The following is a 60,948-nucleotide window of genomic DNA, read 5'->3' on the forward strand; positions in this document are numbered from 1 at the left end:
ATGTATCCCACATAGGAGACATCCTTTGAGTGCATGGCCTAGGTGGCCAGGGAAGTCTATGTTTTTGGCGCCTATAAAAAATTTCCTACATAGGGCTACTCATTCAAGCTTGGAAAGGTAGCTGACTTAACTAATATTTAGAAATAAACACAGAGCACTAGGCAAAAAAGAGAAAATGGAGGAATATGTTCCTAACAAAAAAGCAACACAAAATATCAGAAAAAGAATTAAACAAAATGGAAATAAGTGACCTGCCTGATAAAGAGTTCAAAGTAATGGTCATAAGAATGCTCACTGAAGTCAGGGAAAGAATGGATGAGCACAATGAGCACTTCAACAAAGAAAGATAGAAAATATAAGAAAGAACCAATCAGACCTGAAAAATACAATAGCTTAAATGAAAAGTACATCAGATGGAATCAACAGCAGACTAGATGATATACAGCAGATCAGTGACCTCCAAGACAAGGTCGTGAAAATCAACCAATCAGAACAGCAAACAGAAAAAAGAGTTAAAAAAAGTGAGACTAGTTTAAGGTACCAATGGGACGACATCAAGTGTACTAAAATTCACATTAAAAGGGTCCCTGAAGGAGAAAAGAGAGAAAGGGGTAGAAATCTTATATGAAGACATAATGGTTATAAATTTTCCTAACCTGGGGAAGGAAACCTAAACCGAGGTCCAGGAAGCACAGAAAGTCCCAAACAAGATAAATCCAAAGAGATCCATACCAAGAGGAATCATAATTAAATTGCCAAAACTTAAATGGAAAAAGAGAATTTTAAAAGCAGCAAGAGAAAAATAACTAGTTACATACAAAGAAACCCCCATAAGACATCAGCAGATTTTTCAGCAGAAACTTTACAGGCTAAAAGAGAGTGGTATGATTTACCCAAAGTGCTGAAAGGAAAAAACTTACACCAAGAATACTTTACCCAGCAAGTTGAGCATTTGGAATTGAAAGAGAGATAAAGAGTTTCCCAGATACACAAAAGCTAAAGTAATCCATCACACTACACCACCATTACAAGAAATGTTAAAGGGACTTTTTAAGTGAAAAAGAAAAGCCCATAACTTGAAATAAGAAAATATATTAAAGAGAAAAATCTCACTGGTAAAGCCAAATATATAGGAAAGGTAGGGGTTCAACCAATTATAAAACTAGTATGAAAATTAAAAGACAAAAGTAGTAAAATCATCTATAACTACAATAATTATTTAATGGATACAAAAATTAAAAAGATGTAAAATGTGATGTCTAAAACATAAAAGTCGGGGTGGGGGTATTAAAAATATAGAACTTTTAGAATTCATTTAAATGTAAGCAAACATCACCTTAAAATACACTGCTATGTATATAGGTTGTTATACGTGAAACTCACGGTAACCACAAAACAAAAACCTATAATAGATACACAAAAAATAAAGAGAAAGAAATCCAAACATAAATAAAGAAACCAAAGAAAGTCATCAACCCACAAGAGAGGAAAGCAAGAGAAGAAAAGAACAGAGAACTACAAAAACTGCCAGAAAATAATTAACAAAATGGCACTAAGTACATACGTATAAATGATCACTTTAAATGTAAATGGACTAAATGCTCTGGTCAAAAGAGACAGGGTGGCTACATGGATAAAGAAAACCCCCTTATCTATATGTTGCTTATGAGAGACACACTTCAGATCTAAAAACACATACAAACCAAAAGTGAAGGAATGGAAAAAGATATTTATTGCAAACGGAAATGAAAAGAAAGAAAGGGCACCAATACTCATAGCAGACAAAATACACTTTAAAACAAAGACTGTAACGAAAGACAAAGAAAAGCATGACATAATAATAAAGAAGTCAATCCAACAGGAGATTATAATGTTTATAAATATTTATGTGCCCCAAATAGGAGTTCCTAAATATATAAACCAAATATTAGACAGAAAGAGGGAAACTGATAGCAACACAATAATACTAGGGGACTTTAATACCCCACTAACATCAATGGATAGATCCTTCAGATAGAAAATCAGAAAGAAAACAGTGACCTTAATTGATACATTAGATCAGATGCACTTAACAGATATGTACGGAACATTCTATCAAAATACAGCAGAATGCACATTCTTTTCAAGTGCACATGGAACATTCTCCAAGATAGATGACATTTTAGGTCACAAGACAAGTCTCAATGCACTTAAAAATATTGAAATTATATCAAACATCTTTTCTGATTACAATGGTATGAAAATAGAAATCGGTTACAAGAAGAAACCTGGAAAAAACAAACACGTTGGGACCAAACAAGAGGTTACTGAAAAACCAATTGGTCAACAAAGAAATCAGAGGAAATCAAATAATACCTTGAGACAAATCAAAATGGAAACACAACTTTCCAACATCTAGGGGAAGTGGCAAAAGCTGTTCCAAGAGGGAAGTTCATGGCTATACAGGTCTACCTCAAAAAACAAGGAAAATTGTAATTAAATAATCTTTCCTTACACCTAAAGGAACTAGAACAAGAAGAACAAAAAACCCCCAAAGTTAGCAGAAGGAAAGAAATAATAAATATCAGAGTGGAAATAATGAAATAGAGACTAAAAAAAACAATAGAAAACATCAATGAAATTAAGAGGTGATTCTTTGAAAAAATAACTAAAATTGATAGACTTTAGCTAGATGAATCAAGAAAAAAAGAGATAAAGTATAAATAATTTAAAAAAAGAAATGAGGGGCCCACTCAGTGGTACAGAGGTTAAGTTCACACGTTCTGCTTTGGCGGCCCAGGGTTCACCAGTTTGGATCCTGGGTGTGGACCTATGCACCACTTGTCAAGGATGCTGTGGCAGGTGTGCCACATGTAAAATAGAGGAAGATGGACATTGATGTCAGTTCAGGGCCAATCTTCCTCAGCAAAAAAAGAGGAGCATTGGCAGCAGATCTTACCTCAGGGCTAATCTTCCTCAAAAAAAAAAAAAGAAAAGAAAAAAGAAATGAAAGGGGAGAAGTTACAACTGATAGCACACAAATACAAAGGATCATAAGAGACTACTATGAACAATTATATGCAAACAAATTGGACGACCTAGAAGAAATAGATAAATTCATAGTAACATACAATCTTCCAAGACTGAATCAGGAAGAAAGAGAAAATCCGAATAGACTGATTACTAGCAATTAAATTGAATCAGTTATCAAAAAGTTCTCAACACACAAAAGTCCAGGTCCAGATGGCTTCACATGTGAATACTACCAAAGATTTCAAGAAGAGTTAATACCTATCCTTCTCAAATAATTCTAAAATATTGAAGAGGAAAGAATGCTTCCAGGTGCATTTTGCAAGACCCACACTACCCTGATACCAAAACCAGACAAAGACACTACAAAAATAAAATTACAGGTGAAATATGGATGCAAAAACCCTGAGAAAAATATTAACAAACAAAATTCAACAATACATTAAAAGGATAATATACCATGATCAAGTGGGATTTATTCCAAGAGTGCAAGGATGGCTCAATACCTGCAAATCAATCAATGTTATACACCACAAAGAGAAGGATAAAAGTCATATGATCATCTCAATGGATGAAGAAAAAGCACTTGACAAAATTCAACTTAAACTTATGAGAAAAACTTGCAACAATGTGGGTATAGAGGAAACATACTTAAATATAATAAAGGTTATATATGACAAACCCACAGCTAATATTATATTCAGTGGTGAAAAGTTTGAAAGCCTTTCCTCTAAGATCGGGAACAAGAAAAGGATGCTCACAGTTGTTGCTTTTATTAACATAGTATTGGAAGATCTAGTCAGAGACATTTGGTAGTAAAAAGAAATAAAAGGCACCCAATTTGGGAAAGAAGCAGTAAAACTCACCATTTGCTGATGATGTGATACTATATGTAGAAACCCTAAAGGCCCCACCAAAAGCTATTAGAACTAATAAATGATTTCAGTAAAATTGCAAGATACAAAATTAATATACAGAAGTCTGTTGCATTTCTATACATTAATAACAAACTATCAGAAAGAAAAATTAAGAAAAAAAGTCCCATTTGCAATTGTAACAAAAAGAATAAAATACCTAGGAAGAGATTTAAACAAGAAAGTGAAAGAACCGTACTCTGAAAACTAGAGACATTAATGAAAGAAATTGAAGAGGACACAAATAAATGGAAAGATACAATGTGCTCATGGATTGGAAGAACTAACACTGTTAAAATTTCCTTACTACCCAAAGTGATCTACAGATTCAATGCAATCCCTATCAAAATACCAATGGCATTTCTCACAGAACAAGAACAAATAATCCTGAAATTTATATGAAAACAGAAGAGACTCTGAATAGCAAAAGCAATCTTGAGAAACAATATCAAAGCTGGAGGTATGACACTCCCGGGTTTCAAACTATATTACAAAGCTATAATAATAAAACAGTATGATACTGGCTAAAAAACAGACACATAGACCAAGGGCACAGAATAGAGAGCCCAGAAATAATACTATCCATATATCATCAATTAGTCTTTGACAAAGAAGGCAACAATATACAACAGGGAAAAGACAGTTTCTCCAATAAATGGTATTGGGAAAGCTGGATAGCTACATGCAAAAGAAACTATCTTACACCATAAACAAAAATAAAATCAAAATGAATTAAAGACTTAAATATCCTATAATTAGGTCTCATTCTTTTTTTTTTTTTTTTTTTGATCCTGTGCCCTTGGACTGTGAACTTCACCAGCACTTCTCAGTTTTTCCTCTCTCCTCTTAGGTGGAACAGAATGGCTAGGGGAGACTGGGGTTGTGAATGTCCTTTCTCTCTCGTGGAAGCCTAGAGCCCGCTGCAGTTGGGTATCCTCTTCACTCAGCTGTCTTAGGCTCCGGTAAAACCCAGGCAGGTCAGGCTCTGGTAAAATAGTTTCTTCTGAGGGTGGACCTTGTGAAGAACAACGAAATGCTCTGGTATATTTCAAAATGGTTCCTTGGCTCCTCTCCTTGCCAGAAGCAAAAGAGTACTTTGATACTAACTGGGAGGACCTGTTAGAGCTCCTGAAAGTAAAATACTCAGAAGTGTGGGTTCTCCTATATGATTGGATCCCTCTAGAGTTTTTAACTCTCAGACTTGTCCACACTAAGCGTCCAGGAAATAGTTATTGCAGTTTAGGTTTCCCACCCTGGTAGTGGTTCCCACAGAGGTTTCTGTTCTGCTAAATCATGATTGTCTGTATCTACTTTTCTGTCTCTCCAATTGTGAAAGCAGTGGTTTTCCCTGTGACTTCACTTCTCTTTGGATCCAAGAAGAATTATTGATGTTTCAGTTTGCTCAGCTTTTTATTTGTTGTTAGGGTGGAGTCGCAATCTGTCAGCTCCTCACATGCCTTGACAGAAACTGTAATCTTATTAATTATTTGATGATCCTTTGACATGATAAATCATTTTTCTGTTGTCACTTTAAATATTCTCCCATTGTTTTCCGAGCTCCAATGTTTCTGATGAGAAATCAGCTCTTACTTTTTTATGATCCTTTGTACAAGATGAGGAAATTTCTCCTCCTGCTTTCAAGATACTCTCTTTCTCTTGTTGTTTTTTTTAAATTAAAACTGTCTTGGTATGAGTCTGAGTTTATTCTGCTTGGATTTCATTGATCTTCTTGGTTATGTAGAATCATGTCAATCATCAAGTTTGGGATGTTTCAGCCATTCTTTCTTCAAATATATTTCTGAGCCTTTCTCTCTCTTCTCCTGTAGAAGAGTCTCCATATCACTCCCATAATGTGTTTTTCAGTATGTCTCTCAGTGTACCATAGTCTCTGTTTATTTTTATTCCTTCTTTTTTCTTTCTGCTATTCCAACTGGGTAATTCCAGCTTCACTGTCCTCAAGCTTGTTGTTTCTTTCTTTTACCTGCTCAAATCTGCTGTTGAACCAATGTAGTGAATTTAAAAAAAATTTTCACCTATTATACTTTTTAGCTCCAGAATTTATATTTGGTTATTTTTTATGTTTTCTATTTCTTTAATGACGTAGTCTACTTGTTCATTATTATTCTCCTAATTTCCTTTATTTCTTTCTCCATGATTTCTTTCTGCTCTTTCAGCATATTTAAGACATTGAATTTAAAATTTTTGTCCAGTAAGTCCTATATACAGGCACCCTCAGGGATGATTTCTGTTAATTTCTTCTTTTCTTCTGTTAATTTATTCTTATTATGTTCCTGTTTAAGGGCCATCCTTTCACATTTCTGTGAAAGTGTTGTAATTTTGGTTGAGAGCTGAGCATTTTGAATAATGTAATGTGGTAACTTTGGAAATGGCATTCTTTCTGCTCCCAGGGATTGCTGTTGTTACTTGATAAAGTCTTCAGTAATCTATTTCTTTAGTGATTTTTCCAAACAATTGTTCTTGTCTTATGTAGGCACTGAAGTCTCTGTTCTGTGATCTGCACAGCCAGTCATTTACCTGACCAGATTTCCTCAAATGCCTGAATCTAATAAGAATTTCTTAAAAAAACAATCTGTCCATTTAAATCCCCCTATCCTACACTCTTCAGGAAGTTTGTTCAGCCTGTGGGCCCTTGTATAATGGCCAGGCTCTGTGCCAGCCCCTCAGTAATCAAAAGCAGGTGATCAACACAAAACCTTGATTTTTGTCGGACAAGGTCCCTGTTGGTCACCCGAAGACTAGCAATCTGCCACTGGTATATGAGGCACTGTCCTCATAGCTGCCTGCAGGGGACCTGGCGTACGGGGAATGGTTGTCGCTAGACACTGAAATTTATCAACTTCTTTCTTATCAACCACTCCTCTAGATGCTGTAAGTGTTCATTTGACTCCAGAATCCCCAAATCCTTACTTCACACAGTTAACACCAGGTCAATAGTTTCTGTGGAGCGAGTGATTCCAGGATCTTCCTACTCTGCTGTCTTTGTAGCATTACTCTAGTAATGCTGTCTTGACAACATTAAGTCAATTCATGGCATGGAATATGTTTCTATTTACTTAGGCTTTCCTTGATTTCTTCTAACACTGCTTTCTATATAGTATAGCTTAATTTTTATGGGATATGTGTATGTAGCCACTAAATATCCAAATTCATGTCAACAGCTGGAAATATTAATATTGGTTTATGAGTACACTGCTCTTCTCACTGACTTCAAAGTAATTTTGATTTGACAAGCTAGAAAACTGTGGAAAGCCAATGTTAATAAGGGAGATAACTGTCTAAGATGTACACCTGTTCAGAGGGTAATGCCTGCCTTAGTGTTGTTGGTTACATAATATTAGACATACCACAAGTCACCTTGAGATTATAAGAGCATTATAAATTAATGCTGGCCTATGGACTGGCTAGAATATATAATAATATGTATATATATATGTATATATATACATATATATATACACACACACAATTCTTTTGACCCTCTAGTCAATATTTAAAATTAGCCCCTTGTTGTCAATTCTGTTTCACATAATCTCCTCAGTCCTAAATCAATCTTAGTTGTCCTTATCAAGTTCATTCCCTCACATAATCATCAACTTGTGAGAGCACTGTTTACTCAGTCCCTTATCCTCAGCATCCACACTACCCCTACCCTTAGTTTCATCTCTTCTGGATAATTAATTCCCCAACCCCTCTGTCTTCCTGTTTATACTGTCCCTTTTATTTGTAATTCCTATTCATTCCTGCATTTGTTTCCTAGACCGAGTTGCCTATTGCCTCACATCTGGAATAAAACAGTGGTCAGCCCCATCTCGTCTTTGGGATTCCATTCTCTTTCTCTATAATCTGTTCTAGGAAGTGCTGTCATATTAGCTTTTGAACAATTTCAACTTCATAACAAGTCTGTAGGTAATACTGAGTCCAACTAAGTTCTTTAACAGAGAAGAAAATTTCATGCTCTTGATTTAGTCTTTTGATGTTGTCCATGATATGGCCCTAATTTACCCATTTTTTACCAATTAAGATGATGTTTGTTTACAAATAAGAGACAGCCCAATTAACAGTGTCTTAAAAAATAGTTGTTTATTTATCTTACATACAAGGAGTCTTGTGGTGAGTCAGTCTAGGGTTAGTACAGAGGCCTGACACATCACAGACTCAGGCTCCTTCCGTTTTCTTTCTCCATACTTAGTATGCTGTCCTTCATCTTCATGCTTAAATACTGCAGTCCCAAGATGATGTCTGCGTCACCTCCACCTTCGCATCCATGTTTTGAGTAAGAAGAAGGAAAGAGAAGTGACACCAACAGGCTTTTGCTCATATCTCATTCAGAAAACATATACTGCATGCCCGTCTTAACTGCAAAAAGGAAGGTGAATGGAATTTTTAGGCAAGGAAAGGGTAAGGTGGTTGGAAATGAAGATTGGGCCAACTAATCTGCAGCCTACCATACCATACAGCAGCTTTTCCTAATACTGTGCTATTCAGTTTCTATGATGGTTTAACTTTATAACAATGTAAGTTATTTTGTATTTATTGTGATTAAATATTCTGGCAAACTAATTTGCCAAATAATTTCACTAAATCATTCCTAGGTAAAGCACCATCAACAGTCTGAATTTACCATTGAAAATTTGATAAGCACTGCATTTGATTTATTTTCTTCTGGGACAGAGACAACAAGCACCACCTTGAGATGTGCACTCCTGCTTCTGATAAAGCACCCAAGGTCACAGCTGTGACTAGAGATGGCAAATGGGGTGAATTTCAGAATAGAAATCTGGCAAGACACTGTTAGTTTCCTGCATCTTATTTCTCTTTGAAAAGCTTCATTATTGAAAATTCTGTACCACTAGCTATCATTTGTCCAAATTTAATTAAGGGATAAAAATGAGACAATTTTGTAGAATAGGGGTTGGTGACTGAGAAGTGAAGGGCGGTGTGGGAAGTAGGAAAGCAATAAAGTTTTGGTGCAGTGTCTGGATTCCACTGGGAGGTGCTTTGTGTCAAGCAACAGCCATCATGAATTGGCCTAAGATTGTATATTGGTTTTCCTAAAAAGAGGCCACTTTCAATGATAGGTATGTTCTCGCAGAAATCGTTCCTCATTCTGAAAATACAGTGTTGTAATGCTGGGGTAGGGAAGATGGGAACTCTTCTTATAGAAGCATAAGTGGAAATTCCAGGAATTTATTGAGACAGCCTGGAAAAATTTCTACAGTCTGAGAAGTATTCTAAAAGGTTAGACTCATAAGAATGCTGTTGCCATTTAGGCAGAAGATGTACCTAAAGGATTTTGTTAGTCCAGAAGTCTGTTTCTGGGAAACCAGGTTTCCAAAATAAGAACTTTGAGGGAGGTAAATAATTTTTATTTTAATTTTTTCTTTTATGAACAACTTTATTTTAGAAATTTACCTCAGAAAAGTTCCAGTGTACATAGCAGATTAGAAACCTTCATTATCTTTTCTTGTGTCAGGATCTCATTGAAATGATTATAAACTAATGACAAATGAAAATTAATTAGTCTTGGAAGACGAAGTGGAAGAGTACAGGGAGCAGCTAACAAGATTTCAAAAAATTTCTGAAACACAGAGAGCAGAGGGGAGGGTGGTAATTACTCCAGAGAAAGGATGAAGTTTTAACCTGAATGTCACAACCAGATTTATCACTGTGGAAAGGCTAACTTGTGTCCCCAAATCTTCACAAGTCTCACTACTTGGAAGTATCAGGTGTCTAGTAAGTTAGGGGAGAATGAGTCAGAAGACAGTTTCCCTCTACAGTGTGTACAAGTTTGTACAATTGTACAGGTTCTCTCTGGAAGTTTTTTGGAGCAGATAGTTGTTTTCCTCTCACAGGAAAGTGAGGTGTACTCTCCAGAGAAACTGAGCCTAAGAGGCCTGCACACAGGGACACCACACAGAGTTGGGGAAAGAGTGAAGCCCAGAGCTGAAGAGGGGAGAAGTCAGAGTCCACCTCTTGAATTCTGAGAATCAGCTCTTTTCTTCAACATGATCCTGAAACCAGCAACCAGATAGTCACTTCAGAGAATGTATAGCTCCAAAGGAAAGACCTGCATATTCCACCATTGAGACGGAATATCTTCTCCAAGTATCCAGCAGAGTAAATGAAATACAAACATCCACCCCCAAGACACAGGGTCATGAAATTTCAGAACATTAAAGTTAAAATCATAAAACCCTTCAGAGATAAATCAGGTCACATATATAAAAGATTAGGAATCAGAAGGGTATTAGAACTCTCAAGAGCAACTATCATCTCGTGTATTAATACAACAAAGAAATTTTCAGTTGTGCACGTTTACCAAAGTTTTACTTCCTCTTTCCACTTTCTGAGAAAGACACTGGAGGCTATACCCCATCCAAATATTTGAAACCAAGTTAGACATGGTCATGGGCTCCAGGAATCAGAAGACCTTCTGTAGAAAGATGAAAGTGTCAGGGAGGGTACTTGGCACCAGGTCAGGGACAAAACCAGTTTGGATTGTACTAAGCAGATAAAGCAGGTGTGAGGGAAGTTAAGAAAAATAAAAGAGAAGGATTGATAATCTGAGGTTTGAGTATTTGGAAAATTATTACTAGGAGTTTAAAACTGCCTGGGGGGCCGACCCTGTGGCTGAGTGGTTAAGTTCACGCGCTCTGCTTCGGTGGCCCAGGGTTTCGCCAGTTCGAATCCTGGGCATGGATGTGTCACCGCTCATCAGGCCATGCTGAGGCAGCATCCCACATGCCACCAGTGGAAAGACCCACAACTAAAAATACACAACTTTGTACTGGGGGGCTTTGGGAGAAAAAGGAAAAAAAAATCTTTAAAACATCTGCCTGAACATCTGGAAGTAATTCTAAATAGGCAACCAGAAATTTGGCAATGGATATAAATTGCTTATTTATTGTAAATTGCAAGTTTACAATAAAAATTGTAAGTTAAAAATATGTAAAATGAAAAATAATCATAGTGATCATACCAGTGAACAATATTTATGTGGTTATAATGGTATAAAATATATATTGATATAATCAAAATGATGATAGAAATATATAGGCAAAAGTGGAGTGAGGGGAAGAGTGGGCATGGATGAGTGTGTGTGTACGTATTCATGTGTATTTTGTATAGAGTGGTGATGGAGATGCAAATCCTCATCTCTCATACCAGAACTTCATTAAATATTACCTAAAATTGAATAAATAAATAGAGACAGAAATAGAGTGATTATTTTGACATATGAATATACATTTGAGAAGAAACAGCTAGAATGAGTGGAAGAGGTGACATGTGGGGAGTGGGAAGTTGAGGAGGGTACCATGGCAAATTGCAGGCACACATAGGCAGACACACACACAAAGACATACGTACATATAGAAACATTAGTAGAATTCAGCTTTTAAAACTCATATATTATTTTGATATGTTAGTATTTATTTCTTCTTTTTCTTTCTGCATTGACAACAATTTCTTGAGTTATATGATAACTGTTCATTTAATCATTTCTATTTGTAGTAATTATCCAGTAAGGTAATATATTGGTATAGGCAGATATATCTAATGCCTAGCTTGTATTAATTATATGTATTATTTCTATAGTTATGTTTTATTTGTATATACATTATATGTATAACATGAGTTATATGTATCTATTTTATAGCAATTCTTAAGTCTAGTTGTACTTCTGATCATATACCTTATGTTTATAGTGATATTGGGACACCTTCATAATTCTTAACGTAACCATGAATTCCTGTGGCAAATGAGCCATTTTACTTCTCTTCCATCAGTCTTATCTGTGTCTTATCAGCTAAAGTCCAGGAAGAGATTGACCATGTGATTGGGAGACACCAGAGCCCCTGCATGCAGGACAGGAGCCACATGCCGTACATGGATGCCATGGTGCATGAGATCCAGAGATGCATTGACTTCATCCTCACCTCTCTGCCTCGTGCAGTAACCTGTGGTCTTATATTTAGAAACTGCCTCATCCCTAAGGTTAGATTTGTTTCTCATACAATGACCTCAGTGCTCTTGAAGTTCCCGTTTGCACAGCATGGTTCACTCTTCTGCCAATACAAGAAGAGACTAACACAGAAATTATACATTTGGCAGCTGGAAGAATTTGTACTGTATGTAATTTGGGCTACAAAGCTTTATAACAGGTCTTGATAGCTGGCATTGTAGGTCTTCCAAGTTTGTTCAGCTTCTTCTAGATTATTTTGGCTACTCTTAGCTGTTTACATTTCCAAATAAACTTTAGTATTAGTTTGTTAATTTCCCAAATCGCTCTCCTGGGATTTTATCAGGGTGACATTAAATCTATAGATCATTTTGAAAAGAACTGGCATCTTGAAAAGAATGGACATATTGAGTCCTTGAATTCATGAATATGGCATACACTTCCAATTTATTTGAGCTTTCTTTCTTTATTTCAGTACTGTTTTCTTTTCAGTTCAATGTCTTGAACACCTTTTGTTAGTTTTTCCTAGAAATTAATATGTTTGATGCTATTATAAATTGTATAATTTAAAAATGCGTTTTCCATTGCTTTGCATCTGGTATATGGAAATGTAATTAACTGTATTATTTTTCTTTTTGGAAGATTAGCCCTGAGCTAACATCTGCCGCCAATCCTCCTCTTTTTGCCGAGGAAGACTGGCCCTGAGCCTACCCATCCATGCCCATCTTCCTCTACTTTATATGCGGAACAGCTACTACAGCATGGGTTGACAAGTGGTGCATAGGTCTGCACCCAGGATCTGCGGTGTCGAACCCTGGGCCATGGAAGTGGATTGTGTGAACTTAACTGCTGCGCCACAAGCTGGACCCTTAATGGTATTATTTTGATGACCCTTTAGGTAGCAACCTTCCTAAATTTACTAATCATTGCTAATAATATGTGTATGGATTCATCTGGAGTTTCTATGTACAGAATCCTGCTGCATGGGTTAATATTTTTTCTTTCTTTTTAAATTGAGTTATGATTGACATACAACATTATATTAGTTTCAGGCATACGACATAGTCATTCACTGTTTGTATACACTGCAAAATGATCACCATAGTAAGTCTAGTTACTTTCCATCACCATACAAAGTCAACAAAATACTTTTTTCTTGTGATGAGAACTTTTAAGATTTGCTCTCTTAGCAACTTTCAAATATGCAATACATCCTTGTTCCAAGTTTGGTCTCCAGGAGGAGGTGGAGGTTTAACATTGCACTATTGATAATGATATTTTATATTCATTTTGGTGGTTATCCTTTATACATAACAGAAGTTCACTATGTCTTATTTTTGTATTATAATTCTTCCTGAATGTTTGTACAATTCTGTCAGATGGATTCCCTGCATGTATTGATATATTTGTATATTTTCGCCTCTCCTTCTCCACTAAAAGTGCATATTGTAAGTGTAAGCACATAGCTGAATTTGATTTGCTATATTTTGTTATGGAATTTTATACTTATATTCACAGGAGAGATTGGCCTCTGATTTTTATTTCTCAAAATTTTCTGGTCAGGCTTCTGATATCATGGTAACACCAACCTCATAAAATATTACCTAGTTTGGGTCTATCTTTGTTGCCTTCTGCTCCCACTCTTCTTTTTCTGGCCACTTAGTTGTGTCTTTGGAATGCCTAATAAATTTTGGTTAAGTACAAGATATTTAAATACATTAAATACATCAACAAATGGAGCATTTCAGAGATGTTTATCTTCTTCTAGAAAGAGTTCTTCTCTCCTCCAGTAGACAGCCAGAATGATGTAACACATCCTGCTCTGATTGAGAACTGGAAATAAAGACAGTCTAAAACTGACTGTAGGTGTCAGCTGACCTCTCAGAGATTCTCTCATCTCTGGAATTTTGAGAAAAATTTTTGTCTTAGCAGCTTTCCAACGCCTTCTAACACATGGTTTCTATATTTATTCAGACGTTATCGTTGGTATGATACACGCTACTCCATTCCACTTGAAGCTAGCACATACTATTAATAAAGTAAAAAATTAATGTATCTAAAAATTCTACTTCCACGAGAGAAAGAGTTGTAAGCTTGGTAAGGTTCCAATTACCATCACCATCTTCAGCGGAAGAGGGAATTGAGGACTTTACCAGGAAGTAATGGGGCTTGCCCTGATGGTCACAGATCAGATGCAAATGTTAGGACTTCAAGTCTTAAGGATTTTCAGCAAAAAAACACAACCAGTCCAAGAATTTTCTTTTTTAATCTTGGGACATGAGGGTAATATTAATAAAACTTGTTTCTCCTCCTATTACTAACCAAATGGGAAACAGACTGAAGACTAAGATAGGGATTGCCAGTCTCCTGACCTAATATTTTAGATTTGGGGACCTGCTTGAGGGGAGCATTGCATCTGCTGAGCACACCCATCAATTTCGCTGCATGGCAGATGGCATTGTGTAAAGTTAACTATTATTAGCCCATGTTATATAACAGGTTAAGGAAGAGAAGAAGACAAAGGTTCTATGCACACACATATATAAACATATTCATAATAAAATAGTAAATACAAGAATAAATGTAGGTATTCATTATAGCTATAGTCCTTGTTTCTGCAACTGGTTCTTTGATTGTAGCTAATCTTCATTTATTTGTATTGTGGTAAGAACAATTGAGAACCACTCTCTTAAATTTTTAAGTGCACAATACAGTATTGTTAACTACAGACACAATGTTGTACAACACATCTGTAGAATTTTCATCTTGCATGACTGAAACTGTTCACCCATTGAACAGCAACTCCATATAGCTTCCTCTCGCAAGGCCCTGGCAAAGACCATTCTCCTGTTTCTATGAGTTTGACTATTTTAGATACTTCATTTAAATTAAATCATGCAGTATTTGTCATTCTGAGACTGGTTTATTTCACTTATCATAGTGTCTTCCAGGTTTATCCATTTTGTCCCAGATGGCAGGATTTCCTTCTTCTTTAAGGCCAAATAATATTCCTTTGTATATATATATATATATATATATATATATATATATATATATATATACCACATTTTCTTCATCCATTCATCCATCGATGAACATTTAGGTTGTGTCATTATCTTAGTTATTGTAAATAATTCTGCTATAAACGTGGGAAGGCAGATATCTCTTCAAATCCTGATTTCAATTCTTTAGGATATATATACCAAGCAGTGGAATTGCTGGGTCATGCGGTAGTTCTATTTTTAGCTTTTTGAGGAACCTCCATACTGTTTTCCATAATGGCTCACCAATTTATATTTACACCAACAGTGTACAAGTATTTCCTTTTCTCCACATCCTGGCCAACACTTGTTATCTTCTGACTGTTTGATAATAGGCATCCTAACAAGTTGAGGTGATATCTCATTGTGGTTTTGAGTTACATATGCCGGATACTTAGTGATGTTGAACATATTTTCATACATCTATTGGCCATTTGTATGGGTTCTTTGGGGAAATGACTGTTCAAGTCCTTCCCTCATTTATATTTGGAGGAAGATTAGCCCTGAGCTAACATCTGCTGCCAATCTTCCTTTTTGCTGAGGAAGACTGGCCCTGAGCTAATATCCGTGCCCATCTTTCTCTGTTTTATGTGGGACACCTGCCACAGCGTGGCTTGACAAGTGGTGGGTAGGTCTGCACCTGGGATCCGAACTGGCGAACCTTGTGCTGCCGAAGTGGAATGTGCGAACTTAACAGCTGTGCCAATGGGCTGGCCCCCTTAGCTTGTTTTTAAATCTGGTAAATTTTTATTTTTGCTAGTTAGTTGTAGGAGTTTCTTATGTATTTTGGATATTAACCTCTTATCAAATATATGGTTTGTCTACATTTCCTCCCATTCTGTAGGTTGACTTCTCACTCTGTTAATTGTTTCCTTTGCTGTGTAAAGGCTTTTTGGTTTGATGTAGTCCCACTTGTCTACTTTTCATCTGTTGCCTGTGCTTTTCGTGTCATATTCAAGACATCATTGCCAAGACTAATGTCATGAAGTTTTCCTATGTTTTCTTCTAGGAATTTCACGGTTTCAGGACTTACATTTAATTCTTTAATCCATTATGAGTTAATTTCTGTATATGGTGTAAGACAAGGCTCCGATTTTATTCTTTTGCATGTGGCTATCCAGTGTTCTCAGCACCATTTATTGAAGAGACTATCCTTTCCCACTTGTGTATTCTTGGCACCTTTGTCAAAGATAAGTTGACTGTTTATTCACGGGTTTATTTCTGGGCCCTCTATTCTGTTCAAATGGTATCTCTCTCTTTTTCTCTCTTTTTCTTAATGGCAGTACCATACTGTTTTGATTACTTTAGCTTAGTAATATATTTTGAAGTCAATAAGTGTGATGCCTCCAGACTTGTTCTTTCTCAAGATTGTTTTGGCTACCCAGCCTTTTGTGGTTCCATATGAATTCTAGTATGCCTTTTCCTATTTCTGCAAAAAATAACATTTAGATTTTGATAGATGTTGCCTTTAATCTGTAAGTTGCCTTTTTGTAGTACTGTCATTTTATTAATATCAAGATTTCCAATACATGAGCGTGATATGTCTTTTCATTTATTTGTATCTACTTTAATTTGTTTCATCAGGTTTTTTAGTTTTCATTGTATGAGTGTTTCACTGCCTGGGTTAAGTTTATTCCTAAGTATTTTTTTCATTTTGATTTTACTGTAAATGGGATCGTTTTCTTACATTTCTTTTTGAATTGTTCATTTTTATTGTGTGGAAATGCAACTAATTTTTCCATGTTGAATTCGTATCCTATAACTTTACTGAATTTTAGTTCCAATAGTGTTTTTTTTTTTTTGAACATTAGGGTTTTCTACATATAAGTTCATGTCATTTGCAAACAGAGATAATTTTACCTCTTCCTTTCTGATTTGGATGTCTTTTATATTTTTTCTTGTCTAATTGCTCTGACTCAGACTTCTAGTGTTATGTTGAATAGAAGTGGTGAGAGTAGACATGCTTGCCCTTGTTTCTGATCTTAGCAGGTGAACTTTCAGTTTTCCCTGTTGAGCCTGATATTAGCTGCGGACTTTTCATATTTGACCTTGATTGTTAGGTAAATTCCTTCTATACTCAATTTGTTTGGATTTTTTATCAAGAAGGGGGTGTTGATGGGTGAAAGGCTTTTTCTGCATGTGTTGAGATGATCATGTGACTTTTATCCTTCAGTCCGTTAATGCAGTGTGTCACATTACTTGATTTGTGGATATCAAACCATCTTTGCATCCCTGGGATAAATCTCACTTGGTTATGGTGTTGATTCTTTTAACGTGATGTTGAATTCAGTTTGCTAGTAATTTGTTGAAGGCTTTTGCATGTATATTCATTAGCAATATTAACCTGTAGTTTTCTTTACTTGTAGTGTCCTTTTCTGGCTCTGGTATCAGGGTAATGCTGACTTCATAAATGAATTTGGAAGTTTTCCCTCCTATTCCTTTTTCTTTTGGAAGTTTGAGAAGGATTGGTGTTAATTCCTTTTTACATAATGGATAGAATTCACCAGTGAGCCATCTGCTTCTGGACTTTCTTTCATTGGGATGTTTTTGATTACTTATTTGTTATTACTCTGTTCAGATTTTTTATTTCTGCATAATTCAGTCTTGGTAGGTTGTATGTTTCTAGGAATTTGTCTATTCCTTCTAGGTTATCAAATTTGTTGACATATAATTGTTTATAGTAGTCTCTTATGATCCTATGTATTTCTGTGACCTCAGTTGTAATGGTCCTCTTGCTTTTCTTATATTATTCATTTGAGTCTTCTCTCTTTTTTTGTTAGTGAAGCTAAAGGTTTCTTAATTTTATTGATCTTTTATGAAAACCAACTCTTGGTTTTATTGATTTTTTCCTATTCTTTTTCTATTCTCTATTTCCTTTATTTCTGCTCAAATCTTTATAGTTTGCGATTTGTTTGTTCTCCTTTTCCTAGTTCCTTGAAGTGTAAAGTTGGTTGTTTATTTGACAACTTTTTATTTTCTAATGTGGGTGTTTTTATCACTATAAACTTTCCTCTTAGAAGTGCTTTTGCAACACCCATAACTTTTGATATGTTGTGCTTCCATTTTTGCTTGTTTTATTTTTTATTATTTTGTGAGGCAGATTGGCCCTGAATTAACATCTGTTGCCAATCTTCCTCTTTTTGGTTGAGGAAGATTGTCTCTGAGCTAAAATCTGTGCCAATCCTCCTCTATTTTGTATGTGAGATGCTATCACAGCATGATTTCATGAGTGGTGTGAAGGTCTCAACCTGGGATCCAACCCAGGGACCCTAGGCCGCTGAACAGAGTGTTCAAATTTAACCACTACACTAGTGGCCTGGCTCCTGTTTTTAGGTATTTTTTGAGTTACCCTTGTTTGTTTAGGGCTTCGTGGTTTAATTTTCACATGTTTGTGAAATACCCAGCTCCTCCTGTGGTTGATTTCTAGTTCATACCATCGTGTTTGGAAAAGATATTTTGTAAGATTTCAATTGTCTTAAATTTGCTAAGACTTGATTTGTGATCTATCATGTGATCTATCCTGGAGAATATTCTGTGTGTGCTTGAGAAGAACATCTGTTCTGCTGCTGTTGCAAGGAATGTTCTGTACATGACCGTTAGGTCCCTTTGGTCTAAAATATGATTAAGTCTAACCTTATTGGAGTTAAGTAGTTAACAAATCACCATATTACAGCATTAGGGTACTCAGATTCTGAGGATATAGTGAACTTTACTGGTGCATTCTATAAGTTCATGTTTTCTCATGTCATTTATTAGCATCCTTTTGTTTCCACTTGAAGAACTCTTTTCAGCATTTCTTTTACTGCAGATTTATTGAGGATGAATTGCCTGAGCCTTTGCTTATTTGGGAAAGTCTTTATCTTGCCTTCATTTCTGAAGGATAACTTTGCTGGGTAAAGTATTCTTTCTTGGCTGATTCTTTCTTTCCCATTTTCCCCGGTCTCAAAGATGTCTGATAACCTTCTGCGAGAAGGGGTTATTTCCATGAGAGAAATATATTTTCTCTTTCTGCTTTTACAATTCTCTCTTTGTCTTTGATTTTAAACAGTTTTATTATATGTGTTTTGGAGGAAATAATTTTGGATTGAAATTTTGGGGTGACCTATTAGCTTTATGAAATTTGATACCCACATCTCTTCCCAGATTTGAGAACTTGTCAGTCATTATTTCTTTAAATAAGCCTTCTACCCCTTTTCCCTTCTCTTTTCCTTCTTGGACCCAATAATACATACATTTTTTCTGTTTTGTGGTGTCCCACATGTCCCATAAGCTTTCTTCATTTCTTTTTATTGTCTTTTCTTTTTACTCTGATTCTCTCTGATTCTTTCCTCTACTTGTTTCAGTCTGCTGTTGAAACTCTCTCTTGAATTCTTAAGTTCAGTCATTGTATCTTTCAGCTTCAAAATTGGTTTGTTTATTTTCAAAGTTTTCTATTTTAAAAAGTGTTTTGAATCTCTATATTTCTTAAAACAATATAGATCCATTAATGAGACATCAGCACTGAATACAAACCTGATATGTGTGTCCTTTTCTGAAGACAGATTTAAAGTACATTCTTGTAACTAATTTGCTCATGTTTAATGTAGCGTAAACAAAAATGAGGTTAATGTAAGCGTGTTTTGAAAAGAATTCAACTATAAGTAATAATCAAATGTTCCAACAAATCTCAAGTTTCTGTAAATGATCCACAAATATACTGCTCATTTGTGTATCTTAAGAAAATCATTTTTTAAAATACTTAATGTTTTCATTGAGTTAACATTGGTTTATACATTATGTAAATTTTAACATTACTCTTGAAACTCTCTTTTGAATTCTTCAATTCAGTCGTTGTATTCTTCAGCTCTGAAATTTCTTTGATTCTTTTTTATGTTTTCTATCTCTGTCTTGAACATCTCATTTTGTTCTTTTATTGTTTCCACATATCATTAAATTGTTTATCTATGTTCTCTTGTAGCTCTCTGAGCATCAATAGAACAACTATTTATAATCTTTGTTTGGCAGTTCCTGGAACTCTATTTCTTTGAAGCCAGTTACTGAAGACTTACTGTAGTCCTTTAGTGGAGTCATTTTTTCCTGATTCTTCATGATCTCTGGATGCTTGCATAGGAGTGTGAACATTTGAAAAAGCAGTCACCTTTTCTGTTGTTTATGGACTGACTTTGGTAAGAGAGGAGTTTCACCTGTGGGTGGGGCATGCTGGAAAATGCTGTGACCCCAGGTCAAGCGGTGCTGTATGCAAAGTGTGGGAGCATGTGGCAGCAGTGAGGGCACAGGGGCGTGATGTCTTTCTGGCTCAGGCTGTATTAGTCCACAGCATTGACAGCTGTGTGGACCTTGGTGGTCAAAGATGGAAGTCTGCAGTGGCTGCACTAGAGGCCAGGGACCTGTGCAAGCCTCAGTGGTGGCCAGAGCCAGCAGCATGCACAAACTGAGTTGCAGTTCCTATGTGTGTCATGGCCAAGTGCAGACACTCATATAGTCTGTAGGGACGAGGGTAGGCAGCAAGGGTCAGGCCAACTAAGGGCTCACTGGAAGTTGCAGGGCCCTGAATGTTCGCATGCCCTCCCATGGCTGCTCACTCTCCCCACTCCCAGGTGTGTGCAGTGTGGTGAAGGTTGGGGATGGGGATTAGGCTAAGGGTGTGCAGGTGCACAGCTAGAGGGGCTAGCTATAGGTGTGTATGGTGATGTAGGCCAGTGGCAGAAGACAGGGCCTGATTTGGACCCACAAATGGTTGCAGACTCTGACTGCCAGCATGCTCTCTTGTGGCTCCACACTCTCCCACCAAGTGTGTGCACAGCAGTGAATTCTGGCAATGGGATTTGGGCTGGGGACTTGCAGGTGCTCAACTGGAGGGTTAGGTCCAAGTGTGCACCTAGCTTGGGTGTCACCCGGGGGGTCTATATCAGTGTCTTGCACTCCCATGGCATCGGAAGCCTGAACTGGCTTCTGGAGTGGTTCTCAAACTCTAGATGGCATGGGTCAGAGAGTGTGGAGGGACTCCAGTAGCTGGCATCAGTGAATGTGAATACCTTGGGGCAAAAGCTGGTGTAAGCTGCAGGGGGTCCAAGGTGGCTGTGCTGGCTGTTGGTTTTATCAATGGTGAAATCTGCTGGGTTTGTCTCCTGAGCAGGTTACTGTGGATTATAATCACTCCTGCTGTGTGGCTGCTATTAGTGGTCCCTACTTTTATTCCTTGTTCTTAGCCATCCCTATACACCTCAGCTTTGCCAGTCTGGGTGGGGCGAGACTGAAGCTGGACATTTGCGCAGTGACCTGAAAAACTAGAGAAGCTCGTTGCTCACTTGCTCTTCCTTTCCTGGTAGGAGAACTCTTGCTAGCAGGGAAGTTCCCTCTTTGTACTGAATGATCCTGGCTTGAGGGGTGGGATCATTTTTAAGATGAACTTATGCCTATCCCCTACCCACCCACAAATTAGAATCCTTGGCAGGGTATTTAGAAGGTAGATTCTGTACTCAAATATTCCTAGGTATTTTTGTTAAACATTTTGATGGTCACCAAGAGCAGGAGGCAAGAGAATATATCTTGGATGAATACCTCAGTTTCTTTTTGAGTTCTGATTGAGAGTTTCAGGTAAAAGAATGCTGCTCCCTAAACTTTGATGTCTGTACCATCTAGGGTAAGACAGGTCATTACAAACTTTCACGACCTTTCAGCTATCTCATGTGTGTGTATAAGAAAGTGTTAAATTTAAAAGGAAATGTTTCCTACATTCAACATTAGGTTTAAAATTTCTTTAGATGTGGATGATTTAAAAAATCTTATATTTGAGGACACAAAGACCCTTCAACTAGCAGTTCTGATATTAACCCACTGTGTGACTATAGGCAGAGTTTTGCCTCTCTTAACCATTAATACATTGCTCTTAAAAGAAAGAAGTAAGGAATTTTGTTAGATGATTTCTAAGATCCATTCTAGCTCAATTATTTCTGTGTTTTCTTTCTTCTATGAAGAGTAACATGGCTCAACATATGAACCCCCAGAAATGTTGCATAAACAGAGCTAAGACGCAAGTTCCTCAGGCAAAGGGACTGCTCTGAAGACAGTGAGAGAGAGAGAGATAGAGAGAGGGAGAGAAAATATATATTGTTTCAATATCTGCTCTTCTTCCAAGACCAGAAATGTCAGGAGGCAGTGTACATCAGATATGGGATTGGACAGCTAATAGCTGCATTTCTCTGAAATCAAGTTCTTTGAGTCTTTGAATCCTGGCTTCCTGAAGTTTTACAGATCACAAAGGGACAAACTTTTCTGAACTCTCATTTTTATTTACCCATGGTGAAATTGTTGACTCTGTAACTGTTTAATTTTGAAGAAATTGTTTATTGCCATAGTGAGACTGCAAGATAGATAATAATTACCCAACACATGTTTGTGACATGTCATTGAATTGAATTACTTTCCAGTGTAGAGTTCACAAGTTATAAAATCAGAGTTGAAGTCTTCATCCCATCTTAGAAGTGGAGACTTGTGGAGATTCGGGTGAATCCTTTCAGTTCTGATTCTCATTTTCCTCATCTGTAAAATGGACAAAAAATGTCCATCTCATGGGCTCATTATGAGATTCAAACAATAAGATATTCACAAAGTGCTCCACAAACTTCACACATAAAAGAAATTATTCCTTTTGAATTAAGGAAAGCAATTTCTTTCCTTTTACAAAGCACTTTACAATTCTAGACACTTCATCTAAGATTCTAATAGTGGTTTTACAGAAGACTTCTTCAATTAGATTCTTTTATGTGGTATAAAGTGGCATTTTGATTTTATTGCCTTTAGTGCTGGTCTAAATCTATTACATTCTTGTCTGTGGAATCTACACATGGTGATCTTTGCAGACTGAAGTATTTTTGATGTGGTTAGTTACCTATTCTCCACCCTCAGCTCTCACACCTGTTGACTTCTCATTAGCCTTGCTTCTCTGCTGCTAAAGAAGCTATGGAGGGAAGCCCTTGTCTCTCAGGACCTCTTTGTTGACTTCCTCTAGATTAACTCTTCCTGCTGTGCGACTGAGCACTGTTCATCCCTGGCGGTGTAGCAGATTAAGCAACATTTGGGAGTCCTGTGCTGGGCTGTATATATGGCATGGCTGCTAAGATGGGGACTTCTTTCCCTCCATGCTGCTGTTGTATGGGAACTCATTCCTTCTTTTCTGAAATGATAATTGGCATATGTGATGTGTCAGATATCCTAGATTCCAGCCCTACTCTTTATTAACTGGCCAGGGGGATATCTGAATCTATCAGGGTAACTCAGCCTAAAAATTTCTATTACAAAGCATCTTTTGAAGATTCAGTGAGCCAACAGGGTGGAAAATATCTGGTATAGAAGAGCCTCTAAAGTATTTCTTCATTCATTCTTGTGGTGTTGGTTATATGTTTGTTGAATATTGATGTAGCAATATTATGAAATTAGGATACTGAAATATTCAAAACACACTTATTTTGGATAAGTTTGGATAACACTCATCCAAAATAACTGTTATTGATGTACTTGGTAGCAATGAAGAACCTTCTAGAACTGTTGTCCATACCACTTAACTTTGTCGTTTTCATCATTGTTATTTTGCACTTTTGAAACCCAGAATTTGTTTTTAGCCTTCATATTTATGGTTCATAGTGGTTATTGGGCAATATATTCAGGAGGTGCTTCTTTCAAATACCCATCCAATCTTTGCAGGAAATGAGAAATCATAGTCCCTCACCTGATGATTTTTATGACATGCTTAATAGACCTCATACTTTTATATGCCTTTAGCTGCATTGATCAAGATTTCTTTGTTTCATTTTGATTTTGCCCTACTAAAATGAAAGGTGTATTTTGTTCCAGGTGGCGTACTTTAAACTTTTAGTTAACAAATTTTGTATTTTAATTGTTTTGTATCTATCTATACAAAGATGATAATTAATATCAACAGCCTTACTATAATATAACACACAGTTCTCAGACTGTCAACAAACCCCTTTATTCTATGTTTTACATATTTTTTGAAAACTTCTGGAATTTTAGTCCCTTTTCCTTTTAAAAGTAACAACAATTTCTTTAAGCTTTACTCCCACATTTTCCATCATTATTTAGACTCCAAATGTTTCACTTGTCTTTTGCCCATTATTCTTTTGGTATCCCACATTCTCCCTTCTCCTGGATATAGATTTATTTTGTTGAAATTTTCTCAAGTAATTATTTCCAAAATGGCTTCAAGATTATAAAATGTGTGACTGTTTACAGGTGCAAAAATGTCTGTACTTTGACCTTATTCTTGAACTCTAGTGTATCTTGCATAGAATAATAATTTTGAAAATCATTTCCTGTTGAACATTTGAAGATTTTACTCCACTAAGGTTTATCATTTATAAGCATTGTTTATGGGAAGCTTGATTCTAAACCGAGTCTCATTCTTCATAAATTCCTTTTCTTCTCTAAAACTTCTTAGTGTTTTGTTTTTGTTTTTCTTGGTGTTCTCTGGTTTCACAAGATTATGGGGTTTTTTTTTTGTTATTTAATTTTAATTTTACTTAGAACGTGGTGGATCCTTCAGATTTTTCATCTGTTTAGGAAAATTTTCTTCAATTTCCTTTGCTTCTTTTTACATTTGATTATTTTTTACTCTCGTCTAGAAAGTCCTATAATAAATCACTAGAACTATGGAACTATTTTGCATCCCGCTTAGCTTTGTTTATGGTTTTCATCGTTATTATTTTGTACTCTATTCTTGAGGAAACTCTTGTTTTCCCAATAGCTTCTTGCTAACTAAGTCAAACTGCTGCTAAATACATGTTGTTACTAAGCATATCTGTTTATTTTAGAAAATATTTTTGCGATCATATTCTTAATTGGCAAGGGTTCTTTTTTCTAATAATTTATTCTTATGTGGCTAAATGTATCTGATGATACTGTACTTACCTGAACATTTTTCTGTTTTCTCTAAGTTATCTTCTCCATGGATTAGTTTTCTGGTTTTTCTTTTTTAATTGGAAACTGAGCTAACAACTGTTGCCAAACCTCTTCTTTTTTCCCCCTTCTTCTTCTCCCCAAAGCTCCCCAGTACATAGTTGTATATTCTAGTTGTGAGTGCCTCTGGTTGTGCTATGTGGTATGCCACCTCAGCATGGCCTGATGAGTGGGGTCATGTCCACACTCAGGATCTAAACTGGTGAAACCCTAGGCCACCGAAGCAGAGCATGTGAACTTGAGCACTTGTCCATGGTGCTGTGTCCAGTTTTCTGATTTCTAATTTTTATATGTGTTATGTTGTTGAATTTCCTCAAATATTTTTTGAGTTTTGTTGATGTCTGTGAGTTTGTAGACACTTCTACATATTTATAGCATTGAATGCTCAAGCATCTTTCCTCACTCAAGTAAGAACAGGCAGTGTAGGGTCTGGTTATAGGACCCTCAGTGGAAATGGATGTGCAAGGAGAAGGATGAGTGATTGGACCAAGTGACTTTCCACTGTTGTGTTTGAGTGACTTCTTTCCTTGACTTGGTAGGTTCTTGTCTACTGTCTACTGCCTGTTGACCCTGCACACCCTTTGGGAGTAAGTGGTGTCAGAACTCCTGACATATAGAAAAGGGTTCTGCCAAGAGAGTTGGGATATATCCACTCCCCTGTAACAGCAAACCGGTGCCAAATACTCATCTGTTTACCCTGCCTCCTCCTTACTGCCTCTGATTCTGATCTTTCCCTGGATTTTCTGGGAAAAGTCACTAAGAGAGAGCTTCTTTCATCTGCACATATGATGATGAATTCTGATACAAGAGACATTCTCTTTCATCATTTGTCAGGATCATGAATTCCATCTTTTTGAAAATCTGACATCTTTCATGAACACTATTAAAGCAAGGCCAACTCTGAAGAAGTGAGAGTTATTTTTCAGTTGGTTATTTAACTGAAAATTTAGAAGTTTATCAATACTATGGTGACTATCTGTTTAATGCACCTGTAGGCCAAAGTCCTCTAAAGATAAGACAATATTTATTCAAAGTTCAAAGACTTAGTGAAGTTTTGTAATCAGCTTGCATGTGGCATTTATAAAATCTGTGGATTCCAAGCTTTCCATTGCATTTATGCAAAGCACATCGATGGATTCCTTCATAGTCCTGGTGATTTGTCTTTCTTGTTTGATTCTTCTTTTTCTGTGGAATCAAAGCTATGTGAAAGGGAAGCTGCCACCTGGCCCCACTCCTCTGCCAAATGTTGGAAACATTTTACAGATAAATACCAAGAACATCAGCAAATCTCTAAGCAAGGTAAGTATGATTAATTTTATTCCAACTGCTCCAAAAAAGTAAAGAAGACAGCTTTATATCTAAGTATTATATGGTCCCAGGTACCATGTTTTAAAGAAGTGGTTTTAAAGGGAAATGTCCACTGGAAACCCAGACATGATTTTTAAAAGTATCCAGCTAGAAGGCTGCCAGATGGAATGAGATCTATGAAATGGTTGTTGCCATTGCCAAAAGTAAGAATTCCCTGTCCGTATTGTGACCTGGGTTCCTTTCCCAGCAATTATTCCTTGGTGAACTTAATGCTAATGAAACAGCTTTCAATTAAAGAAATCTACTAATTCTCAGAGTCACAACACTAAAATTGTTCTAAAAACACATGTTGATTTGAAATTGAGGAAACAAGTAAAGGTTCAAGAAATTTCACAGTTTCCATTATAATTGCTCCATGAATGAGTGAAGAACTGCTCTACTCCTAGCCGTTTTTATAGCAATGGCTCTCTAACTCTTGAAGGAATTATCTAAACTCTATCTTCCCTGAGACAGCTAGTTACCAGAGCACTGTCCCTGGAAGATCCTTCCTGTGGTTTGGGCTTGGCAGTTGAAGAGATTATATCAGCATCCCAGCTCATCCTCTTGTTAACACAGAGCCTTGGGTAGTTTTAAAATCTCTTTGAGCTTTAATTCATATTTCTTAAAAATGTGAATAATAATAATTTTGCATAGGTTTCTTGAGTATACAATATACTCAACAAGTTATCGAATCCCTACTTTGAGATAATGACCCTAGGGTCTAAGGCTCTCTGTGTAATAGAGATTGGCAAGAGGCACAACCAAAGTCTCAGAGGAGGTTTTGTTGGGGCTTATGCTTAAGCACAAGAGAGACAGCACAGGGAAGAGGCTTTCTGGCTGGCTCTCTGACAGGAGCTATCCTGAGTCTTTCAGGGGTGAGGGGAGAAGACTGGTGTCATGATTCTCTGCCTCCAGAGACATTCTTCTTCCCTCTTTCTCGTGGCTTCTGCTGCACATGCCCCCTTGGGGTTTCAGTCCCTGCACCTGCCCAGTAGGTCTAACAAGGTGGAGCTGCTCACTATTGCTACCGCAGGAAGGTCATATAGCTCTCTTCTCGATGCGCTGTACATATGTACATGCAGGAGTCAGGGTTGACTGCTTGGGCAAAGTTTTGCCCTTGGAAAGTAGCTTATCTCGACTCCAGAAATAGCTGGGCTGGGAGGTGCCAGATCTGGTGGCAAAGAGTGAGAGGCAGAGTGCCATCATTATTCTGTCTCATCCCCCTCCTGAGAAGTTTTACTCTCCTTCTTCTTTTTTTATTTTTGAGGAAGCTTATTCCTGAGCTAACATCCACTGCCAATTCTCTTCTTTTTTCTTGAGGAAGATTGTCCCTGAGCTAACATCGGTGCCCATTATCCTCTACTTTATATGTGAGATTCCTGCCACAGCATGGCTTGATAAGTGGTGCGTAGCCATGTTCCCAGGATCTGAACCAGTGAACCCCGGGCCATGGAAGCAGTATTTTCAAACTTAACCACTGTACCACCAGGCCGGCCCCACTCTCTCTTTATCTCTAGGGTAACGAGACTGGTGGTCTTGTCTTCTGGAGCTACTTCTTGCTGAGTAGGGGCATCAGTTGTTCCATCTCCTTGGAGCAGTCTCTTAGTCAGTTGTAGATGCAGGTGGGATTCCAAAGTTAGGCCTATATTGTGTAAGCAAGAACCAGATATTTAATAAGAAAACAGGTTAATAGTTGTAGAAAATTATAGACCCGTTTCTGAGCCCAGAGAGCAGCCAGTCAAAGGGTTTCTAGACATCAGGCTTGAAGAATCTTTTTCTGTTTGAAATGTCTCTGATGATGTCATCAGGTATTCAGGTATCTTTCTGAGTGGCTTACACAGGAACAGACATGAATCTCTCTTAAGTTTATAACAAATTGTCTAGGTTCCATTTGCAAGTCCTCAGGAAAAAGGGGAGGATCAGTTCTCAGTTATTCCAATTGAAGATGATGGAGAAAATTGAAAACATTATTTTGGAGATTTGTTGCCAGATATTTCAGGAGACTAGAACTCAGGATCCTGTCCAGTTAATAGATACAAAACAACAATCTCAAGGACGATTATCAGAAATAGAGACTAATTTCCAAGGATGTATTATAGTTTCTACTGCAACATAATTTTTCTCTCTAAAATCACCCTCATTTTTACCAAAGATAGCCAATTAAGACTCATTGGTTGGCCAAACTGGTTTAGTTTCAATCAAACTGGCCCTATTATTTACATAAGTTCAGCAAAAATAACAATTGATTATATAGGCTCTTTGAAATCTGCTTTGCTTCAACTTTTTATAAGGAATCTCAGATTGAACTTTAAAAGCCTCTGGAGGCCAGGAAAACCAAGCCAATGTCTTGTCATCAGAGTCTGCCTCCTATACCTATACGTTTGGGTGGATTACTCTCTTTTCTTGAGGTACTCCCCAATATCCTTAGAATTCTTGTACCTGGCAGTAAGTAACCTTGTTTACTCATGCGGTAATGTTTCTGGGAATCCTGTGAGCAAGATACCAGGCCAATGTTTCCAGGTGTTTCTTTTCCATAAGGTCAACCTTTATTCCTCAAAAACTATTTTGTCATTTCTGAGTCTGCATGTTTCTCTCATATATGATGTTACATTCAAAGCTTTGGTAATATAGGCAACGTTTCCAATTGGGCCCTGTTTTAAGGAGAAGAGATTCTTTTTGAACTTACGCAAATAAGTGTATTGGCATGAAAACAATACTCATTCATTAAAAGATTCCAAATTCTGGAGGGATCTGGTAGGGAGAAAAAAGATAAATATTTCAAATCTGCTTACAAAGCTATAATTTTACCAAATTGCTATAAGTCATAATTAGCTTTAGGAAAAGAGAAGATTTCCTTAAATCCTTAGAAAACAAAAAGTCAGAAAATCATCACTATTTCAAACAGAAATTCATAGAAATTATAACCATCTTCACCAATTACTTCAATCCTGTGTAACTGATTCTTCATCTTAATCTTCTGTTGGCAGTTTTATGAAGTCATCAGTTTCTTTGTTAGAGTTCTGTCGTTTCTTACCCAGTTCAGTTTTATGATCTGAAAGTTTATGAGAAGCCTATATTCTATAGTAAGTGTCACATACCTTTCCACGCATCTCTCTGAAGATGAAAAATATTGGGAAAGCTTCAGTAAAACAGCAACAAAAGACCCAAAAGGGCAATTGACAAAGAAACTTGGCTATTTCTGTGAAACGCAACACTTCAAGAAGATAATGGAAATATGGGTGACAAGCAGGACAGATCAGAATTTTAGGAATGTTTATAACTCTTTTTAAAACCCCAACATATCAATAACATTTACTTACATAATATTGTAGGTCCTTATGAAGCAATGCTCAGTTATCCTTTTAACCATGGTGACAATTAAAGATTTTCAGACCATTGCCGAAATTTAAATAGCAGTAACAAAAACCTTAGCACCTGTGATTAACGACATGATAAAAGCAATACAGGAAATTAATTTTGATAAAACCTAAAATCCCTACCCTTCTGGTGGGTTACTCAAAGACAAAAATCTTTCAAAATCTGTTTATCAAGAGAAGACTAAAAGTTCAAGAAAATTATCCTTTTAAGAGAGAGAAAATCAAATTATAATTTTGTGCCAGGTTACTTTTGACATTAAAACTCATTCACTTAACTAGATTTACTTCAATCTTAACCAACTTGACCATGCATAAAGCCCTTTTTAGGGTTCCTCATCCAAAAACCTTGTATGACTTTCTTTTCACATTTAGAATTTGTCCCAGGCCTTCTTTTATCCCTTCTATTACCTTAGGCCAAATTTATCTTTCTTAACAAAACAAACAAGAATATTTCCACTCTTTTTACCTTCTTCATTGAAAACATACCTCTTACTTTCCTTGAATACAAAGATGTTTTTCTTATTAGTTTTTAATAGCTTTAAGCACATATATCAATTAGAAATCTTAACCCTGATAGATCTTGGTTTTCAGTGAAAACTAAGAAGTAGGCAACTATGAACTATCTTTTACATTAGCATTCCAAACACTTCTCATAATTTCTAGAAACATGTTACTTCCCAGTCCAACCTTTTCATAAAATACAAGACTTTTACTAACAGACCCAAAGATCTTTTTTTTTTAAGATTTTATTTTTTCCTTTTTCTCCCCAAAGTCCCCCAGTACATAGTTGTATATTCTTCGTTGTGGGTCCTTCTAGTTGTGGCATGTGGGGCGCTGCCTCAGCGTGGTCTGATGAGCAGTGCCATGTCCGTGCCCAGGATTCGAACCAACGAAACACTGGGCCGCCTGCAGTGGAGCGCGCGAACTTAACCGCTCGGCCACAGGGCCAGCCCCCCAAAGATCTTTTAATGTCTTTGTAAGAAGAAATAAAAGTAGATAAACTTGGATATGTTTAGTGATAATGTTTCAGTACTTTATATTATGTGAAAAACGACCCAGATACTCACTGAATTTTTATCATTTAGTTTCACCTAGCAAAACTTCAAATTTTCAAGTTCAAGAAATTTTGGAAGTTATATTAAATATACATGCCTTAACACATAAAAAGTTCACCCAATACTTTTATCTTTTTCACATCTATTTAGTTTACTCTTTCCCAATACTTATTTAGTTTGCCTACAAAACATCATGAGATGTTAGTCAAAATTAGCTATCATTTTAAGTTATTTTTGCTAACCTGTTTCATAATAGAGATAACATCAGCTTATTTGACCAATAAATGTACGATAAAGGCTTCATGTCTGCAACATATTCAATGCTGATGACTCAGAAGACATGTTCATTTTAATCAAACTAACAATCTTAAATAAGCTTTCAGTTACAGAGATTAATTTATATCATGTTAACATGAAAGACATTTGTGTTAATTTCTAATACATTTGGAAATAATGTATATAAGTGATTAAGCCAGTTGAATAGAGCTCTTCAGAAATTATACCTTCTGGAGGTAAAATATCACATGTATAATATTTTAACATATAGACACATATGGCATACATATTGACAGACACACCCAGAGACTCCACAGCTCTTGTTTTCAAATTACTGTCATGAATCAGGTAGAGTAATACAGGGCTCCCTAGTTATGAATTTGAATTTTGTTTTAAGCCTTTTTACTAGTATTTGTGGAGAAGACACTCAAGTTGCTAGATTTTTGGTGAGGGTGCTCTTATGGCCAATTTTCCTTTCTTTTTCCTTTTTTTCCCTTCAGTCCTAGGAATTAGTGATGGGCTAGATAGTCCCCAGAGGGCTTGCAATCTCTTTGAGATGAGGGAAATGGGTGGAACCTGAATTCTGTCTGTCTCTAGAGAAACAGTGGCTCCTAATTTGCTTAATAAGTCTCTACCTACCAAAGGAATAGGGCATTCTGGGACATAGAGGATTGAGTAGGTGATGGTAGTTGACCTGGCAGTGCAAGTAACAGGGAAAGGAAATAGTCTTACCTTTGGCCGTCTGTCTGTCCTGGTTACCATGCAGTCACGATTGGAGATGGGGCCTACAGGCTGGGTCAGGACAGAGTAGGTGGCTCTGCTGTCCACAAAGAACTCAATCATCCCATCTGCTACATCAAGAGTGACCCGAGTTTCTACTAGAGTCGTGGTGATGGAGCAAGTCAATGTCGGAGCCAGGAGGGCTTTTCCCACTCGTCAATCCTTGAGGGCTTGCCTCTTGTTTGAGAGGCTGGTAAGGAGGGGAGGTTGCCCAAGGTTGTCCCGTGGTCGCCGTGCTTGAAGATGATCAGGATATTCCTTTTCCCAGTGTCTCTACCTCCTGCAGTGTGCACATTGGTTCCACCCTAGGCTTGATCTCTCCTTTCAATTGTCCAGTCTTCTGGGCCTCCTGGGGTCACCCTGAGGTGGTGGATGAATCAAAGCAGCCAAAAGTAGTGTGTTTTTAGCCATCTCCTTCTTTATTATCCTCCTCTCCCCTGTCCCTATTGTTATAGAGCTTGAAGGCCTCCTCCATCAAGGTGAACAGTGGGGTCTGGGGTCCTGCCTCCAGGTTTTGTAACTTCCTTCTAAAGTTTGGGATGGAATGAGTAATGAAGTGCATGGAAAGCAAAGCTCTTCCCTCTGCCAACTCTGGGTCAGTGTTAGTATATTTTCTAAAAGCCTCTGTCATACAACTCAGGAAAACTGCTGGGTCTCCTGTCTTTCTAGAGTAACTTTCCTCACGTTGTCATAATTTACAGGCTTTATTATACACTTTTCATCCCTCCTGGTGGGCAGGTAACATAGTGTCCCATCCTAGCCCTGACAACAGCATCTTCATAATCCCAACAGGTTTCTTGCCCAGGGACCACATCCTCACTGCCCAACAAACATTGTGGCAGGGGCTTGTGGCCATTAAACTGTCAGCATATTCTCTATCCTTCCTTAGTCTGTGGTCCTTCTCTTCTGAGGTACAACAGTGGGCCAGAATGACAGTAATGTCCCACAATGTTAGTGAGAATGCCAAAGTCAGTCTAACAAATTAGTCCCAGAATTTTTCTGGATCTTCTGAAAATCTACAAAATTTTATTTGCACAGCCCCATATTCTCTATGGAGAAAAGAACATGCACCTTGGTAATTCCCTCATTCCCATCTGCCACTTCCCAGAGAGGAAAACAACTGTGAACTGTGTGTGAGGCAAAGGAGGTTGCCAGCTTGGCACCTGATGGTAACCCCATTGGAGACAATGCTGGGGGCACCATTCCCTCTGGGGCTTGGCTGGGATAAGGTGGGGGCCCCGGGGCAGAGGGAGATATGGGGGTTGGGCTGCACTGGTGTAATTTAGCTGGGGCCTGAAAAAGGGAGTCTGTTAGCAAGTCTGGTTCAGATTCCTTGGGGCTGAGGTCTAGAAATGGAGGCCACACACATCCAGCAAGAATCTCTTAGCTTTGGATCTTGGTATAGTTTCATAATGGTCTTCACATAGGGGATCTCCTCCCATATCCCTTACCCTTTCAAAACAGGTTGAACTGAGGGATGGTATTGTAGCTGAGGGAACCATTTTCAGGCCAAAGTTCTTGCTGCCTCAGCAAAAGAATATCAGTTTTTTCTTTTTAATCCTATCTAATTTGACTTGGTATAAATTAGAAATGATACATCCCAAGGGAGAGTCCTTTGGGACCCCAGAAATTTCATTTCCCATGTTTAGGTCATTGATAAATCTATGTCCTATCAGCAGGGATGCTGGGGCTGGATGTAAATCTTGGGACCAAGCATCTATATGAATATAAGTCCATTCTCAATCCCAAATGGCCTGTACGTAGAGACAACAGAGGAAAGAAAGGCAGACAAGGGCAGAGATGGGAAGCAGACTCAAGGACCACTGGGACTGAACCTCCATAGTCCTTCTGATTTCCTCTACCTCACACCAAGTCCAGGTCTTACTTACATCAAGACTGAATTCCTTCTCAACTGAGAAACAAGAGACAAGGTGTTTTACAAGTCAAGGAGTGAGAAGACTGGCATTTCAGGCTGTAGAGGGCGGGAATTTGGTTATTATTCAACCATCGTTCACATGGGCAGCAATGGGATCCTTATGGTCTACAGGAGTTGACAGAAAGGTGACAGAAGCAATGAGAAAATTTTTCTCCCTCAGTGTGCGAGCATAAGATAGAAAAATACAGGGGAGTATCAAATAAAGTGACAAGACATTCATTGGCCAGAGTACCAAGGAAGAGTTCCTATCCCAGAATACTGAGGTCAGTGTAACCCATCCACCACCTGAGTACCAAGGTCAATGGAGAGGTGCAAGCTGTCCACCACCTGAAAGGCCACCAAGTCTACAAAGGGCCAATGGGGAGATGCAACTGGCCTATGGTGCACTGGGTTGATCAGGCCGAGGGAGCCCTCCTTTTCAATCAATCACTCAGATGTCTATTCAGGTGGCTCAGGCTCAGTTGCTCACTACTGCCACCCCAGGAAGGTCGTATAGTGGTCATCTCCAGGCTATGCACACATGCAGGAGTTGGGGTCGACTGCTTGGAAGAAGTTTTGCTGTTGGAAGGTAGCTTACCTTGACTCCAAAAACAGCTAGGCTGGGAGGTGCCAGATCTGGTGGGGAAGGGTGAGGGGTAGAGTCCCTCCCTATTCTGCCTCTTTCGCATTAGGCACTATACTAGATGCTGCAGAGTTTCGATGGTGATTGAGAAAAAAGACCTTAGTATTATGGAATTTCCAGTCTAAAGAGAAGGCACATATTTATGAAACAATCGTGTGAATAAGCATATGATTGCAAACCTTGTAACAGAGACATGGTAGAAAGAGGTTATGTAGCTTGGAGGACTAGGGGAGAGAACAACAGTCAGCAAAGGTTTCTCTGAGGAAATAAGGTCGGAGCTGAGATCTAAAGAACGATATGCTTTAACCAGACAAAATACAGGTAAAAGTAGATTTCAGGTTTTTCAATCTGGAGGGGCATTGCTTCTTAGAATCTCTGAAAGAAGACCGACTTGGTTGTAGCCCTAAGAATAAGTAAAAACATGAGATTGGAGAGGGAAGCAAGAGCCAGAGCATGCAGGTCTTAAAAGGATTTTAAGAAAATTAGTCTTTAGTATAAGATCAATGTGATGCTATTAATGTGCCAAAAAAACTGTCGAGTTAACTTTTGCTTTGTGAAAAGATCAGTCTGATTGCTTTACAAGAATGAATTGTAAGGTGAACAGAAGGACTCAAACATTGGACAAGTCAAAAGAGTATAAGTCCTGCACCATTTCGTATGCTGAAAAAGCTGCCATAACTGAAAGATCCCGTTAGTACAATGGCTTAACAAGACAAGAGCTTATTTTTATCTCACATAATGATATAGAGGTGGGTGCTGGTGGGCTGCCTCTCTTCCGTGAGGTCATTCTGAGACCCAGTTTTTCTCATTCTTGTAGTTTATCATCATTTGCCCCTAAAAGCCCCTAGGCTCTTGTGCTCATTTGTATAGTCACAGTGGGGCCCTCTCCAGGCTGTCATTTCAACCCACTGGTACAGGGAGAAATGGAAGCTGTGCAATTACCTTTTATGCAAGTCTAGGATTAGCACACATCACTTCTCCTAACATCAGTTCATGGAAACGTAGTCACATAACAGCACAGGGAAGCTGGGAAATATCTGTGACTATGTTGCCATATAAAACTTAGAGGTCTCTGATGCTAAAAAGATGTGTATAGTGGTCAATGAGGGATGACTATTAGTCTACACACGGAGGACAATGGAGAATGGATGAACTTCCTTTAAACAGGAGGAGAAACACTTCATTAATAGTAACTATAGGAAAGAAGGAAAATTTGTTGTGAGTGTAAGCTTGGCAAAAAAAACTCAATTAAACAATGCTTAAAACCCATGATATCGCCTGTCACATAGTAGGAGCTGAAGAAAGGATAGCTAGTGACGATGATAAAAATAATAGCAATATTATTAAAATATAATGATAATTACCATTTAATAAATGTGATTTCTTATTAAGTTACTGCTTCTAGGAGTGGAAATCTTTTACAATAGGTGAATGAGTATTAAAAAATCTGTTCGGTAATACTAAAGATATTTCCCTTACTTATCTACATGTTTAGTTTTGAAATTCTCACTATTCTTGCATCTCCTGTTCCTTTCCAGCTAGCAGAAGATTATGGCCCTGTGTTCACTGTGTATTTTGGCATGAAGCCCACGGTGGTCTTGCATGGATATGAAGCAGTGAAGGAAGCCCTGGTTGATCAGAGTGAGGAGTTTTCTGGCAGAGGCAGTATGCCAGTGTTCGACAAAGTCTCCCAGGGATTAGGTATGCTTCCATTTGGGGAATGTGTGTGGATTTGTAAGTTGCAAAGACTCCAACTAGGCTAAAGAATTGAGAAATTGTAAGTATTTTAGAGGAATTAATGAAAGCAACCTAATTTCAAATTTATCTTAGAGGATCATTAATCCATATTTAAAAATATAAAGGTGGCATAATGTCCCTATGAAACATTAAAAGCAATGAAAGCAAACTATCTTCTATGAAAGCAAATTAATCTTCTAAGAATTTGTGACTAAACCATGTTCATTTTAAATTATGGCCAGTTAAGATAATGAAAAAGAGACAGAGAGAAAAGAGAAGGGAGGAAATGATTAAATTAGCTTAGTCTCCAAACATTTTGCTTTCTGGCCTGAGTCATGGTTGCCAAGATACTAATTTAGGAAGTTTGCATACATAGTATGCTTGGAACCAACCTGGGTTTTGAATATTTCCGCTCTTGCCTTCAATCTTCTATTCTTCTAAAAGAGCATAGGAAATATTTGAGTCCTGTACAAAATAGAGCATAAAGCACAAATATGCCCTGAAAGGAGGATCATGGAGAAACACACGGTGAGTATGGTTTGGAATTGATGTTAGGTAAGGCTTTTTCAATTAAGTACTTGAACTATCTTCCATTTGTTGTTGGAGCTGAACTTAAGCTGTCTCACCCTCGGTGTGTCACTGGGTTCCTTCAAAAAGAGATAAAGCCTGAATGGGGTCCTTTCCTCCTCTATGTTGTTCTTTAAGATCTTTCTGGACAATTTTCTTATGAGCATTGTTTTTTCCCCGATCTTGTCTTAGCTCTGGTTGTCTGATATTGAACTTCTTTGCTGTTATGACCACATTTCATGGACGAGATTTAACAAATGGGGGAGAATGTTAAATGAGAGGGGCTGTGGCTGTTTCCTTTCTCTGAGGAATGGATTTTCTTGCACTTCCTTCCAATGCACAAGCGCTTTCTCTTTTCCTTGAGAATTGACTCCTTTTGTTCCTTCTCCTACACTTCCCCTACAATGCATTAAAGTCATTCCTGAAAATTTAACCTATGATTTGTACTCATCATGGTTTAATAGCTGTTTGATTACAGAGCAAGCATATTGCCTCCATGATCTTTGGCATCCTCATCAGTAAAATGGGGACAGAATGCTTGGTTCACAGAGTTATTCTGAGCTTTACAGGAGCTAATGGATGAAGAGTTTAGTAATATGTAAAACCAAGAGTCCTGACAGTAAGATAGTAGGCTTGATCAAGAGAGGAGGGAGGTGAAGTAGGGATGGATGGAAATTCTTGATGTTGCTTAAGACTCCCTGCTTAAGTGTCATTATTTCCTAAGATAAAGACTCTCAGCTAGAATTCATGACAATGGAAGTTATCTTTCTCTATTTTTCTGTCATCACAGGAATTGTTTTCAGTAATGGAGAAAGGTGGAAGCAAACCCGGCGTTTCTCCCTCACAGTTTTGCGGAATATGGGGATGGGGAAGAACACTATCGAAGACAGAATTCAAGAGGAAGCCTTGTGTCTGGTGGAAGCATTAAGAAAAACCAATGGTGTGTATTTCTTCGTGTCATTAACAGTAGTAATTTGGATAGGTTAAATGCTATTACAGTTATACTACCGAGAGATATGATGGCTCAAGTACAACAGAAATTTACTTTTGCTTAGATAACAGTAGTGAGAGGTGAAGTGGTTGGCCTAACAGTCTTTTCAGGCACCAGGTTGATAAGGGCTTTGAGATCTTCAACATGTGGCTTCCAGTGTCACCCATGATGCATCTCTCTGCATCTAGTGGAGGAGAAAAGAATGAGGAAAAGAGCAAATAATGCTTTTAATAGGCCAGGCAATGCAGTGGCACACAAAACTTCTTTCACTTTCCCTGAGCTGCAATTCAATCACAGGGCCACAACTGACTGTGAGAGGGGCTGGGAAATGTGGCTATCTGTGTGCACAGGAAGAAGAGGAGAACATGGACTTTAGTAATCAGCTAGTAGTTTTGGCCACGGTATTTTGAAAAAGTAAGCAATTTTTCTAGTAACTTCTTGAGAAAAATTGCAAGTATTTCTTAATATATGTATGGCAGATCATTATGCTGTGCCCCTGAAACTATACAGTCTTGTATATCAATTATATCTCAATAAAATTGAAAAAGAAAGCATTGGTGATTCAGTAGAGGAATTCACACCAAATCCTTGTCATCATGGGGATGCATTACAGCTTGCCTGGAGGAGAGTGGATGTGAGAGAGGGAGAGAGGGAGCTGCAGTAGTGCAAATCTGCTCAGCGTGTGTGTGTGTATATGCGCATGCAGGACTGGCAGGGGGTAGAGGAGAAAGGGGAGGGCAGAAGACTTGGCAGGAAGGAGTAATATCAGAATCATAAGATATATGTGGTTTTTTAAACCTCAATACTTGAAAATTTTTTGAAGAACATTATTGACTTGGTACTACTGTATTGTGTGTGGTGAATTGCCATTGTGTTCTTTAACTGCTATGTTATTGTCCACATAGTTGATTCGCTTTTTTCTGATATTAATATTAAAAGATGCAATTATTACAAATATTTGCATGATTCTGATTTTTCCTTAGACTAAATTTCTGGGAATGGCAGCAGAGTGTCAATGAACATCGTTTGGACTTTTGATGCATATTACTTAGGAATGGGTGGGAGACCTGGCCGAAGAAGGGATAGGCACATGAGGCTTATTCTGCGTAGTTTGTGTCATAACCTTATGCTTAAACTTAATATATTAAATAAATATTTCCACATGTGTAGCTTTTAAATGTTTATTAAGTGCATTAGTACTGAAGTAGTACAGTATTACGTTATTTTGAATGTACCATCGTTTATTTCACCAGTCTTTTATTTTTTGCCAGATAGACTGTTTTCTGTTCTATGTTGCTAGTAACATAAAAATTTTGTGTACTTGAGTTATATTTCAAGCACAATTTTCTGTTAACTGGTTCAGCTTTTCCCATAGTGAATATGACCTTTTGTCAGCTTCCAGACCTATGATCACCGAGACTCTGCTAGAATACACCTGGCTATGGGGACCCCAAACTCTTGGCCCATTCCATCACTGGATAACTCTAACTGTTGGAAGTTTCTTTCACATGTTGAGCAGAACATTTTTTCTTTGTAATTTTTACTTTTTTGATCCCTTCTATGTGTATTATTTTTTAAATTGTTGTGTTGTGGTTGTCCCCTCACAGAGGAGGATGGTAACACACACACCCCAATTTGATATGAAAAAGTTTATTACTTACAAGATGAATCTTTCTGTGGAGGATAGAGTGGCTCCTAAGCAGATCCAAAAACAGCTAGAAAGATCAATAAAAGGATACTGGCTTGAGGTTTTCATGGTGGTTAGGTGGTGGGGAGGGGATAGGTGTTCCTGTGTGAAGCCAGGGTTTTGTGGTTCAAACTTCCTGCTTGTGCTAAAGGAGGGAGCACTTGAGCTTTCTTATCAGCTTATCTAGATGTGAGTAGAAAAGAAGAAAATGTGAGGCTTAAAAGCGGTCAGCAGCCAAACACCTAAATTTGGAACACATTCTTTGTTACATAGAGAAAGCCTGTTTCCAATATTATAACATATTTCTTTCAAATATCTCTGGATATTTGAATATCTCTGAATGTAACTCTGATTTCTCTCATTATTCTTCTCTTCTGCAAGTAAAATACACCCAACTTTTTTCCACTATGTTTTGGAAAATATGATTTCAAGTTCCCTCAGTCTCCTGATTTTCTTATTATGTTGCTCACTTCCTCCTGGGCATAATGAAGTATCCACGATGAGAGCTAAATTTTACAATTTAAAGTCATTTTTAAATAACCTCCTTATTGTGAATTACCTTGTGGCTCTTATTTGGAGAATGACGTAAATACAAGAATACTTTGGGGAAATTAATAAGGAAATTGCACTGGATTAAACAGCTGTGTTTGGGGAAACACAATGAATTTTATTTTAAGCATTTTGAGTTTATACTGATGATGGCAGGTCCAGGTAGTTCCTATGCTTAAAAAAATCTTAGAAGTCAACCCTTTTCAATTATTTAAAACACTTAGCTTATGATTTACGTGAAAATTGTGTTCTAACTTCTAACTTACGTTGTTTTCAGCATCTCCCTGTGATCCTACTTTACTACTGGGCTGTGCTCCCTGCAATGTGATCTGCTCCGTTGTTTTCCACTGTCGCTTTGAGTACAGTGATGAGAAATTGCTAACCTTGTTAAATTATCTTGATGAAAACATGAAAATTGCAAGCACTGCCTGGATAACGGTAACGTCAAGTTTCTCTTTAAGTCAAAATTAATTTTCTAGGTAATCTATTGTTCATGCCTACCTCGTCCATTTGCCCTGTTTCCAAATGGCTAAAGTAATGTTTATCAAACTAGCACTTGTAATCAATTAGTGAGTTATCAAATCAATTTAATGTCTTAAAATGAAATTTAAAGCATGCCATATAGTGATAGAAAGAAAACTATAATATCATCAATCATCCATTATAGCAAGGTATTTTTCTGATAAACTTTTTGATTTTTATATCTAGAGATGAAGAGGGTGGTGATGTAAAATGTATTTCTTACTACAGTACACTGTCAGAGAAAGGTAGTAACCTAATTGTGCAATCACTAACAACTAAAATCCTGTATGGATCACAAGGTTATGATGTGTTCCACCTGGGAAGGATCCTAGAGAACAAATAGCCTATTTCTCATTCCTTTCAAACACGAAACTCTCACCCAGAGATGTTAAGCATATTTTGCAAAGTAGTGTAGCAAAGACATGAAATGAGCTAGACCTAGAAGTTAGATTTCTCAGTTCTCTAGATTGATAGAAGCTACCAGACTGACTAAATTGCTTCAGTGTCTACCAAGGGTTTTAAGTCATGAAGGTGCTGTCTAAAGCAGAGTCAGTAAACTCTAGGATTGGGAATGGCCAGGTGAATATGGGCAATGTGCACATTCCTGAGGATGTAAAATGCCTAAATAAAAGTAGGCTAAGTATTTTGGTATTTCCTTAATCTTTCTGATGTAGTTTCTTCATTATAATGAAAGGATATGAGCCCTCCAAGCTTTTCAGGTGACTCTTTGTAGAAATATGTGTAAGGTAAATGGGATGAACACTGGGTTCTAGCTCTATCATAGTTTAGGGTTTTAGACAGGTTGACTAAGCTTTCTGAGCGTCAGTCTCCTCATTTGGAAAGACGTGGCATGCTGCTGAATTCCTTCAGAGAATTACGGTTATGAAATGCATTTAAATGTTTTTGAAATTGCTTTGTAACTTGTGCATACTGCAAGTATGGCCGTTTTATTAGTTCCTTTTCCTTCAAACTCCAAGTATGTTCTAGTGCAGGAAGCATATTTTATTATTCTTATCTACTCAGCGTATTGCAAACGGTCTGAGATGTAATATGGGCCTGTAAGAGTTTGCCGAGTGAATTAAAAAATAACTCTTTCCTCTTTCCGCTCTACAACGCTCTCCCCTTTTTAATACATTATCTCCCAGGAAGTCATAATGCATTATTTAACAACATTGCTGGCCAACAAAAGTTTATTTTGGAGAAAATAAAAGAACACCAAGAATCCCTGGACCTCAATAACCCTCGAGACTTTATTGACTACTTCCTGATTAAAATGGAAAAGGTATCATGTGACTCTGATTTGCAACTTCATCTTTGTATGAGATGTGACTCCTAGATTAGCTTTGCTCTTCCCAGTGAAATTGGGACTTTAAAACAAATACTCCTTCCTAAAGAGGTATTAATTCCTTGTGCAATCTATTGCTTGTGAAAACCGTATTGGATGTCTTGAGATATTTCTAAATTCTGTCTGAAAATAACTTAGAAGCCTTTATATTTACCATGTTAAAGCTTGTTCTTTATTTAGAGGTAGATTAAAATACACATACACACAAACATCCAAGGTTAATGATAGAGAACATATTATCATTTATAAAATAAGTTCCATGAATGGAAGATGTAACACAAGGGGGAACACAAGAATGGACAGGAAACTAGAAAGGCTTGCCCTTGGACACATACTAGGAAATCGTCCCAGATGAGGTAGGTTTTGAGGAAACTCTGGCTTAGATGAACAGAGATGACAAAATATGTCCAGGGAATGATAAGTGCAGTGATCAAGTGTGTCGAATTTTCAAAGAGATTATCTTGATTGTAATGGAGGAACTGTCATCGGTGTAGTGACTGATGAGGTTGGGACTAGTGTTGCAGTTTGAGGGTGACTGGGTCTGGAGGCTTGAACGTGAAATTTAAACATGATAAAGTAGACAATAGATGCTAGATTTGACAGTGAGTAGCAGTGATGACTTGATAAAAATTATGTTGAAAGAAATTGTAGAGAAACTGATTGGCTAGTGGGTGAAAAAGTGAGGAATCAGAAAGGACTTGTTGAAAGTTTGTAACTGATTATACTCTAACTGATAGAAGGAAGCCTAACAACTCATGTACTTTTGCTTTCAGCTACAGCAGTCTCTAATGTCTGGCTTTAATTTGCCATATAAGCAAATTGAGCAAATAATGATGTTATATTGAGGTATTTTATGTTACCTCTAAAGTTTTTTATTTCTCAATTAATTCTAACACATCATTGCTAGGAAAAACACAACAAACAGTCTGAATTTACCATGGACAACTTGATCACTACCATATGGGATTTGTTTAGCGCGGGAACAGAGACAACGAGCACCACCCTGAGATATGGACTCCTGCTCCTGCTGAAGCATCCAGAGGTCACAGGTACGATCACAGATGATGGGTAGGTTGAAATTCCAGGTGGAAACTGGCAGGCAAGACTGATAATTATTCCACTCTTTACCTGTCTAGACAATGTACAAGAAAATTTCCCGCAAGTAGTACATCTTCTTATTGGATGAATTAAATTCAAATTAGATTATAGTACAAAAAGAGAATGAGGTATTTAAACAGCAGTGGAGATTTGAAGGGCAGACGTCACTGTTCACACTGCCATGGTGAGGTCTCCTTGATATGGGTTGGGACAGATGTAGTAATCTCATTTGTCTTAGGATCTGGAAAGAACTAACCTTTCTCTAAAAAGATATCGCTTGATGTACTTTCCATGTGCAGATAAATATATTTCTGTTAAAAGATATTTCCACTCAAACGCATTTCTAATGCAAAGATGAACTCAAGAAAATTACAATATTTCTCTATCAAAGAGACTCACTCTCTAATTAAAATTATACACATTATATACATTTTTCCTCCTCTTTTTATTTTCCTTGAGTCCTCATATAAGAGGACGCTTCCTTCACTCCTATATCAGGTTTTGTGCTCTGGCACGTAAAGCCACTTTTAGGAAAATTAAACCTCATAAGCTTATCTCCCTGACATCAGCACCAGGTTTTTCTACTTTGCTGAAGTTCCTTCTGCCATTCCATTATAGATAGGAGATGCTTTCCAAATGGTACAATTTAGAAGCATAGCCTCCAAATTCTTTTGCTCACACACATTGTGGGATATGACAATGCTGTGTTTCTTTGATGTAACAGACTGTTTCAGCCAAATAATTTCACCCTTATGAGACCTATGTTGATTATGACTATAAATAGTATATGAAATTTTTCTCCAAACCTTTAAATCTTGTATACATTGCAAGAGCCCTTCTTGTGTAATATTTCCCCATGCTTCCCTTTTCATTTTCCATTTGGATTTATTCTTTCCCTATATCCATTCATATTTTCCTTTTCTTTCTTCTCATCTTCATCTTTTACTGTACTATTCTACTGAGATTTCTGATTTTATAAGCAGTTCCTAACCATTTTATATAACCACTGACTTCTAGATAGAACTCCAGCCTCTCACCTGAGAAGGTGAAGTTTAAAACTTCTCTGAAGTCCCTAAAATTTTCTTCTTTGTAGCTACTAAACCATAGAATTTTCACATGCTCCATTACAAAGACACATTTCTCAAGTAGTAGATAAATACTATTTGACCAAATTAGCAACTTGATATTAAAGAAAATGTGTTATAGACTCTAAAAACTCTAGTAACTCTATTTCCTTAAGAAATACATATAGTTTTCCAGGCATATTTCCTCATTTTTTTATTATCGATTTTTAAATCAAATTCATAATAGTTTACATCATTGTGAATTTCAGTTGTACATTATTTCTTGTCCGTCACCATATAAGAGCTCCCCTTCACCCCTTGTGCCCACCCCTCAGCCCCTACCTCTGGTAACCAGTGGACTGTTGTCTTTGTATGTGTGTTTGTTTATCCTCCACATATGAGTGAAATCATATGGTATTTGTCTCCCTCAGCCTGGCTTATTTTGCTTAACATAATACCCTCCAGATCCATCCATGTTGTTGCAAATGGGATGATTTCATCTTTTTTTGTGGCTGAGTAATATTCCATTGTTTATATATACCACATCTCCTTTATCCAATCGTTGGTCGATGGGCATTTGGATTGCTTGCATGTCTTGGCTGTTGTGAACAGAGCTGCAATGGACGTAGGGGCACATATTTTACTTCGGATTGTTGATTTCAAGTTGTTTGGATAGCTATCCAGTATTGGGATAGCTGGGTCATACAGCATTTCTATTTTTAGATTTTTGAGGGATCTCCATACTGTTTTCCATAGCAGCTGTACCACTTTGCATTTCCACCAGCAGTGTGTGAGGGTGCCCTTTTCTCCATACACTCTCCAACCTTTGTTATTTTTAGTCTTAGTGATTATAGCCATTTTAACCTGTATAAGGTGGTATCTTAGTCTAGTTTTGATTTGCATTTCCCTGATGATTAGTGATGTTGAACATCTTTTCATGTGCTTATTGGCCGTCTGTATATCTTCTTTGGGAAAATGTCTGCTCATAGCCTCTGCCCAGATTTTGATCGGGCTGTTTGTTTTATTGTTATTCAGTTTTGTGAGTTCTTTATATGTTGTGGAGATGAACACCTTGTCGGATGTACGATTTTCAAATGTTTTCTCCCAGTTGGTGGGTTATCTTTTTGGTCATTTTTAAGATGCACAACGTAATACCCAACTTGCAGAACTATTTTGAGGAATTATAAAGTATAATAACAAATAGTGCAGCATGCCTGTCATAGTCTTCATTCTAAATAAATGTCAACTTTTGTCTTGTTCCTATGTACTGAGTCTACTAAGCATCTTATTCAATTGATGTATTTCTGAAGCATTTACTGCACTGTGTAGTTCCTTCTTTCTTGGAACTTACATTTTTAAATCAAAAACCGGCATACATGAACTGATTGAACTACAGGGTCTATAGTGAACCTTGAAGATCATAGATCCCTGAGTCTATCAGACTAACGTATACAAAATAGAATTCAGAGTTGAGAAATGAATTTCATGGTACAATTGTGTTTTACACGTACATTTGTTTAAGTCTCTAATGAGATTCCAGTTTGCTCAGGAAACTTAAATTTTGTTTCTATTTTTTTCTTGTGGTGGCAGCCATACATAACTATCCCTTCTCCCTACCTCCCACCTAAATGTAACCCTGCTTAAGAAGATCAGATAAAAATCTTTTCTATTTCACATGAATTCTGATTCCTACCTTGCCAGGTAAAGTCCAGGAAGAGATTGACCGTGTGATTGGCTGACACCGGAGCCCATGCATGCAGGACAGGAGCCGCATGCCCTACACGGATGCTGTGGTGCATGAGATCCAGAGATACATCGACCTCGTCCCCAACAATGTGCCCCATGCAACAACTTGGGACGTTAAGTTCAGAGAATACCTAATTCCCAAGGTAAGAGATATTTCATTTAAACTCTACCTTAGGGGTCTTAGAATAACAACAATCACGGTTGTACAATTACAGATTGCCTAACCTTCTACAGATCTTGCACAATCATAACTCAGGCATTTCACCCTTTGACCACATGCTCCTTCCCTTCCAGTTTGTTGATAAAAGTTTGTAAATATGATAGTGCTTAGACCACCGCAATATTGGACATTGATAGCTCCACACTCTGCCTGTCCGTTAAACCAATCTGCTCTTCACTTCCCTGCTTTCCAGTGTTGTTTTCTCTTTTTTTTTTTTTAAGGAAGGATAGCCCTAAGCTAACACCTGTTGCCAATCTTCCTCTTCTTGCTTGAGGAAGAGTGGCGCTGAGCTAATATCAGTGCCAACCTTCCTCTATTTCATATATGGCACTCTGCTACAGCATGGCTTGATGAACGGTGTAAGTCTGTGCCAGGGATCTGAACCTACAAACCTGGGCCACTGAAGCAGAGTGTACTGAACTTCACCACTACAATACTGGGCCAGCTCCCTTGCCATCCTCCTCTACTCATTTTTTAATTGGATGTTTTTACTTCTATTGAGTTGTATGAGTTCTTTATAGATTTTGGATATTACCTGCTTATCAGATAAATGATTTGCAAATATTTTCTCCCATTCAGTAGGTTGCCTTTTCGTTCAGTTGATAGTTTCCTTTGGTGTCCAGGAGTTCTTCTGTTTGACGTATTTGCACTTACTTTTCTTTTTTCTTTTGTTGCCTCCTATTTTGGTGTCAAATCCAAAAAATATCATGGCCAAAACTGAGCTTATCCCCTATCTTATAGCTCTTACCTTCAAGTCTTTACTGCATTTTGAATTGATTTTTGAGCTTGGGATAAGGTAGTGGTCCAGTTTTGTTCTTTTCTGTGTGGCTGTCCAGTTTTCCCATCACCATTTATTGAAGAGATTGTCCTTTCCCTGTTTCAAATCCTTGGCTCCCTTGTTTTAAACTAATTTACCATTCATGCTTGAGTTTATTTCTGGGCTGTCTGTTCTATTCCATTGGTCTATGTGTCTGTTTTTATGGCAGTACCACACTATTTTAATGACTGTAACTTTGTAATATAGTTTGAAATCAGGAAGCATGATGTTTCCAGCTTTGCTCTTCTTTCTTAAGATCACTTTGAATTTTCAGATTATTTTTTGGTCCCACACAAATTTTAGGATTGTTTGTTCTATTTCTCTGAAAAATGTCATTGGAATCCTGATAGGGATTGCATTGAATCTGTAGTTGACTTTGACTGTTATGGCTATTTTAATAATATTATTTCTTCCTGTCCTTAGCTCAGACTATCTTTCTCTTTGTTGTGCCTTCCTCAATTTCTTCATCAGTGTCTCATAGTTTTCAATGTGCAGGTCTTTCACCTCTTTAGTTAAATTTATTCCTAGGTAAAGCATTCTTTTTGATGCTATTTTCTTAATTTCTATTTCTGATAGTTCCTTGTTAGTGTGTAGAAAAATGACAGATTTTTGCACACTTATTTTTGTATCATGGCACTTGGCTGAATTCATTTATTAGTTCTGACAGTATTGGTGGAGTCTTTAGAGTTTTCCATCTCTAATATGCTATCTGCAAGTAGTGACTGTTTCGTTTCTTCTTTATTGATGTGAATGCCCTTTACTTCTTTTTCTTGCCAAATTTCTCTGGCTAAGACTTCTAGTTCTATGGTGAATAATAGCGGCAAGAATGAGCATAGTTTTCTTGTTTCTGATCTTAAAGGAAAAGCTTTCAGCATTTCATTGTTGAGTATGCCATAAGCTATGGACTTTTCATATATGGCCTTTATTATGCTGAGGTACGTTTCCTCTCTACCAACGTTTTTCAGAATTTTTATCACGAATAAATGATGATTTTTGTCAAACTTTTTTTATATTTTATCATCTATTGAAGTGATCACATGATTTTATCCTTCATTTTGTTAATGTGGTGTATCACATTGATTGATTTGCAGCTATTGAACCATCCCTGAATCCCTGGGATAAATCCCACTTGATCATGATGTATGATTCTTCTAATGTATTGTTGCATTCAATTTGCTCACGTTTTCTTGAGGATTTTTGCATGTATGCTCACCAGTGGTATTGGACTGTAACTTTCCTTTCTTGTGCTGTCCTTGTCTGGTTTTGGTATCAGGGTAATGTTGGCCTCGTAGAATGAGTTAGGAAGCCTGCATCTTCTTCAATATTTCAGAATAGCTTGAGAAGGATAGGTATTAAATCTCTTTTGAATGTTTGTTAGAATTCACCAGAGAAGCCATCTTGTCCTAGACTTTGTTTTTTGGGAGACTTTTGGTTGCTGATTCAATTTCCTTCTTAGTAATCAGTTTGTTCAGACTTTCCATTTCTTCATGATTCAGTCTTGGTAAGTTGTATGTTTCTAGGCATTTATTCACTTCTTTAAGGCGTTCAAACTTTTGTTGTATAGTTGTTCATAGTAGTCTCTCAGGATCCTTAGTATTTCTGTTGTCTCAGTTGTAATGTCTCCTCTTTTATTTTTGATTTTTCTATTAGGGTCTTCTCTTTTTTTGCTAGTGACTGTATTTAAAGGTTTGCCAATTTTGTTTACCTTTCTTAAAAAATCCATTCTTGGTTTCATAAATATTTTAAAATGTCCTTTAGTCTCAATTTCATTTATTTCTACTCTGATCTTTGTTATTTCACTCATTCTACTAACTTTGGAGCCAGTCCTAGTGATTTAGCAGTTAAGATTCAGCACTCTCACCATCATGGCCTGGGTTTGTTTCCTGGTCAGGGAACTATACCACCTGTGTGTCAGTTGTCATGTTGTGGCTGTGATCCTGAAAGCTATGCCACAAGTATTTCAAATAACAGCATGGTCACCAATAATGGACAGCTTTCATGGAGCTTCCAGACTAACACATACCAGGAAGAAGGACCTGGACACCAACTTCCAAAAATATCGGCCATGGACACTCTTTGAATACCAGTTGAGTAGTGTCAGATACAGTGCCAGAAGGTGAGAGGATGGCACAAAAAGACTTGGCAGGGTTCTTCTCTGGTGTACACAGGGTTGCTAGGAGATAGAATTGACTTGATGCACTAACAACAAACTAAGTTTGGGCTTCACTTGTTCTTTTTCTAGGTTCTTGAGGTGTAACATTATGTTGTTAATTTGAGAATTTTCTTGTTTCTTGATGTGGGCATTCATAACTATGAGCTTCCTTCTTAGACTGCTTTCCCTGCATCCCACAAGCTTTGGTATGAGGTGTTTCCATTTTCAACTTTCTTGAAGTATTTTTCACTTTGTCTTTTGATTTCTTCTTTGACCCATTGGTTTTTCAGTGGCATGTTAGTTGGAGAATCAAAAAATTTTTGTTTTTTTTCTTGTAATTGATTTATAGATTCATACCATTGTGGTCAGAAAAGATGCTTGAAATGACTTCAATCTTCTTAAATTTATTAATACTTGTCTTTTTCCCTAACATATGACCTATCCAGGTGATTGTTCCCCGCATGCTTGAGAAGAATGTGTACTCTGTTGCTTTTGAATTGAATGCTCTGTATCTCTGTTAAGTGCTTTCCACTTTTTAAATTGGAATGTTTAGTTCATTAAAATGGAATGTAATTATTGATACGGTGGTTTTATGTCAACAATTCTATCATTTTTTTCCTGTTCATCTTCTCAGTTTATATTCCATTACTACTCCTTTCCTTTTCTTCTGGAATAGTTGCATTTTTAAAGGACTGCTCTCTTTTAATTCCTCTGTTTTATATTCCTGTTTGTCCTTTCCTGCTTTCTTCTGAATTCCTGTATTTAGAATTGTAAATTTCCATTGACACCTAACTATTCTTTTTACTGATTTCTCCAGAGATTACAATACGCAGCCTTCATTTTACATAGCCTTCATGAAATCAATACTAAAAAATATTTTGAAAATACAAGAAACTTCACAGTGCATACAAATATTGAATCGTTATGTTGTACACATGAAATTAACATGATTTTATGTCAAATATATCTCAATTAAAAATACAAGAACATTGCAATCACAGATAACTATTTAACCCTCTCACTTTCTTTTATGCTATAATTATCACATAGGTAACATCTATGTATATTATAAACCTACCATCAATAGTATAGTTTTTGCTTTAAACGAGTGTTGGTAAACTTTTCCATAAAGAGTTCAGATAATAAATATTTAGAGTTTGTGGGCCATATGCTCTCTGTTGTGACTACTCACCTCAGCCACTGTAGTATGAAAGAAACCACTGAAAATATATAAACAAACTGGCATGGATGTTTTCCGATAAATCTTTATTTACATAAACAGGTGGAAGTCTGGATATAGAATAATGGATTGACAGAGTTAAAATTCTTTTCATCTCTTTAAATATTTAATTTTAGTGTTTTCTGGTTTCCACTGTTTCTGAAGAGGTGTCAGCAGCCATTTGAGTAATTATTCCTCTGTAGGTAATGTGCCATTTTTATCTGACTGCTTTAAAATTGTCTCTGTATCTTTGACTGACTTTTAACTACAATATGTTTATGTGGTTTTGTTTTTATTTATTCTGCTTGTCTTCATCTAAACTTGAAGAACTTTTTTCCATTATTACCTCAAATATTTTCTGCCCACTCCTTTGTTTTTGGCACTCCATTCACCTTATGATATTTTTGCACAGGTCTCTGAGACTTTGTGTATTCTTTTCAATTTTTTCTATTCTTTAGAGCAGGAAATTTCTATTGATCTGTCTTCAAATTCACGAATTCTTTCTTTTGTCATATTGAAACTGCTGTAAAGCATATCTACTAATTAATATAATGAATTGTAAATTTCAGTTTGAGAATTTACATTTTGTTCTTTTTGTAACATATTTTGATGATAGCAATTAGTATTTTAATGGATTGTGAGACAATTTTTCTTTATTTCCTTGATTATAGTTATAATAGAGCATTCAAAATTTTTTTACTGTCCATTCTATTCTCAATGTTATTTTACTGTTAGTGTTATTCTCCATTTTCTCTTGAGTATGGGTCACAATTTCCTGGTGTGTCTGTGTGTTTAATAATTTTGGATTTTATCCTAGATATTTTGAATGATTTGTTGTAGCAACTCTTGATTCAGTTATATTCCTTTCACGAACATTGAGTTTTGGTCAAACAGACACACAGGGGACCTGCCCCACATCCAAAGCTGAGAAGATTCTGTGCTGCTGTGCTTGTGGCTGGCCCTTCCCATAGTTGCTCCTAAGAGAGCTGAAAACAACTTCATGCTAAAGAGAGCTACTCTGGGGGCCTGCAGCAATTGTGAGTCCTTGAGCCTAGCAACCAGCCATGCTGGGTGCTTGACTCACTTAAAAGCAAAACAGCAGTAGTTGTGTGATATTTGACATTGCAGGCAGCCATGCTGGGGCAGGCCTCATCCAATAAGGTGACCATAGCAGCTACACATATCTGAGCCTTAAAACCAGTTGGCCTGGGGCCAGCCTAGCCTATGCATGCACCTGAAGCAAAAAAGAAGAAGAAAAAAACGCCCGCCACAACAGAAGGGCTCATGTAACAAACACTGGGGAAACTCCTGGAATATTTGAACAGGTGACATGAGGGAAGCATATTGATGGGCCCCATAAGGCTAGTCTTACATAAAGCAAAATTTCCAAGATCAGGAGACATAGCCAATATACATAATACATAAATATTAGCAGAGAGAATTAGGCCAAGTGTGGACACAAAGGAATATATTCCAAATAAGGGAACAAGACAAATCCTCAGAAAAAGAACTAAACAAAACAGAGATAAACAATGTATTTGTTAAAGAGTATGAAGTATCTCATAAGGGTGCTCAGTGCTTGTGGGAGAAGAATAGATGAACACAGTCAGAACTTCAAGAAAGAATTGGAGAATATAAGAAAGAACGAATCAGAACTGAAGAATACAATAATGGAAAAGAAAAATTCGCTTGAGGTAAGCAACAGAAGACTAAACATCACAAATGAATGGATGAGTTATCTAGATGAAAGATTAGAAGACATCACCCAAGTTGAACAGAAATCAGAAAATAATTAAAAGGAAAGAAGACAAAGTAAGGGACCTCTGGGACAACAGTGGCATAGTAACATCTGTATTATAGATGTCTCAGAAGGAGAAGAGAGAGACAAGGGGAAGAAAACCTATTTGAAGAAATAATAACTGAAAATATCCTTAACCTAAGGAAAGAAACAGGTGTCCAGTTACAGGAAGCACAGAGAGCACCACACAAGATGAACTCAAAGAGGCACCCACAAGACACATTATAATGAAAATGTCAAGAATTAAAGATAAAGAGAGAATCTTAAAATCTGCAAGAGAAAGGCAACAAGTTACATACAAAGGAAAATCCATAAGGCTATCAGCTGACTTCTCAGAAGAAACCTCACAGGGTATAGGGGAGTGGCGTGATATATTCAAAGAGCTGAAAGGCAACAAAACAAGCCAAGAATGCTCTACCCGGCAAGATTATCATTCAGAATGGAAGGAGAAATAAAGAGTTTTCCAGATACGCAAAAACTAAAGGAATTTATCACCAGTAAACTGTCTTTATAAGAAATGTTAAAGTGACTTATTTAAGTGGGAAAGGAAAGACAACAAATAGTATTAAGGAAATTGTCAAAGAAAAAATTATCATTGGTAAAGGCAAATACACATTAAAGGTAGTGGATCAACCACATATGAAGGCAGTATGAAGGTCAAAAGACAAAAGTACTAAAAATATCTATCTCTATGATAAGAGGTTAAGGAATACACACGCACATATACACACACACACAGAAGAGGTTAAATATGCCATGAAAAACATAAAATGTGGGGAGGAGAGTAAAATTGTAGGTCTTTTAGTGAGAGGTCAAACTTAAGAGACAATCAACTTAATATAGACTTTTATTTACGTAGGTTCTGACATGTGAACCAAATGGTAATCACAAACCAGAAACCTATAATAAATACACAAAAAACAAAGAGAAAGGAACCCAAGTTCAATATAAAAGAAAGCCATTAAATCACAAGAGGAGGCAGCAAGAGAAGAAGAAAGGAAAAAAGAACTACTAAAACACCCAGAATAAAAGTAAGCCTATGTTAATAAGTACATTATTATCAATAGCTACTTTAAATGTCAATGGACTAAATGCTCCAATCAAAAGAGATAGTGTGGCTGAATGGATAAAAAAACAAGACCCATATATTTGCTGTTTACAAGAGACACACTTTAGATGTAAAGACACTCACAAACTGAAAGTGAAGGGATACAAAAGATACTTCATGCAAATAGCAATGAAAAAAAGCTAGTAGCAATATTTTTTAAAGAAAAAATAGACTTTAAAACAAAAACTGTAACAAAAGACAAAGAAGGGTACTAGATAATGATAAAGGGAACATCCAACAAGAGGACATAACACTTGTAAATATTTATGGACCCAACATAGGAGCACCTAAACATATAAAGCAATTATTCACAGATATAAAAGAAGAAATTGATAGTAACACAATAATAGTAGGGGACATTAAGCCTCCACTTACATAAATGGATAGATGGCCCAAACGGAAGCTCAATAAGGAAACATTGGCCTTAAATGAAACATTAGATCAGACTGTCTTAGTAGATATATGCAGTACATTCCATCCCCAAACTGCAGAATACACATTCTTTTTGCATGCACGTGGAATGCTTTTCAGGATAGATCACACATGAGGCCACAAAACAAGTCTCAATAAATTTAAGAAGATTGAAATAATACCAAGTTTCATTTCTGAGCTGAACAGTAGGAAACTAGAAGTCAGCTACAAGAAGAAAGCTTGAAAAGCCATAAATATGTGGAGGTGAAACAAAATGCTAATGAAGAACTATTAGGTCAATGAAGAAATCAAAGGAGAAATACAAAAATACCTCAAAACAAATGAAAATGAGAATATGTTATGCCAAAATTTATGGGATAGGGCAAAAGAAATACTAAGAAGTTTATAGCAATACAAGCCTGCCTTAAGAAACAAGAAAAACTTCAAATAAACAATCAAACAGTGCACCTATTGGCTGCTGAACTTTTGAAGTGATGCCTTGTGAGGATTCTGGATTTAAAGAATGTTGACTTTTATTTTCACAGGCAGGTAAATGACCCACAGATGTTTTCCAGTCTGTTAGACTTCCTGTAATTGTTTGTTATGATGGAGTAATTTCAAATTTGAATTTAGTCTTTGGGCATTGCCCTTATTCCAGAGTGGGTTCTTCAATCCAACATCTTAGAATTTTTGGAGTCACCACAGAAATTCTGAGGTGTCAAGAACATTCTCTCCACACTAGCTGGGTTGGAACTCCATCATCTCTATCACTGCACAACATCTAGTATCCATATTCAGTTCTCAACTCTCCAGCAGTCATACTCTGACAGGCTTCATGGGTTTCCTCCTGCATATGTGCCGCCCAACACAAAGCCACAGACTTGCAGAGAATAGTTTCAATTTTGACATCCTCCCTGTTTTTAGATTTCTCCTGTCATGAATTCTAGGTCCCACATTTTGATTTCTGTCTCTTTAGCTTAAAAAAGCACCACTTTACTTGGCCCTTACCTCCCTGCACTCTATGAGGAAAGTGTTCTCACATAGAAACTTAGAACGATTGTATTACCTGCCTAATTTTCTTCAGTAAAGCATCACAGTACTGGATTGCCTCTTGTTCAATGCTGGAAAACTCTTATTTCATATGTTTTTTTTTCTGAATTTTCATCCATTTTAGTTGTGAGAGCAACTCCAAAGCAGTTACCGTATTATAGCCTGAAGTCGATGGTCCCATCAACTAGGAGAAGTGTTTTGTCCCAAATTAAGTTTATGAGGAAGCCTGTTCTAGGACTGACCGTACTATCATACCTATATTTCATATTCAGGGCATTTCTCTTAGTCCACCGAGGACAGAAAATGAATCACAAGAGTAGCTGTGTTATAGGGAAGAGGTTTAGGACAGACTGAAACTTCAGTTTCTGTTTCATTTGTCCACATGGAAATGACAGTCTGTGCATTCTATCCATGACCTTTCTGGAATGAGAACTGCATCATATATTTGGAAAGGCCATACAGTATACTAGAATGCGTTCAGACAGACGTGGATTTTAATTTTGTCTCTGCTATGTAAGAAATGTATGACTTTATTAAAAGATCCCAAGATATCGTAAGTGAAATCATTATCCCCATAACTAACAAAATTTCTCTTTATTGAGCATTTTAGAGTGTAGTAATATTTGTGTAAGGTGTATTTAATATATTACCTCATTTTATGTTTTCAATAAATTGATCCAGTAAAATGTTGTTTACATTTTACTAGTGATGAAAATGAGGCATGGGAATTTTAAACAACTTACTTATGGTCATTGAGAGAAAGATTCGATTGATTCTGAAAATTAACTCAAAATCATTATGTTATACTGTATGTTTGGGTTTTGGAAAACTCTACTAGAAACCAGAAATGCTCTCTCATTTCCACAAGAATATGCAACAATTCAGTTGAAAGAACATCGCAGAAGGAGGGGGATCCTTACTTACCAAGGGTCTCATCTTGATAAGAAAGTGAAGGGTTTTCAAGAATATGGCCAGTGAAGCAGAATTTTGAAGAAGACTGAATACTTGATTCTAAATAAATGAACTAGATTTTCAGTGACATCAGCCCTTTTAGACAATACTGCAATTTATTGGTCAAGAACAATGCACTCCAGAGAGCTCTGTGGTTTCTGAAATGGAAGTGCTGGTGTCCAGCTACAAACCGAAGAGGATGGAGTCCCGAAACAGTACCTGGACTGAAATTATATGATATAAGACCTATTAGGCTTGATCATTAATTTGTTGTGTGACATGAAACAAATAAATTCTCCTTTCTGTGCCTCAATCTCCTCTTCCATAAAGCAACAGGATTAGATGAGGGGCTTTTTTGTTTTCAAGCTGCATGACCTTCTTTATAATCCAGTTTATCTGTTTCTCTTTGTATCAGGGCACAGCAATATTACTGTCTCTGACTTCTGTCCTGCACGATGACAAAGAGTTTCCCAACCCAGAGCAGTTTGACCCTGGTCACTTCCTTGATGCAAGTGGTAACTTTAAGAAGAGTGACTACTTCATGGCTTTTTCAGCAGGCAAGCAAACTTCATTTTTATCTGTCAACAGGGGTCAAGTGAGATGAGGAAGAGCATTGCATGAAGGCTACTCTGGGCTGGATGAATTGTCATGTGTATGAGGCCAGAGACACTGCTCGCAAAGCCCAGGTTATTTCTCATTGGATTGGAGGCTTCATTCACTATATTTGCCTCATAACCCACCACTGAGAGTTTTAAGAGTTTCTCCTAGAAGTCCAATTCTGCTAAGACTTTTTTCACCGGCCCTAAGAAGTCAGTTCACTCAGTAAACTTCACTGAGACCCTTATATGTAACAGCTGCATGTTCAGATCCTGGGACACAAATGCGAATCAGCAACAGATCCTCTCTCTAGGAGAGGGGAGAGCAAATTGACAGGCAATGAGACTCCTGAGTGACAAATGCTCTTTGAGGTGCAGCTGTGGGAGCCCAGAGAGAGGAGCTCCTGACTCCTGCCTCTTGCAGGGCAGGGGCAGAAGGTAGAGTAGTTGGAGGGTAAGGCAAATTTTCTTGCAGGAAGTAGCATTTGAATATCTTCCTTCAATTTGTCAGTGGCCTGGAAGGAAACGGGTACACCCTTGAAAAAGTTTAATTAAAGAGATTTTAATGAACAGACTGTTTTCAGAGATGTGGGCAGGATTAAGGGAAGTAACAAAGTATGGTGAAGTACTCAGGAATCACCATCAGCAGGAAGATGTTGCCATGCTAGGTCAGAAGGATCCAGGGAAGGAGCTTTTTACTGGAATGACTGGAATACAAAGAGACCTTTAGCAAGGAGAGAGTGGATCTCTCAACAGCAGGTGCATCTATAAGTAGAGGATTTGAGCCAGTGCCTAAACTGTGTCCTGGCAGGGAGGGATTGAGAGAATACATACTCTGACCCTTTCGATATCTAATCCTCTGAATGTTTTCAGATCCTGAAAGGGAACTAACTTCTGGGTTTGTGCAGTTCATAGAATCGTCTTCCTGAACACAGAGTAGGCATTAGGCATGGAAGACAAACGAACACAGAATGGATCTGGAAGGAAGGAAAATGAAGAATATTCAGCGCAGTCCAAAGGAGAAGTGTGGGGAAGAGTATAGATTGACGGGCCTCTCTTACTCAAGTAACTGAGACTGGGACAAAAATAGGAGATTTGCTCTTTGTTGAAAATACCCATATGTAAGGAAATGGGTATCTGGAACTCTTGGTATTGTGGTCCCAGGATCATTTGCAGTGTCTAGAGATGATCTCAAAGCAAGATACTGCTGTACTACTCCCGGACTTTGTTCTTGTATTTTGGGCCCACATTGCAGAACGAGCCTGCTCAAGATTTCTATTCATTTCACAGGGCTCGCAGGCCTGCTTTTGTCCTGACATTGTGGCAATCATGACAAGATCTAAGGCCTTACCTTAAGAGTTTATACTCCAGTCTGTGATACAGATGAATAATCATAATTTCATGTGAAATGTATTGTATTAAAAGCACTAATGAGTGTTGTGGAGAACAGATAAGGGAGTGAATTGTATACCCTGAGCAGGTGAAGGAAGTTTGCATAGAATAAATGACATCTGAGCTCATTCTAGAAGCGTGTGGAGAAGATCATCAGGCAGAGTGGAGAGGAAGACTATTTCAGTTGAGGAATGACTGGAATCTCAGATAATATTTGAAATTACCAGTCTGTTTGGAGATTTGTGAAGACTTAGTAATGCTTTTGGCTAGTTTACTGTATTATTTTTATACTTGGCAATGATAAGCTCTGGAAATTTTTTAAAGTAGAGACATGACAAGATTCAGATTATCCTTTAGAATCCAGATAAAGAGAAATAAATCTATTGTTGGGTCTTGGGAGGTAGATGTATAGTGTGTGTCTCATGCCGATTGAGATAGGTAAGTGTCTATTTGTGTTTGTGTGTGTGTATAGAAAGATGTCACTGGCAAGCCTCAGCAAAACAACTTCAATGTGGGGGTATGGAAAAGACTTTTTTATAGAGCATGTGCACAGAAATACATGCTGAGGAAATGAAGGAAGCCAGGTTTGAGTGTAGATGGAAGAAGCCATCAGTTAATTAGTCCTTAATTAATTAATTGATTAATTCCATTTATTTAAGCCTCCCTGTGTGCTAACTCAGAAATAGAATTAAATGAACATTTACTTTATATGTCACTTTTTAGGAAAAAGAGTTTGCGTTGGAGAAGGCCTGGCCCGCATGGAGCTGTTTCTACTCCTGACCAATATTTTACAGCATTTTACCTTGAAACCTCTGGTTGACCCAAAGGACATTAACACTACCCCACCTGCCAGTGGGATAACCGCTGTACCACCCTTCTATGAGCTCTGTTTCATTCCAGTCTGAAGAAAGGGCAGGCTGCCGGATCACAGAGCCAGCCTCTCTAGCCTTATTTAAACAAGCCAGATGCCTTCTGTCCTGTTTGTTAGCCATTATCCACTCTCCCTTAACAGCAGAAATGACGTTCCTGAGCCCTGTCTCTTCTAATTTTCCCCATCCGTTAAGATTCAGTTCAAATTTCTCTGCATGAAGTAAAGCTCACTGTTTTGTCTCCAATAAACTTCTTGTTGTAATACAATTTTGAGATCTCAAGCTATATCTCATCTGCAGTGTACACAAAATGGAAGGCTCTGTATAAATATCACATTTTGTTTTATTAAAAATTAAAAATGGAAAATTATTCCATGAGGTAAAATATTTTAAAAACAATAAAATATGAAATTCACTCATTTCTTATTCCTACCTAGCTCTCCAGGGGAACGATTTCTTGACAGTTTGGCGTGTACAATTTCTATATTTTCCCTATGGTTTTAAAAATATAATTATGCATGTGCTTTGTATATTTGCATATGTATGTTTGTATAGGTGTATGTATGTATATGTATATACATGTGGGGAGAAAACAAGGGAAGATCATTCCGTCCAGAGGAAATAGCATGAATTTGTTGATCTGTCCAAGGGTATCTCTCCTCTTCTTCCCAACAGTTAAAGACACATGCACACAGCCATATTAAGGCAAAGAGCAGAATATAATATGTGTGAATGCTTATATTTGAACACACACATACTGAAATACATGTGTGTTTTTATGTCTATGTTTGTGCATATATACATATATACACACGTATATATGTAATATAAATATGTATATATACATATATATTTATATATATCTGTGATTTGATGGTGACATTTATATAGTAACATATGGATAGTTTTACAAGCAGTATAAATAACTATCTCATAAAACCCTTTTGAGTGCCTATAATAATTTTATAATATATAATAATTTTAAAATTATCCCATTATTCTAGGTTATTTAGATTATTTTGGACTTTTTGCAACTTTCAAACTTTTGTTATGTGCTACTATGTGCATTTATCTTTTAAGTACTATTAGTAGTACTAGTATTACTACTAATTATTATTACTAACTATTCCTACTAGTATTAGTAGGAATAGTACTATTCCTGTACTATTTCTTCATGATAGTTTCCTAGATGTGATGTGGCTGCACATATAGGTGCACATTTATTTTTCATAGATACACAGATCTCCTTCTGTCTGACATCTCACATGCATATGCACACATATATTTATATAAATATTTGTAAGTATGGGAAAGTGATGAAAGTTGTGAGGATTTGTGGGGACAAGGTAATATAGCATTTGCAAAATCCACATTGGGAAGAATGATTTTTGATGTGATTTTACCCTTAAGGTGATGGCTCATTTGAAATCAAGAGCTGAGAGGCTGAAAGGCTGATTATAAAATGTCACTTAGGAGCTTTAGAACCTGAAAAGAGTTTTTGGCACATCCCCAGGGATAGTAGGAAAAAAAATGGAGCCCAGAGGTAGCCCAGTAGGAAAGACCAAGTAAACATTTTGCCTTCAGTTGAAGCCTGAAGGTGAGAATGAAGGTCTGCAACCAAAGATTAAGAATCAGCCTGAAGCTGAAGAATCCTTATAAGACTAGAGTCCTGCTTTAAATAATTTCAATCACTGATTTCATTACATTGTTCCACCCCTAAATGTTTTCTGCTTGCTGAGAGCATATTTTTGGCTGGAGAAAGGTAAGGTCACCCAGAGTCTCAAATTGTCATTGCATTATCTGATATACAATGTGTAGTGCACAATAAAAAGGAAAACCTAGCTGACAAAACATGTAATCTTCTCAATAAATGTCCAAAATTTGATAAAGTTCAACATTTGTTTATGATAAACACTCTAGAAAATTGAGAAAAATATGAAATTTCCTAAATCTCAAAAAGGATATCTCCAAAATCCTAGACAATGTTTACATAATAGTGAAATATTCAATCCTGTCCCCATAAGTTTGAAAATAGTAAGGATGTCCACTCTCATTTCTTCTACTCAATATTAGACTGAAAGATGTCAGCAAAATGCTGTGAAGTAATGACTTCTGAAAATTCTCTCCAGTAAAAAACAATGAAAGCACAGATCAATTTTTTCAGAATTCTGAAAATTAGCCAAAGGCTTACAACAATCTGCAGAATGTTTATTGAAGTGAAATGAATAAATCTCAGTAAGAACAGTGACCTTTGTGGTCTTTTAACTTGCCTCATTCCCTTCCATTACGTCTCCTGCCTTGAGGTAACTTGAAAAGCTATAGCCCATAATCATGGTGAAAAGAAGCAGCCTAACAGCCGCTGGAGGTGGCAGAATGGGGTTAGAGCTATTTCAAAGCCCTCTAACGAGACAATTGTCATTATTTGACCTATCGTATGGTTCCTTGGAACACCCCACATGCAGGGTTGTCTTTATTTTATCTGACTATGAGCTTGCCCATTACAAACAGCCTTTTCCCCAGAGGACTTTGTTGAAAACAACTTGAGGCAATTTTTGAAGAGGGTGGGTGCCTGAAGCTGTGGATAGCAGTTGGGGAAATCAATAGATTAACCAAAAAACTTACAAGGAAAAGCTGGGAAATGAGATGTTGATAAGAGGCTTTGAAAAACTCTGACATATTACTGAGACGTTACAAGTCCATACATTCTCAGAAAGACCTGAGAAGACTCTAAGCTCTCATCTCTGGT

General features: G+C 37.1%; 1 pseudogene; it reads left to right on the forward strand.

The window, feature by feature from the left end:
• Positions 1-26,012: 26,012 nt before the first annotated feature.
• Positions 26,013-60,573, forward strand: LOC139040384 (cytochrome P450 2C21-like; annotated as a pseudogene).
• Positions 60,574-60,948: the final 375 nt, after the last annotated feature.

Source organism: Equus asinus, chromosome 2 (genome assembly GCF_041296235.1).
Source record: "Equus asinus isolate D_3611 breed Donkey chromosome 2, EquAss-T2T_v2, whole genome shotgun sequence".
NCBI classification, from domain to species: Eukaryota; Metazoa; Chordata; class Mammalia; order Perissodactyla; family Equidae; genus Equus; species Equus asinus.